This window comes from Leuciscus leuciscus (genome assembly GCF_965113295.1).
Source record: "Leuciscus leuciscus genome assembly, chromosome: 14".
NCBI lineage: Eukaryota > Metazoa > Chordata > Actinopteri > Cypriniformes > Leuciscidae > Leuciscus > Leuciscus leuciscus.
Genome location: NC_138738.1, coordinates 13,446,614 through 13,507,131, shown reverse-complemented (window position 1 = coordinate 13,507,131; position 60,518 = coordinate 13,446,614). Strand labels below are relative to the sequence as shown.

The 60,518-nt window shown below is 37.4% G+C and overlaps 1 protein-coding gene across 6 annotated transcripts; it reads right to left on the bottom strand.

Annotated features, from left to right (window-relative positions):
• Nucleotides 1–21,584: 21,584 nt before the first annotated feature.
• opa1 (OPA1 mitochondrial dynamin like GTPase) lies at nucleotides 21,585–59,838 on the bottom strand. 6 transcript variants are annotated; one of them, XM_082137376.1, is made up of 31 exons: nucleotides 59,642–59,838; nucleotides 57,592–57,910; nucleotides 57,176–57,272; nucleotides 56,247–56,354; nucleotides 55,495–55,542; nucleotides 54,045–54,133; nucleotides 51,141–51,296; nucleotides 48,981–49,034; nucleotides 48,772–48,876; nucleotides 48,592–48,678; nucleotides 48,118–48,231; nucleotides 47,863–47,943; nucleotides 47,700–47,774; nucleotides 47,527–47,598; nucleotides 47,285–47,384; nucleotides 47,055–47,185; nucleotides 46,763–46,835; nucleotides 46,614–46,686; nucleotides 46,410–46,525; nucleotides 44,116–44,180; nucleotides 43,764–43,840; nucleotides 42,491–42,656; nucleotides 41,726–41,878; nucleotides 41,477–41,585; nucleotides 41,322–41,401; nucleotides 41,038–41,178; nucleotides 40,820–40,936; nucleotides 40,207–40,300; nucleotides 39,949–40,059; nucleotides 23,833–23,901; nucleotides 21,585–23,003 (listed from the first exon to the last, which is right to left on the bottom strand). In XM_082137376.1, exons 1-30 carry the CDS (start codon nucleotides 59,668–59,670, stop codon nucleotides 23,837–23,839), a joined length of 3,105 nt encoding a protein of 1,034 aa, XP_081993502.1. In that variant the 5' UTR covers nucleotides 59,671–59,838; the 3' UTR covers nucleotides 21,585–23,003; nucleotides 23,833–23,836. The 6 variants fall into 6 exon arrangements, with proteins under 6 accessions (XP_081993502.1, XP_081993503.1, XP_081993505.1 ...); XM_082137377.1 differs by having other exon boundaries at nucleotides 51,141–51,293; XM_082137379.1 differs by lacking the exon at nucleotides 55,495–55,542 and having other exon boundaries at nucleotides 51,141–51,293.
• Nucleotides 59,839–60,518: the final 680 nt, after the last annotated feature.

Here is a 60,518-nt window from a genome sequence, read left to right as displayed (position 1 = left end):
CGGGGATCTCCACAGTGACCATCCAAGATGTGATAGACAAAAAAACTCCTCAAAGTTTTGCTTTGGGGATATTAGAAGGAGCATTCCTCACAAAACCCTTTTCCCCCCCTGTTATTTTAGAAATTCTTGTGTGGACATCCTGTGCTTAATACTAATTAGATGTTTGGACGAACGGCTTAGAAATGATCAGCTGATGTTTGTCAACTGATTATTTCTAAGCCCCAAACTGGATACTATTTGGAAACTTTAAAGCATGTTTTGTTTAGATCTTAAAATGTGTGATGACCCAGTGTAAACATTACATTTAAGTGGCATAAACTTCAGTATTATAATAATTTGTATTATAATACTAAACATTCAAAACTTTTCATTTAATTAATTTATACAACATGACATATGATTGTGGATGAGAACCCATGCATGTGAATCGTGATCGGTAAAAAAAAAAAAAAAAAAAAAGAAGATATTTCCCTCTGGGAAAGCCTCAAATTAGAAAAGCTGTATAGATTAAAGTCCACTTTCAGACTCCTCGAATCACCACATGGCTTCCGTTTTGATCTCCTTTGCCTTGATAATCTCCACAATCCACTGGGTTTGATTCAGTCATCTTTTTAATGGTATTCTAATCCATTTGCTCTTTGAGTTTTTGTAGAAGTCACAGTTCGTGGTCGCTGACACAAAAGAAAGCAGCCAGTGTATGACATTAAAGGTTTTGTGAACTTCTCCATACTTGAATGCACCCTTACATGGTGCTTATGCTTAGAGAAGTGCGTGTTTTCATCCTTGTTGTCATGGTGATTCTCATTCCTGCTCTTGCTTTCCTTCCTTGGACATTTTAGATGACATAAATTCATTCTTCTGGCCTTTATAACGGACATGACTGAATATCTACTAAAGTTGCTTCTTTCACCACCTGCGCTTTGAAATATGAACTTGGAACAGTATGTTTCTTTAATGGGGAGGGGTTGTACATGGGGTGAAATGCTTTATGTTTCATGGCCTGAAGAGGGGAAGGTCTAAAGTATAACTCAGTAGTCACATCATAAAGCATAAGAACTGTTCATCAAGTGTCTCAGTAGGAGTTACACAGGCACAGATGGGGAATGGGACATGATGCCATTGTATTTGTTTTATAATAAAAGGTTTCTCTGGAACAAGGCAAGACTTACAATTTAACTGAATGCAGGGACTCCTCAAGAGCAATAACATTGTCAAATAATACTATTCTGCGATACACGCTTACAGTCATATGATACAGATGCATCACTGTGCTTTTGATCATTAATAATGAATCTGTCACATAATATTGTTTGAATTTTTTTATCTTCTTAATAATTCTATTCATGTAGCTCAAACAGTAGATCATATTGCATGAACTGAAATATAATATTCAAAGTCCTCTGCATCCATATGACAGATTTGTGTGAGAAAAAGACTAACATTTGCATTTATTTATTTATAGAAAACATAGCATCTTAAAGATAGTCAAAAATGACATTTGTTTTTATTTATTTATTTATTTATTTTTTGGGGGGGGGGGTATTTACTTTATTTTTATACATTAACTATTAGATATAAATAGTATTTTAAATTGATGCAAAAAAAAAAAAAAGAATAAAGTGTGTTAAAATGCATATTCAACATATCTCTGCCCTGTCCAATATAGTCCCACTCAAGAAAAGTGACTTTTTTTTTTGTTGTAAAAAAAATAAATAAAATAAATAAATAAATAAATAATAATAAAATAAAATAATAAGAATTAAAAATAATTAATTAAATTAAATTAATAAAAAAAAAACTAATAACAAAAAAACAAGATAAAACAAAACAAAATAAAATAAAATAATAAAATAATAAAAAATAAAGTGTCTTTACTGATTTATTCAGCCTGAGAAAGCAAGCTTGGAATGACATGTGATGAGCTGAAGACAGGATACGTCTAGATGTCTAGATGTCTAGATTAAGGAATTAATCAGGGGTAATTTACATGTTAAAATAGAAGTCTTTTGTTCCCATTGGCATGTGCTTTATTGCTGGATGCCCGCTAACTGGATTTGGTTGTAAATGTTTTCTGGCTTTCCTGGACACACAGAAAATTGCTTTCGACATATCCAAAGCTCCCCCTCCTATAACCATCACTGTGTCAACAAAAGGCAGACGGGACCTCGCCTCTGGTGACAGAAGAGAGAGAATGAGAAGGAGCCTCCAGCAGACGACATCCTGTCCTTGCTCAAAGTGTCTGTGTCATTTATAACAAATTGGGCCCTTTAGTCGGGCTACCTGCGTGGGCTCTGAATGCAGTCCCTGACTGACTTCGCCGTCTTGCCCGCTGCCGCTTCCCCCCGTGCCTTTTTGTTCTCTTTTGGGCAAACTCTTTCCTCTCACTCTCTCTCCATCTCAAGTGGGCTGGAAGTATCCTGGGAACCTAGCTAACAGTCCGGCAGAGCTCTTAGGACAGCTTGTGAATTAGTCCTTATTAGTCTCCCCCTGACATCATGACCAGCAGCGACTTGTCAGAGGAGCAACGGCTAACAATGGCAGGCCTTTTAACAAGTAAAGGGAAAAGAGCTGTCAGGCAGAGGAAGGCAGCAATTTGCTCAAGGAAGAAGAGTTAAATGACCCCCTCACGTACATAGGCTTTCTCTACCTCTTTCTGTCTCGATCCGTGTTATCCTCTAGATGCACTAGCATACTAGCATAAAATAGTTCATGTTTATTATGAGGCACATGTGATTACAATACAAAAGGAAGATTGTATCTTTAAATAGCATGGCCAGAGCAGAGTAGAAATGCGTTACAGGGTGTCCCAACCAGGTGTGTGACAAGTTTGCATGCAAATCAATGAATGCAAAAAGGCTACACAACAAGACACAATCATAGCCAGTCAGCTAAAATATTTGATGTTTAATGCACAGTTATCTCAGTATTTGTTTTTGTTTGTTTGTTTTTGCATTTTTGTCCATACAATGAAAGCTAATGGGCTCAAAAACAACATTAGACCCCAATGACTTTTATTAACAGTTGAAACACACACACACACACACACACACACACACACACACACACGCACAAACATATACGCACACACGCACAAACACACACACACACACACACACACACACACACACACACACACACACACACACACACACACACTTTCGTTTGGGATTTATTTATATACTAAAATCTTTTGAATGTTCGCCGGTTCCCGCCTCCTTTTTTTTTTATTTTTATTTTTTACAAAAGTTTGCTTTGTTTAGTTTTAGTTATTTTAGTACTTCAACTTAAACTAAATAAATAAAAGAGAATTTTTTGGGTTTATTTTTGTGCTAACAATTATAATCCTGATGTAAAGTACATAGTGTATATATATATATATATATATATATATATATATATATATATATATATATATATAGTGTGTTCCATGTAATTAATATAGGTCTGAAACAACATGAACACAATTTTTAATGAACAACATTTTTGAGTGAACTATCACTTTAAGAGAATGTGTAGCTCCTCAATGCAGGATCTCAGCGTTTCACTCTTTGAGTTCATGTTCCAATGGTTCATCAGCCCAGCAGTATACTTGCAGCTGTTGCAAATTATAATGGAGGAGTGTGCTGGACACCATGCATAATTTCTCTCTTACACACACTACTTTCCCATACATCACAGTTCCATGCTCCTACAATTTCTTGAGGTGCCCGGCACACGGCATGCTGAGTTTTGGCTGCCTGCTACAATCCCACATCTTGTCTGCAGGAGCCAGGGATGCAGGCAACTTGTTTGCCTCACTTTCATTCCTCCTCCCAGCCATTCATTAAATCTGGGGCTCCAGAAGCAGCAGCCTGGCTGCACCCAACATGAGACACCGCTATAAAGCAAAGCACAGTTTATTCTAAAATGACTCACTACCCTATAAAGCACACCACTGGGAAACAGATGATGTCATGTCATCACAAAAGAACTGTCTATATCCATTCTGTCAATGCACAGAATTCATTAGCTGCTAAAAAAAAAGATAAACATTTATAGCAACACTAAGCCAGAATTAACCTACACTCGGCTTACTAACAACTTTTGCTAAATATCACAAGAAAAAAAAAAAATACACTTTCAAACGTAAAAAAAGGATATCGATCAGGGGTGCGTTTCCCATACAACGACATAACTCACTGATTTTCTACCATAGTACGATGCATCGATGAAGAAATCAACTAGCTAGTCACGACTGTTTCCCGAAACCATATTGTCGCAAATTGGTAGTTCAACCACGTTGGTTAATGATGTCACGCAGGTGTTTGAGTAATAACTACTTTTAATAAATCTGTTTGAGATCGAATTAACGCTAGATGTTTTGCTATCAATTACAGACATGGCATCTGAGGACTATTTCTAATTTTTCTCTATTTTCTTTATTTCCAGATTCAGTCATAGGCTCTCTTACGTAGCTACTAGAGCACGTACACACAAAACCACTCTTCAAAAACGACGCTTTAAATCTCTTGACAAACTAAAATACATAAAGGACATTTATTCTAAATGAAAGATATAGATTGAATGTCAGCTTGCTTATTTGGCTCAAGATAAGGATTTATTAAGCAATCATAATATTATTTATTCTTGTCATGCAAACAAGAAACTATGCTTCTAACTACAGGTCAAGAGCTGTCGTTCCAACCAACTTTGCAATGCTGCTTGCTAATGTTCGTTAGAACTATGTTTTCGTTGATACTCGAATACTCGTTGAACTATGATGATAACGACGGAACTTGCGAACATAGTTGGCTAACAATGCTTTTGGGAACCGCACCCCAGTTCAGATGAAGAAGCTCACCCCTGAAGCGCAGAAAAACAGAAATGTCACTATATTATAAATGTGCTGTCCTGGATGAAAGGCCTGTACATATGGAGAACTTATGAGAGGGGATGGCTCTATGAACCTGAATGACAGCGTGGAATCCCAAATCTTCACAGCTGTCTCAGCAGGGCCAACAGGTTGTACCGATCACACTCAACGGTGAGATCCCTCACAGCCCTGGCTCTCCTCCTTCACCATCTGTATCATGTTAGGGGATTCGTGTCTTTACTCTCTCACTCTTGCCCTCTGGACACGGGCCGGGGTTACATCTAAAAGCATGCACATTGCTCATCTCCCTTTGTCCTCAGCAGGAATAGAGTTTATCAGAGAGCAGTTCACTGGCAGACAGACACGTCTGAATTTTCTGAATTTAAAAAGCATATGACTTTTGTCTGACCAAGAAGAATCCAGCACTGCGTAGCTCTTAGTATAACTCTAACAGTTTAGTACTAACACCAAGGTCATGGGTTTAATTCACAGAGAATTCATGAACTTGTATACTAATCCTATAGAATGATGTTAAACGCATTTGATAAATGTTGGATAAAAGAGTCTGCCAAATGTGCAAATACATTGTCACAAGTTTAGGGTTGTGTTGCTAGACTGTTATTAAGTGGTTACTTATTGACCCAAGTCAAAATAGCCCTCCCTCAAACCTCTATTATATTCTGGACTTGATTTTTTTTTTTTTTTTTTCTTGTTTTATCATCAGCCAGTCAAAAAAAATAAATAATAATGTCTGACCACTTTGAAAAGTACCAACACACCACCACTCCTGGACAAACTATATGATTTGAGATAACTGTCATACCCTCCATTTAAAATTAGATGCCAAAGTTACATCCAAACCATAATTTTGGGTTCAGTAAGATTTCTTTTTATAAAATTTTTTTGAAGAAACTCACACTTTTATTTAGCAAGGATGCATTAAATTGAACAAAAGTGACAGTAAATACATGTATAATGTTACAAACTTTTTCTTTTTCAAATACTATAATTGCTGTTCTTTAGAACTTTCTAATTATCAAAGAAAAAAAAAATCTATCATGGTTTCCACAAAATTATAAAGTAGCACAACTGTTTTCAACATTGATAATAATAATAAATGTTTCTTGAGCATCAACTCAGCATTCTAGAATGATTTCTGAAGGATCATGCGACACTGAAGACTGGAGTAATAACTGCTGTAAATCCAGCTTTTCCATCACAGACATATATATTTACATTTACATGTAGTCATTTAGCAAACGCCTTTGTCCAAAGCGACTTACAAATTAAGACTAAATTAAGCGAGTCATTGTGAAGAGACAACGCAAGAAGTGCTCAAAATACAAAGTTCAAGCATTGCTCAGAGTAGCATATGCCAGACAAGAGAGGATTAAAGGAAAATAGTTTTTTTATTTAATTTTTTCATAAGGTTAAGTGCTCATGGAAGAGATGAGTTTTCAGTTGTATTTTGAATGTTGTCAGGGATTCTGCATTCCAGATGAGGGTGGGAAGAGCATTCCACCAGCAAGGAACCGTGAATGAGAATGTTCTGGAGAGTGATTTTGTGGTTCTCTGTGATGGAACCACGAGCCGTCGCTCATTGACTGTAGCTTCTGGTAGGGATGTAGACTCGTAGAAGTGAGTGAAAGTAGGAGGGAGCTGAGCCTGTGGTAGATCTGTAAGCAAGCGTCAATGCCTTGAACTTGATGCGAGCAGAGAGAGGTAGCCAGTGCAGAGAGATGAACAGAGGAGTGACGTGGGCCCTTTTGGGCTCGATGAAGACAAGACGAGCTGCAGCATTCTGAATCATTTGTAGAGGTTTAGTTGCACATGATGGAAGTCCAGCCAGAAGAGCATTGCAGTAATCAAGCCTAGATATGACCAGGGCCTGGACGAGAAGTTGTGTTGCATGCTCAGTTAGGAAAGGCCTGATTTTCCTGATGTTGTGCAGTGCAAACCTGCATGATCGAGCTGACACGAATTACATTTTAAAATATATTCATATTTCACAATTATTTCACACAATATATCTGTTTGTATTGTATATTTGATCAAATAAAGCAGCCTTGGTGAAAATAAGAGATTGTTTTTCATAAATATTACAAAATCTTACTGACCCCAAACTTTAGAATGGTATACTTTATTTGATAACTTGATGTAAGTATATGTAGAGAGAGAATATATATGTGTATTCACAATATTGTTCAGCTACATAGTAGGAACAAAGAGTGTTTTGATAGGAGTTGAAAGCAAATGTCTATAGAATGCGAGTGCTTATCTTGGGCAGATGGTGGTTATAAAGAGACTTGAATTGACTGCAGAAAAGCTTTACACAAACAGCATTGTGCAGAGTTGCTATTCCGTGCCTGCACTTGCTCCAGAGGGCAGTCGGTCGGCATCCTGCCAAATTAGACCAGAACAGCAGGGAGTGCGTTCTCTCTTCTTTCACCTCTCCAGCTTCTCATCTTGACCACTGGCCCCCAAAGAGCTTTTTGTCAGTGGTCAGCAACGTGCACAATACCCACCTGGGGACCCAGATCCCCCATCCCACAGGGGGGCCAGTGCTAGCGATGGACCCAGGGACTGAAAGCTCTCAGTAGGTTGTTGACACCAGGTCGACCCTGGCCTGGTGCTCAGTGGGTCAGCACTGGTCTGGCCAGGGAGGACAGAAAAGAGAGATCAACACACAGACGTCTGAGCTCTGACCACCCAAGGAAGCACAGGTCATCTGGCACAGAGACCTATGGAATTCCTGCTCATTTCAATACTGACTTACTCCAAATTGACAGTTGCAGTTGTATGGACTCTACTGGGCTTTTCACACTTGAAATTGCCAACCCAAATACAATCTGTATCGTCAATACATCATACTGTTTCTTATAATTACTAACCATCTGTCAGGTTTTGAGGTAAACCCTGAAATAACGTTGATGTATGCAATGTAGATCCACTCTATTATTACTCTTACAATACCATCAAAAAAATTCAGGTCAGCTAATTTAAAATAAACAAATACTTTAATTCAGCAAAAATGATTTATGCTGTTCTTCTGAACTGTCCATTCATCAGAGAGTCCTAAAAAATGTTTTCACGGTATCCACAAAAAAATGTAAGCAGCAGCACAACTCTCAAATGTTTCTTGAGCACCAAATCAGCCTATTAGAATGATTTCTGAAAAATCATGTGACACTGAAGATTGGAGTAATGGCTAATGAAAATATGGCCTCACATGAATAAATTACGTTTTAAAATATATTAGAATAGAAAACAGTAGTTTTAATAAGATATTAAAAAAGTAACTTTGGAGAAATGCATCTGCTAAATGAATAAATATAAAAGCGTCTGCCAAAATGCAAAAATGTAAAACACTATTATGTGCTGAAAACAAACATAGGTGTTAAATATATAAGCTCTGAGACAGTTAATGATTGGTTGGCTGTTAAACAGAACAGATGAGGCAACAGCTAAACAAGGTAAAAGCACTTTTAAAAGTACATAATTTGTCATTGCAATTTTTTTCAAATCAACTTAAATAATGTTTTTGCAGATAACATAATACTTTGAGTTTCTATTTATTAAACTAATCTCCATTGTATTAACAAAAAATTTGTATTTCAATGAACTTTAAGTTAAAATGAATTTTAAGGCAACCAGGTTACTTACTTTTTTAAGTATAAAAGAAGAAGTGTAGTGAGCTCTAAAGAGATTAAGTCCTTTTTAAACCAAGTCAGGTGACTTGGCTGCATTCAGCTCTAAGACCGAAATCTCTCAAAATGTTAACTTGTATTAAATAGCAATCAAATCTGACAACAACGTAAACTATGCTTCGTTAGCTCAGTTTATGCAAAACAACTATATTTACTGTCTGGCTAATGTATATGCACATTCAAGAGTAAACAAAAACAGGTGATGCCTCAAATGTGAGTGGCATTCAAAATGTAATTGCTTTTTTTTTAACTGTAAGGTGGTCGTCATATTGAGTGTAACTATTTTTCCCATTTATTTTTATATGAGCCGATTTATAATGTCCCTGGTGTAATGCCACGAAGAAGAAAAAAAGGATTCTGTTACCCAATACATCCATTAGCACCATCAGTCAAACTCGTGTCTTTCTAAAATGTGTGACATCCTTCCTGTTTATCTGAGCTGGCTTTTCTCATCTCCTTTGCACAGAGCTGATAAGTTGAATGACATGAGAAAACTGTGCCTCTCCATTATAGCTCCAGCCAATACGGCCACATGATAAGAGTGAGGAAAGCAGCCTATTGCCTTTAGCCCCTCATCAATCCAGTCCCCATCCTTCTGGGCTGACAGTGTTTGACTGTTTCCAAACGTTTGAGGAAGCCCTGCTGGAGATAGGCCTTATCAGGAGCGAGCCAAACTGCCATTCTGCATCCATCCATCTATCAGCTGCTCAGCAGCCTGGAATCACACCTTACTGGTGATCTGACATCGACTACAAAGAACAGGAAGATGACAGAGATTGAAAACAAATAAAATGCTTAAGTAATTTAGTGAAAGACAAATAATGCTATTAAAGACACACTGTACATTTTATCTTTGGCTCTATATTTTATGGATTGGAGTAAAGGTATTTCCTAAGCGTTTTTGTACCCAACACTTCATCTCTTGAGAGTCAATGGCTTTTTCCTCACCGTGAGACTCATAGATCTATGTGACTTCCACTAGCTAGTTCTCTGCCACCCTCGCAATTTGCAATAAAACAACTGGCCAATTAACACAGAATAGAGACATACTTGGATCCTGATCTGTTCCAGATTAATGACTGGCCACTGGTTTCACTCCCAGTGGCCATTCATCAGGCTGCACAAGTAGGTCACTTCTGCATCAAGCATTTGGTCAAGTCCATAGGGGCCCAGCACTCACCAAAGACTCCAATTTGATTTAATTGCTCGTTTTAGTTTGTGACCTGAAAAAGCCCTCTTGGTAAGATTTCGCAGCAGCTTTTGCTAGACCAGAATTATGAATGGTTTTCAGGGTGCTTTTCTGTACAGTTAAGCATCTATTGTTTTGTTTCTGCATTGGGAAGATGCTAACTAAAATACATTTTTCAGCAGCATGACAGTCGCACAGGAGTTTTTAACAGTTTAGCTTTTCATAGAAGCTATTTTTCCAACTTGTAGTTGTGTATATGACAAAATGTAGCTTTTTTACATTGTTACATTTTGTATTGTAACTGTTGCATTGTATTGCATGCAGAGCTTTATAGCACACACCTAAACCGCCCTCTTTCAAGTAGCATTGGGAAATCCAACTTAGTTTAAAGTGAATTTGTTTGTTCTGACAGTCTGTATAAATCAATTTGATGTGTTCTATGTAGGCTATGTGTGTTTATCAATGTTTATATGTGAATAAAAGTCCAAATTCTGAGTCTGTGTAAATCAAGAAATTCAAAAACAATTAATCAAATCCATCAATTTAAAGGAATAGTTCACCCAAAAAAAAGAAACTTTTGTCATCAGTTACTCTCTTATGTCATTCCAAACCCATAAGACTTTCATTAACATTTGAGTTTCTCTATAACATATTTAAAGTGCTCTATATGTGCGTTTATAAATGTTTATATGTGAATAAAAGTCTCAATTAAATCGCTTAATCATATAAAGTCACCGCGTCTCTTCGGAAGACTTTGATCAAAATGTTAATTTCAAGATCTCTAATGACCTCTTTAGAAACTTCTTGCTTCAAAGTTTTGCTGTAATGGACTTTCAATGGAGGAACAGAAATATCTTAGGTTACATTAAAAATATTTTAATTTGTGTTCCGAGTAACTAATGACTGAATTATTATAGAATTTTTTGGGGGAACTATCCTTTTTATGTCTTTGACTTTTCTAATGACTTTTCATCACTCTTTTCTACTCTGTTATATGACGTTTACTTTTATTTAGTGTAGCAGAAGCAAAAATGTAAATCATTTTAGAGATACATATAGCTCCCTTAAACAGCTAATCATATTTATTTATATATTCAGTGTTATTCCTGTAGTTCAGTCGAGTATTGTGCTAGCAACACCTACGTCATGGGTTCAATTCCTAAGGAATGCATTTACTTATACTTTAATGCAATGTAAGTCACTTTGGATAAAAGCATCTGCCAAATGCTTAAAGGGATACTCCACTTTTTTTGGAAATAGGCTCATTTTACAACTCCCCCAGAGATAAACAGTTGAGTTTTACCGGTTTCGAATCCACTTTTAGCATAGATCATTGAATCGGACAAGACCATTAGCATCTCTCTCAAAAATTACCAAAGAGTTTCGATATTTTTCCTATTTAAAACTTGACTCTTCTGTAGTCACAACGTGTACTAAGAACGACAGAAAATGTAAAGTTGCGATTTTCTATACTATACTCTTCCTGCGTAATAATCAAGAAACTTTGCTCCGTATTATGCGTCCAGCAGGCGTAATGATATGACGCAGCGCCTGAAAATAGTCCCCAGCTCGGTACCTTCCAGCGTGACCAGGACTAAGTTTGTCTAACCTATTAGACCTATTTTCAGGCTTTTTTCTGTAAAATGATTGCATTCTTTGGCACCATTTATTATGTGGCAACTGACAAGAATGCACTGAATTTAAAGAACAATCTTCACATGTATTAGTATAGGCAAAAAAAAAAAAAAAAACTCAAAAAAAACTTGACGAATGCAGCTTTCCCAAAATAAGATTATCGTGTGTAAATTCATGCAGAACACTTGATGAAATTACAAACAGTAAAAAGCAGATGGATCAAATAGAACTGGTTTGCGTTTTCTATGAAGGACTAACAGCATTAGCAGCACTGATTAACACACTTGACCCAGACATTTATTGGCCTTAATTGAGGGCCGTGTCAACAGCTAAAGTCCTTCTAATGGACATGGATCTGCTTCACCTGACTGGCATCCCAGTTAACTAAATGCTTCACCTTAACACATGAACATAATCATCCATAAAAACACACCCTAGAACAAAAACTCTGATATTAGAACCTAGATAAGGTTAGACCAATTAAAAGTCTAAATCTGTAATAAGAAAAGTATTATTTAGGGTTGATTAATATTTAATCCTATGTTGCTGGATTAAACTAGTAAATGAAAACAGAGAACAAACCCTATCAGGATCTAATCTACGCATCTGTGTATAAACAAAGTAAAGCTATACAGTTAACACAGACTGCCTTTTCTCGTCCCTGTGAAAGAAAGCAGAGGATGAAGGCTGGAAGCGCATTGTGGATTGCATTTCAAAGCTGCCGTCATCTGTGGCCAGTCTGACCTTTGAGTCCTGGTCTATTCAGATAGTGGCCTTTGTCGGACCACTGGACAAAGCGCAGGAGGTCTCAGTCTCGCTGTTGAGCAGATTAGAGAAGTGGACCCAGCAACGCTCTGCTCCAGTACCCTCCCTGGACCCTCCACTGGCCACCGAGGCCTCAGGGGCCAAGGTCAGCGTCCACTGTGACCCTTTCGGACCCCTGTCATGTTTGGACACATGCGAGCACAATGCTGCACAGGTCCTAATCCAGCAGATTAGCATACGGGGAGGATAAAAGAGGGCATAAGGTTACGGGCCTGTGCACCCACCACGGTGAATGCGGGACAAGAAAAGAGAGTGTTGGCATGGAGATGGACAAATTGTAAGACAATAAACAGTCTCATCTTCTGCTCTTTTTAAAGATGGATTTGTGGGGATGTTTTATAAAAGGAATCATCCTGAGTCTGTATTCAGCGTGATCTTTCAATTGTGTCCCAGGTTTAAGATGAATTCAGTGATCGTGCTTTAGTCAATGCTGTGGCTTGAGCCTTTTATTCTCTGTGAATCGTGAGATTAGCTAAAGATTGTGAAATATGCAATGACTGCAGAACAAGTTCATTTGCAACGTTTATTTGTGTGCATGTTAAATTGAGAAACTTTGCTGCTAGGGATTGCTATTAAATTAAAATAAATACAATTATGCAAACTGTTCTTTATGGAGATAATTGATATAAATATGAATAATGATGTGACAGTTAGATTGCACAAAAATGTAAGCTTAATGAACAACAATTCTGAAGTTCTGAGAATGCACAAAATGCTAAAGATGTTTGCATGCATGCCAAAACTTCCTTGTTTGACCCTTGGACCCATGGTAACTCTGCATCATCCTTAATGGAGCCCCTCCCCCAACAGACAGCAGCTGACCAAGTTTACCCAGTCTAATTAAAAACATTAAATTAAAATCATAATTAAATAAATTAAAAAAAAACATTACATCAAAACTTTTGGCATTTAAGCACTTCCGTTTCCATCGTCCAAAGTCAATGGGTTTTTGGTTCAATGCTTGAAATAAGGTCCGTGATTAACACAAGCTCAAGATATTGTCATTTTTTATTCTAAGGGATGGTTACGTTGAAGTCATGCGACCGTGGTATAGTTCAATTGTATTTAGGCTAAAAATCATATTGGTTTTTTGTCGAGGGTGATGCAAACTTCCAGGTTGGCCAACAAAAAAAATCTCTCTAGCTGTCTATATAGGGCCATACTATTTTAGGACTGAATGTAGGTTTTTTGTAGTTATTGACAGTGTAATATCACTATAATCAAATATTAAAATAATCAAATACAAGTAGAAATGGTGTAGAAATTGTAAAAATGATGCGACTCAATTTTAACAAATGCCTTTTTTTTTTAATGGGTTAAAAAAAATGTGTGTGCACGTGTGCGTGTGAGTAATGGGATAATGGGACACCAAAGTGTATCATAATTGTACAAAGTTTCCATTCTGACCCGGTGACTGGGTCCAATCTCTTACCCCTGTATAAGCTGGTGGTCTGCTTGGTCATTTCCTGTCAGGAATGTAAAGCCAGAGGCTGTGAGGAGGGGGTGGGGTTGAGGGTGAGTCTCGCTCTGACACTCCTGTGTGTTCTCATTCAACACAGGGGTCGTGTGTCAGGGGTGAAAGGTCAGGTCTGGAGGTGTGGAGGGAGTGCGGAGGCCTCGGGCAGGTAGGGTCTTAATTGGTCCTTTGGGAGAAGGGAAGATTTTCTGTGCCTATCAGGGAGTCAGTCTGTGATGAACTTGGAGCATTAATGATAATGACTGGAGGAAAGAGAGCTATCATAGGATGAAGACTTCAGGGAAAAGCCTATGGGAGTATTTGTATATACTTCCAGTGGAATGATGCAGGCAGATGAATCCTTCAGGAATTTAATTGGAATTTTATGCAGCATCCTCAAATTTTGAATAGCGCACAACTGTGGTATCATGGGCTCTCCATTGCCAGTGAACTCTCCCAAGCTTTAGCCAAACTAACTGTAATCACACTTAACATTAACAAAATACTCTATTCTCCAAAACGTCTGACCCTCTCTTCAAAGTTCACTCCCTCATCTCCACACTAACTTTTGTATTTGTCCTGACCAATTTGTTGACATAACTCTGCCATTACCTCAACTGAGAAGCATCACAGAGTGCTGGGTAATTTCATTAACAAGAGAGGACCTGCAGCTGGCAAGAGGATACGGAGAGATGTAGTGAGTGTGAGGAAGAGGTGGGGGTCACATCACTTGTTTGTCTCCAGTGAATGACAAGAATGTGTCCGGCTGAAGAGAAAGAGTGTGTGAGGGGCAGCAGACGCAGCTGTGTAGAGGCAATGGTATGAGAGGTTAATAAATGCTGTCATATATCTGAGCTTTTCTATAATGTGCTGATTGCAAAATAAGAGCAGGCCTTTCTCAGCTCATTTACCGTCCCGTCCCAGGGCTTGGAGAGCTGTGCGTGGGAGCTAGGGCTTGGTCACAATGAATTTCTATCTTTAGGCCAAGGAGTGTGTGCCTATGTCAGCTTGACATAATGACAAAGAAAACCTTGCTCATCCTGAATGGTCTAAAAATATTTACAGCATTGTTTGGAAGTATGGTCATATGACTTCCAGGCTAGCTTGACCCTTAGATATAAGATATAGTCTAAGATATAGATAGACTGAGGCAGCATGCTACTGTTTAAAATGTTCATCATGGTCTGAATAAAGCTTACTGATTCACTACACACACAGTATAGTTATGCATACTATGCAGTATTTAGCACATAGTATGCCTTTTCATTTTGATCATTGGCACTCTTAAAGATGACAAGGATTTGCCTCTTGCAGGTTGCAGATGGCACGTCCTGGTAGAGTGTGATTTTCTGGAACGTGCTGTGCAAGCGAGCCAGTGGATCGCCCTGTTTGCTCAGGGTGAGTCCCGGCACCCTGGGAGCACATTATCCACCTATTAAAGCCTTGTAATTATTTACCTTCCCCATCCTAAAGAAGGGCAACGTCTCTCAGATAAAGAAGAGCCTCTTGCTTTGCAAGTGCTGTTTGAGTTGAGGCTGGAGAGGGCTTGGACTAGACAGACTACAGTTGCGGTCTATTGTCAGAGCAAACATTCCTGAGCACAGGATCACAGCGATGGGTACACAAACTTGCAATCGCCACCCCCCATACACACAAACCAACAGTCTTGGCACACACCCACCCACACACATATTTACACACAGGCATTCTTGTCCCCTGGCTGCAAAGGGCAGGTCCTGGTCTGGTGAGGGGCACAACAGTCATCCAGGACAATGAACACAATGGCCATTAGGCAGCAACTGTCAAAGGCTGTAGGGTGTGTATCAAACCTTCCCCAAGGTCCTAACCCAATATTTGAGCAGGCCTGTGGGTGTGTTGACTACAGAACGAGCATCCTCATTACTGGAGAAGTAGTATACTTCCAGATCAAATTAGGGGGTGTTCCCTCCCTAACATGCAGGTGAATAAACATGGTGTCCACAATATCCATAGTAACACCAGAGATGTTTTTCAGTCGGGTGCTCTGGAGCTCGTAACAGGTACTGGGCTCCATTCCTGCATGCACGAGACATTTTGTGTCTCACGAGGATAAAGGAGTAATCTTGTCTAGGCTCACCCGCCACACGTGTCATATGACACTTCTTTTGTAATTCCCTAATGGAACGATATGCTACAATGTATGTTCTATCTAAATGAGTTACAATATATGCAGTCGGAATTTAACATATACAAATGCTGTATGACATCCTATAATATCATACACTTTTCCGTATACACATCTTTTCCGTGTACACAAGTTTTCTTAGCTACCAATGAAAAAAAAAATTGTAAAGTAAAACAATAAAAAAAAAAGACTTTTTTTTTTGGATTAAGGATCTTAATGGGATAGTGCGAGGAATAGTGCAGATAATATATAATATATATATATATAGTATATACACTACCGTTCAAATGTTTGGGGTCAGTATGATTTATTTTTAAGAATGTAATGCATATATTCAGCAAGGAAGCATTAAATTGATCAAAAGTAACAGTAAAGACATTTATGTTACAAACTATTTCTATTTCAAATAAATGCGGTTCTTTTTAAATTTCTATTCATTAAAAAATCCTGAAAAAAAATGCATTAAGCAGCAGAACTTTTCCATCATTGATAATAAGAAATATTTCATGAGTACCAAATCAGTATTTTAGTGATTTTTAAAGGATCGTGAAAGCTAAAAATTCAGCCTTGCCGTCACAGAAGTCAACTATATTTTATTAAAATAGAAAACAATTTAAAATTGTAATATTTCACAATAATATTAAATGCAGGCTTGATGCGCATTAGAGACTTTAAAAAACAAAACAAAAACAATAGAAACACACATATACAGTATAGGTTAAGATTAGGGATAATCTGAAGTGTATTAATTGAACTCTAACATGGTTATGTTACATGTAACATTATGTTGTGGTGTATAAATGACAATTTTCAACTAAATTCAATCTCATCTAGTTGTTAGTGCTGCTAAACTACAGAGGAAATTCAACCAGCATTCAGTCTTGTAAAGAATCCCCGCTTCAATGCAAAGGCTCTACACTTGTTTGCCAAGGGCTTTAGCATCTGCTAAGATACCATTCTTGCCAATGAAGTAATGTCACCAGACTTCGTTTGGTGCAGACACACTATGCCACTTACACAGTGAATGCGGTCCTTAGAGTCCCTAACGCTGTAGTGGTAAGGCCCTACAAGTGCCACTCCGCTAGGAGGGATCAGCCTGCCTGTGGATACACTTTCATCCTGGCAACCGATCCCCCCTTCGGTCCCTTCTCCATACCAAACATCAGTGTTTACCTAAAGGATGAGGGAGCTGAGATAGGACCTCACCTGCTGGCCCCGAGGTTGCCATGAATACCCCAATAATCCCTCTAAGTCCATGCAAATTCACCCAGGCTGAGTCGCTCAGCCCAGCAGAGGCGGCGCTCTGTTGTTGATCAGTTTGCCATGGCAGCAGCCCTTATCTCCACATGAAAGTGGGAGCCTGTCATGATGCGGACCTCATTCGCTGCCTTCACCGCCTCCCGCCGTCTCCGAACCTTTCACAGGATGCCGCATGTTTACTCCCAGCGCTCGGCGTGTTAAATTAAACCTCTAACAGTAAGCATTCGTGTCCCTTTATGAGTGAAAGAAAGAGCCTGGCTTGTTTTGTCTTGTGAGTGGAAAAGAGCCACGGAGGGATTAGGGAGCCGAAATATAGATTTGCCATCGGGAATCCATTAAACGGCCTCGTTCCTCTAACAAAGGAGCTAATTCATTTATGACATTCCAGGCCATGAGACAGTGAGGTCATCTTATTGATTTTTCCCACTTTTACTATTCAGATGAATAGTGAAGCAAAGAAAGAAAGAAAAAAAAAACCCGACACATCCAGTGCTTGAGAAACAGAACCGTGGATCTATTCAGCTTCACCCATAAGCATTAGAGATATGTGCGTCACAACCAGTGGGTAATATCTATGCTAAATAGTTATAGTAATTTATGGCTCATCCTGAGTCGTAGGCCAGGGGGATGGGGAAGAAAATAAGTGACCTTTGTGCTTTGGCCAAAATCCCCATGGGCCTAATTCAGCTGGGGGAATGGACCCCACAGCAGCAATGGGAAGATGCCTCAAACATAATGCACACAATAGCCAATTGTGCAGTGGTTTCTCTCCTCAATATAAAGCAAAGAGCCCAGGGGACAGTAAAGGGTGAATGAAGCCTGTTGCTTTTCTCAGGCATGATGACACTCGGTGATGAAGGGGTGTCGACTCAGCGATCAAGAGTATCTTATTGTGAGATATACAAACCCATGAATTTAGGATAAACACTTAAGATGTTCAGCACGTTTACAGTAATAAAAGTAGTGTTCTCAAAAGGTTGATAATCGCTATTTTTACTTTGCATGGCTGTAAATTCAAGACAAAAAATAGTAATTGCTGCAATTAAAAATCAATCTGTTTCCATATGTGATTTGAGTGTGCACCAGTGTTTTCTGTACAGCAACCGTGAATGCAATGCAAGTCATGATGTCTGATTGACAAAAAAATTGCTAATTTGCACCTCAATAAAAATGATTCATAAAACAGCTTTAAACAGATGGCTGTTTGAATCAGACTCACTCACTCATTGAGTTGTTCTAATCTGTTACTTAAACGGGAGCCATTTATGTCTTGAAATGATTTGAAATGAACCAGGAAGGAACTGTGATGTACATTTTACGTATGTGAGACTTACATCAGTCTGTTTACTACTGACTCACTGTTCATTTGTCAATGTGTAATTAAACTTTAAGATTCACAAAATTGTTTTGTTATCGTAATAAATTACTAAATGGTTTTCTAAAAAACATTGAAATATTTGACAAAAAAAAAAAATGTGGTTATTGTTTAGCTTTTAACAGCAAATTCAACTTACAATTGGATCTCATTTGCTAAGAAGCTATGCATTCAATTAACTGAAACGCCTCTGGACAATCATCTTTATCAAGCGATTCTGTAATTTGTCAACTACTAAAGTCATTTGGCACGAAAATTTTCCATTTTAGGGACTTTTTGTTTGTTTGTCTGGAGTCCAATTAAAGCTGCTGTTCTATTTCCACAGAACAGATCATAAGGTAAAGTGTTTCGTATCAACACCATAAGAACAGTAAAGATTGTGACATTTTTAGATTCATTTTTGTTTTTAGATAAAATAAGAAAATCGTATAAAATGATTCCTAATCAAACAATTAAAAGTCAAAAAACCTAAAAGGCGTTAAGAGTACAACAATAAGGACACCACAAACTGCTTCACTCTAATTGTCACTGGATTTCAGCCATATTAGTGCAGTAAAAAACAATTTTTTAAATCCCACCCTGTCTTGCAGCCCTTTATCAACTGCGATCTGTATAGGACTGGGACAGCACAAAGCCCAGAGGGGCTGGCCCGTCCCAAAAGACAAGCCTGTGAACAAATGGTTACATGGCCAAAACAGCCCAAGAGCTGAACTGCTGAATTTATTTCCTTTTCCCAAGCTTTATTCACAAAGTGACTCTGCGTGGCCACCCTCCCCAAAAAGGGCGGGCGGTGAGGTAGACGGGGGGCGATGACAGAAGGGGCATAGACAGAACAAGTCAGTGTCTTTTGAGGGAAAAATAAAGCTTTGTGAGCATCGGCAGTGGTGGCACATTTGACAGGTCTTTACCAGTCTTCAGCTCCTTTGTGTCACTCACATAATGGAGAAAAACACAAACTGAGCCACTGTGGCGTTGTGGCCCTGGCTATTAGTCAACGTGACGGCCTTTGGAGATGCTAATGGCCATATAGTGTGTCCTCCCCCGTCTTCAGAAGCCAGTTATCTGATAGCACAAAGGCATTTCGCTGGAGGTTGACTTCTCCTTCGCCCCTATTGAAACGCTACAGAGTCATTAGGTTAAAGTCTTTCTCTTTTTTTCCCCTCCAAACACTCCTCCTTCTCAGACTATCCTTTTTAACAAACGGGGGAATATAACCATTCTCCGAGACGTGAGAGAGGCCGGAGCATATGTATGCGTGCGACCCCTCAGGTGCTGGAAAAGAAATGGAGCGCTCTCTAAAAAACAGACACCCCGCAATTCCCTCCGCACCCCTCCGGCGAGGTAACGATGCCAGTAACAATCAAGGCCTTGTGAAATGGGAGAGGATGCCCAGGAGTTAAAGACCTCTTGCCCACTGTGTTATTCATCAGTGTGGGCTGGAGCCGAAAGCTCAAGGGCCCCACGCTTCCACACATAGCCCAGAGGTCCAGCTCTGACAACCCTGCACTGATGAGCACAGGCCACAGAGAACAGAGTCATACCTCAGAGCAAGGGCCACTCATACCTAACATACATCATCTTCCAGATTCATTAGTTGCAGGAAATGCACATTGACGTTCAAGAACTTGAATGCATACGGCATCTAAAATTGGTCTTTATTTAAATATCAGTAAACAGAAAATTCAAATACCACTGCAGTTTTGTTTTTTGTAAACTAATCTAGGGCAGTGGATCTCAACTGGTAATTTTACATCAGACATTAAGCGGCAACCAAACACCCTACCAAAGTTTATTGTTCAAAATAAAATAAAAAGATGCCCTTGAAGCAATGGTCTGATGAAAATTTGGAAGTCTTTAACTACTATGTACTAACTTTTAAATGAATCATTTAATTCAATGCATTTATTATGTAGGCTACATGTATGTTTTTACATTGTACAAAGCAACTGAGAGTTGCATTCATGGTATACATTTGGGGCCAGATTTACTAAATGGGGCAAAATTAACGTGAAGGCGCGATTCCACAAATGCGCCGATGGGAGGGGTCTCCCATTGCACGTGATCTACTGGTGACGCGCAAATGAAAGAACACAGACGCAGTCAAATCATTTACATAATGACCAATGCAATCTACCAAGAGCAGCGCAAACTAGCGTTGAGACCACTGATAACGCAGGTGAAAATGCAGATTGTAGATCCCAGCTAAAGAACAGTACGTTGAAAAGAGCCAGTGAAGGGTTGCAAGAAGCACCAGGTATTGCGTGACTCCCTGTAGTTGAGGGTTCCAAGACATCTTTTATTTCCTGCAGTAAATTTAAAATAACATGGCTTGGCAAACGATGTTTAACGATAACGATAACGTCTTGTAATTGCAGCCATGTCGCAAAATGGGTTGAGACATGCTTTTTTGGGGCATTAAATAATGGCGCAAATACCAGTAAATTGACTAGCGCAAACATTAGTAAATCGCGTTGCGTGATTCATTTAAATACTCTCCTCCCATAAATTTAGCCTCTGAAAGGGAAACTCCTACAAATGCATATGCAATAAGGTCAGCCGCAAAAACAACTCAGTCCACGCCTTTTCAGCACTAATTTTGCCCTGCGTGTCTTTAGTAAATCCTGTCAGTAGTTTTTCAACACCAAAAGAGGGTTTGCGCTGGCGCAAGCTGTTAGTAAATCTGGCTCTTGATCGGTTAATGCATTCCCTGGGAATCGAACCCACAACATTGCCATAGCTTGCACCATGTGCTAATTTTTGAGCTGCAGGAATGCTAAAAATTGCAGTTTGGGCGGTCCACCAGTTGAGAACAGCTAAGGACTTTTGATCTAGTCTTTTTTCTTAATTACAGCATTGGAATGAGTGAGAAATTTGGAGTTTATTCTGGTTATCCTGTGTATTTAAACATAAAAACTACTGGACAGAGAGAAAGATGAGTCAAGGATACCGCCAAACTGTGGATCTTTCAATAAATATTTTCCAAAGTGAGATAAATGTGTTACAATTTAACCAGCCTGACAAAAAGTTTAACGGCAAGCAAAATTCTCATAAAGCTGGAAATTTCGGAACATGTTGGATAACGCCCATCCTATATCATCTTAAATTGGAGATCTGTTTAACATACTTTTAAAGCCACTTTTATTATTACTTTTCTTTAAACACCAATTTAATAAATAAACCACATCTGTTGGGGTACAACATGCAAACATTACAATCTACAACAAAAACGTGGAAACATTCTCAAATCAACCGACAGATTTTCTGTTACAAGCACCGCACTCATATATTTTTCCATTGTGACAACAGATCCATGATTTCAATGAACCTACTCTAAGGATACTTTACAAGTACATATACATGTACCAATTTACATTTTTGAGCAACCAGGAACAATTGTGTGGTGTCCCTTACACTAAAAATTATAAGGACATTAAAGTGGATTTTATATAAAACCCAATCAGACCACACAAATTCCAGGGAGAGAGATATAAAATGTGCAAGCAAAGAATAAAAGTGCACTAAAGCTGAAGATGACTGATGAAAATCAGAACCATTTGAATCTCTCAAAGTACATTATAGAAAAAGACAGAAAAACAAAAGTGAGAGGAAATGGTGTGCAGGGCCAAAGTAATGGGCCGGATATGCCATTGCATTTTCATCCATCTGTGTGAGCAAATTATGTAATCTGGTTTTGTAATGTCTCCATGTTTTGTCTCTTCAAGACCAAGTCTCATAGCGTTTCTTGAATTAACTTTAAACTAAGCTAAGTGTGACTACAAACAAATGGTAATAACAAGGTGCGGATGAGATCTGCTGTACTATTAATTTCAGATTCTACAAAATAATAACAAGGGATTTCGATGGTGGTCGATTGGTAAGATGTTAAGACGTATCATTTTAACTGTGACCTCCCTAACTGTGAATATGTCAAAATATTGTAAAATCACAGCTCCAAAAGATGAACAAAGGCGGCAGTTAGTGATAAGACATTTTTGAATATTTTCTCTATTCATAGCAAGGCCAATCAATAACAGATGCATTTTACCATTTGGATTATCCATAAACATCCCCTTAAATAATAAAGAAAGTCAGGGGAAAGAGAGTCCCGGACAAAGTCATTTATTGGGAAGGAGGGATGGGAGATGATGTATGTGCTGACTGGTTTCTCTGAGAACATGTCTGGTGAACACATTGGTGGCTTTTAAGCACTGGAGGAAGAAAGAAAAAAGCATGACACTGACGCGTATCATTCTCTAGTCAAGTAAGTGCTTTTTCTCCAACAGTGAATAAATATGCAGCAAACGTTAAGGGACTCCAGCTTACTTCACTTACTTTCACTGTTGCCAAGGGGGAACTGTGTGTGTGTGTATATATGCGTGTGTATGTATACGCGTGTGTGTGTGAGGAGATACGTTAAAACCAGAGAAGACAAGAAGCTGGGAAGAAAGTTGTTGATTAAGGGCAAAAAGAAAAAAAGATGTTGTATTTAATCAGTGCATTTTCTTCTGTAAGGGCATGACTGTCCAGAAACAAGATGATCCTGAAAGAAGACAAAATATTAAGATTTAGTTCTCAAATCATGAAATCCAGCAAAAAGCATAAATACATTTTAAATAATAATAATGATAAACTTTAATACTACAGTGAACACTATTTAACATCATGTGTTTTTTAATTATCCATTGTTTTATTTAACATTTTGAATTAATTACTAACATGTTGCATAATTGCATCTCATGCAGTACATAAAAAGAGCCGAATTAAAATACTTCATTACTTAATACAATAAGATGAGTAAGCATTGAAGAGATGAAAAGTGAATGAAAAAGAAAAGTTCACCCAAAACTGAAAAAGTTGTTCCAAACCTGTATGAATTTCTTTCTTCTGCTGAACACTAAAGATGATATTTCGAAGAATGTCAGAAACTAATCAGTTGATGGACCCCACTGACTTCCTAAGTATTTTTTTTCCCCATTCTATGGAAGTCAGTGGGGTCCATCAACTGATTGGTTACCCATATTCTTTAAAATATTATCTTTTGTGTTCAGCAGAAGAAATAAATGCATACAGGTTTGAAACAACAAGAGGATGAGTATGGGATGACAGAATTTTTATTTTTTTACATACAATTCAGAAGGCATAGTTCATTTCTTGTTTTTTAGTGCATTTCTCGTTACTTTGGCAGCCCTCTTTTTTTTTATGATAAAATAGACTACAAAAATGTATTACATTATATTTTTTATAATATTAACACTAATTAAAGTATAAATTATAATTCAATTATTAATCATAAATGCCATCATAAACCATTTCTATCACTTTCGCTACTGTTTTATTTATCCATGCAGTAGAAATTAAAAACCACCTACTTCTCTATTTCTCTTTGTGAAGAGCTTCAATGAAGGCTTCAAGTTTCTCCTGAATTTCACGTACTTTTTCTGTAAAGAGAAATGCAAATGTGAGCAAACCACATAGTAATATTGATGCCATTTCAATGGCATGGAATTACCATTCCATCTCCCCTGCGCTGAACTGAATGAAATTGACTCATCTTCTCAAGTTCAAGCTTCTTCTGGGAAAAACCCTAACCTGGCCACATCATTCCAGAGACGCACTTTCAAGTGGACTCGTATGCATAAGAATGTTTTGCAGGTTTTCTTGCAGATAAAGTATCAAGTCGTGTCAAGTGCCACTGTGGGTATATTCTCTGTCGCCCAAACAGCAGATGGTGACCACTGACAGTTCAGCACTCAAAGGTGCGTGCGGTTGAGGAGCAGATGATGAAGAGGTGGTGTTCTATTGCACCTCCTCACCTCCACATGCTACTTCAAAGCATGTCCCCTTCAGGGAGTCATGGAGGAGGAGTGGGAATAGGTGACAACTTTTAACTATGCGAAAGAGAGGGGCAAAGGTAATGAAGATGATGCAAGATAATGTCCTTTAAAACATGAAACTCAATTTCATTCTCTTTTAGAATTTTGGTTCCTGCATGGGTAAATCTCACAAAGAGGTGAAAAGGGCTCACAATTTAGCCCAAAAGTTAAAAGAACACAAATATATGTATTATATACATACAGTACATATTACAGTGATGGAAAGTGGGTGGTAGAATGCACATTAATTGTCCTGGGGGGAAAATAGCACAATGCAAAAAAAATAAAAATGTTTAGGTAAAATGTGACCTTTACATTTCTTGAGGTTTAGTGTAATCCATTCAAATTAATTTTATGCAGTCTCCTAAATAAACAAAATAATTAATTCCAAGATGGTTGATGATGCAAGAAAACTTATGAATATAAGACTTTCATTCATTAAAAAAAAAAAAAAAAAATTAAAAAAAAACTTGTAGCCGGAGCTACTTCTCTCTGTTTATGTCTAACTGCGAGTCACGCATGTACTGGGCTACTCCGCAGCAGTATGGCCCAAATGGTCTAAAATAGTCCGAATATAAACACTTATTATAGGTGTACCATAGTGATTCAAGATAAGACAAAAACACGGTTTGGAAAATGGATTCATGATGCACTCGCTCATTATATACATACATTTTATTTATTTTGAACACAAAAACGGTACATCCTGCAGCTTTAATGTGTATGCTTAAAAGAAGTGCATAGAGTTAATAATTGTATTTGTTGTTTATTTATTTTCAAATAATAAACTGTTTAAAATTAAATGTTTTCAGTGCGTGTATTAGTTCTTTTTTAACATTTTCATCTCATTTTAACAAAAACGTGATATTGATAATCGTGATAATTCTGGTCACTATAATCGTGATATGAAATCTTCATACTGTTTCATCTCTAACCCTAACCCTATGTTGTTATTTAATACTGCTCCCTACTTAAATGTATAATTAGACTCTAAATAGGACACCTTAAAATAAAGGGTTACACTATTTTAAGGTGACGGAGTTACATTGTATACTTACTCAAATATATATTGATTAATATGAATTAACAACATGTACTTACTTGGTTTGGTTTAGGGATAATTACTTGTAATTATGCATAATTTACTGTTATTGCTATAGTAAGTACATGTAGTAACTACGTCACCTTAAAATTAAGTGTTACCAAATAAAGTTTAACCTTTAATGCTTGTTAAATCTTGCGTCACATACATTGAACTCAAAGAGTTGAAAACCTCATACGTGACTTCCAAATCAGTCATTTATGAGGTTTAATGACCAGTTGGCAGCGAGGCAGCTCACTAGGTTTTAGAGCAGAGCTGTTATGCATGTTATATATTTATGCAAGACCATTTTAGAGTGGCCTAATAGTGTGTGAACAAACAATCTATGGTCTCATATAACATCAGGTTAACTGGGCTTTTAAAGTGGACACTGGGCTACAAGTTTGTGGCCGTAACGAAATACTGTCATCCGAGGCTCGTGCAGCCGTTTTAGGTGTATTTGTGGTGTGGGGATTCCCCATTCTCCTCAGAGGTGTAGGATGAAAGAAATAAGACATCCTTTGTGGACATCTGACATCGCTAAGGTCTGAAATTCAATACTATGATCTACACAAAACCGCACACGTGCTCACACGTACAAACACACAAACTTTCACACAAATATCCTGAAGCATGGAAACATGACCCTTCAGCACCTTCTGAACACGTATACGCAATCTCAAGACTTAGACTTTTGGGTATCTTTTTTTGTGCCTAGGGACATAAAGAGTAATGGTGAAGGTTAGAAAATATAACACGCATTAAGTTTTGGAGAGGGCCTGGTGACACGGCAGGTGTGGAGATGAAACCCAAGCCACCCATGCAGGAGGAAAAGATTTTTGTCATAAAATGTATTCAATCTGAACAGTTTTGATGATACCTGATCTAACTGCATGACACTGGAAAATAGAGATCTGTGCATTTATTATGGATGCACAGATATTTACCAAAAATCTAATAATTGTTTTCATGTTATGGATGGATTACAAATGTAAAAATATTATTAAAAAAATTAATACAATAAAAAAACAAAAACAAATAAATAGTTTGCATACTACAAATGAACTTAGGCATTACAATATAAAAAAGGCATTACATCATTATTTTTAAAAAACATTATTTACAAATATGCACAGCTCTGCATTCATGCACAGCATCTCCTAGCAACATGTGCTCTAAAAGGGACAGCGCTACTCAAGAGATTACAGCAAAGATTACTCTTACAGGGCTTAAAGGAAAAAGTAATCTAAATCTTGAAATAAGTGGTAACAATTAAATATCCAGATATTGGTAGATAAATATACAAAATCTGCTAATAGAGATTAAAAAAAAGTTACAACAAAAACCTAAAACCCAGATAAATGGCTCAATATATCGGACCGATATTTTGTGCATCCCTAGTATTTATATGATGTTGAATACTAAAATTGTTTGTTTATTTGTGGCTTGTTTCGTTTATAATACACCGAGACTCTAAAAGACTGGGCATGGAATGAATCAAGAGGACGTGATGCGAGGGGGAAACCGCAAGTCCATGGAAACTGTCAAATCGAAAACGTGTATGTTTACAGCCAATGAAGTTTTAAAGAAGAATGAACAGCTAAGGATGATGTGAACTTGTGTGTATATGGGCTTAAAGTGTCTGAAAAGACTGTGAGAAACAGATATTTATTTCTGGTCACCATCTGTTTGTTCCACACGGAGGAACGCAGAATGACGGCTAAGAAAAGGCCAAAACAAGACCGGTCTTTTCAGTGCCTCGGAAATGTGAAGCAGGGGAAGGAGCAGTTCTGTGAGTCCGAGAACAGGTCCAAACTCCATTTAGACCCCTGTTTACCTAAGAGATGAGCTTTTGGACACATCCATTCATAGGTCTTCTCTCTTTATCTGGTCATGAATATTCCCATAATCCTTTGGCCCCTGTCCCAGCAGCCTCCTTTTTTAGGAGGTGTGTGGTGGCTTTCTCTCTTTCAGGATTCCTCCTCAATCCCTTCTTTGAAAGGGGGCTCTCGCCTGATCTCCACATGAAATGATATCTCTTTCACTCCCACTCTTGCGGGCCTCTAAGCCTCCTGGGCCGGAGCGGCAGAAGGCTGGAGAAAGCCCTTAATTGACCTGTAATTAGACTGTGAAACAGTGTGGCCGTGGAGAACAGAAGGACAAGGAAAAAAGCGAGAGTCAGGGCACGGGATACCGCCAATGAGATGGAGCTGAAGAGAAACTCAATCCCTTTTGATATAAATGGTGGCCTTCGGTATTTGCCATCAAGTAGCACGACCATTAATGGGGAAAATGGCAAAGAAATTAAAATGTGGCAACAGCCTTTTCAGCAGCTCACGTTTCCCACCATGCCTTCCCGGAAACAAAACTGCTGAAGACGGTCTACGGAAAATCAATGTCACATCACGTGTGAACCTGTGTGACAAGAAAAAAAGCTTCTCAAGCCGCAAACAGAAAACGAGAGAGGTCCTTAAGTTGATAGATCACCCTAAAATACTGTTCCAAACCTGCACGACTGACTTTCCTTTGCAGAACACAAAATAATTTATTTTGAAGAACCGTTTTTTTTGTACATGCAATGAAAGTCAATAGGGTTAAAAACAACTTTGGGTGTGTGTAGGTGAGTAAATGATGACAGAATGTTAATTTTGGGGTGGAAAACAGCAGTCCCACAAATCAGCTCTCCAAGTTGTCTCTAAAACATATGGTCACAAGGAGGAGAGGAACTGCTGCCGGAGCTCTGCTGTGGAGAACCTCAGGGTTCAACATGAGGGTAGCTTCCAGCTTACCTCAGATAACTGGCTTATTTGAGTGTGTGAAATCTAACAGCCAGTTAGATGAAGTGCGTAATTTCTTGAAGTTAAAACACTTTCCCCATCACAGCATAAAGTGAAGAGACGACTAATAAGTCACTAGTAGGCTGATTTCCCAGAACTTTCATTGACATGACTGGCTAAATATTACATTCTTGACAAACAAATCTTACATGTATTCCTTCTGTCCAAATATGAAAAAGCCCTCTTTACGGTCTTTCTACAGTACCTTTAGAACCACTTATTTGAATGACATTTTAGGCCATATACTATAGAGCTATGTTAATTATCACAATGTGATACTGTGACTACAATGTAAAATATATCACATTACATGCAAGATAAATGTAAAATATAATTTCATCCGAATTGGTTGATATTGTATATATTAAGGGATAGTTCTCCCCAAAATGAAAATTCCCTCATCATTTACACACCTAGTCATTCCAAAACCAAAAAATAAATGATTGTCCAAAACAAAACAAAACAAAAATCATCATTCCCAATCCCTATATTGAAGTAAAATGTATTGCTGATGTCGTTGCATGACTTTAAAGGAAATTAACCACTAAAGACCACAAATAACTTTTGTAGCATTCATTTCAACACACCCAACAGTCAGTAACTTTGAACAACATCTGATGGTGCATCTAATGGGAGTTTTGACTTCACTTTCCCCTTAGGCTGTGTAAGAGACTCTTACTTATAAGGGCTGTGCAGAAAACCTTGTGTCAACCCAGGTGTATGCTGAACTCCTCACCTACCCTTCACAGCCTCCCTCCAGCCTGGCCTCCAATAAGCATTTAATTACAGGGCTTTGGCACAGGTAAGACAGGGGCAAGTCAAGACGTGGAACAGCCAGAAAACAGTCAACCGGACAATAGATGGCCGTCCCTCTACGAGTATTTGAGACCAAAAGTTACCCTCGCTGGAAAGAACAATCTCATAACTGCATGTCACTCAGCATAAAGTTCCAACTTTGACCCTGCACTCAACAACTGCAGGTGGTCACAGTGCGTTTCCATCCCACCCCTAATTCCTTGCACCACTGATGGGCATCTAAACGGGATAGTTCACTTTTATTCTTTGTAACACAAAAGAAGTGTTTTTTGTCCATGCAGTTTAGATCAATGTTGTTTTGGACCCCAGTGACTTTCATTATAAAGCCAAAAACAATCAAAATATCTAATTTTGTGTTCCAAAGAAGAAAGAAAGTCATACAGGTTTGGAACAACACTGAGGGAGAGTAAATTATTTTAATTTCGGGTGAACCTTCTCTTTAACTCCACTTACGTGGAACCCGATCTGTCTGAATATTAGTCATATTAACTGGCTAATGTGTGTACAGAAATCTAGAGGCCTTTCATCAGGTCCTGATTTAATGGATCATTAGGTTGGGCAACATATTTTCTGATGGATGTTTAGCTCTAGGTTAAGGGTTAAATATTAGGACTCTGGATTTAAAAGAGAAAAACACACTTTGTTGCCGCGGTTTGCAGAATATATTAAAGTGATGCCGGGGACTAAAATTATAGCTTCAGTAAATCCGTTCTTTTAACTATTCATTGAGAAAAGACATGATAAAGGAGCAGCACTATGTCATGCAGTGTCATCGTGACTGGTCCAGAAGGTGAGGCATTGAAACAAGTGCTCTGTTATTCCTCAGTGAGGAAGGAAATGTATGGTTTTCCTATTACCTCATAACATACTATCTGACAGATAGATGTATAGTGTGGTGTGCAGAGGCTTTGAGAACAGCCTTGCAGGAGACCGACTGACAACAGGACTTGATCCTGCCAACCCCAGAGGTCCTTTTTGAGATGGGACGAATGGTGAAATGGAAATGCAAGATAGTCGGCCCATTTCCCACTCATTTAACTTCCGCTTCCCCAGGTTCAGAGGTAGGGTGACGGTAAAAGAGAGAAGTGGGAAAATACTTCCTTCACTGGGATGACGAGTGTTGAGAGATTTATATGTGGAGAGCAGGACCTCTGAGAGCACTTGGGTGGAGTGACGGGGATACGTTGGTGGGAGAGGGCGGCCCATTATCGGCTTGCATGGGAAGACAGGGGCTACAAGCCAACTTCGGGGGGAAGGGGGGCTCGCTCCAGCTGTTTTAGAGATGGGAGCGGTTTCCTCTCAGCCTGAAAGAAAGGCATAATCGTCTTTCTGTCACTAGAGGGGCAGGCCAAAAATATGCTTTTCACATCAGAGCGACGGGGTGCAGGGAATATGGTGGGAGCGTGTGAGAAAGAAGAGGTGGGAGTGAGAGGAGGAAAAACACAGAAGCTGGCCACAGATGAAAGGCAAATGCATATAGTTCTCCAGAAATTGATGTGTGACGTGCGGTTTTGTTTTCAATACAAGTTCATTGGTTGAATCAGTTTCTGGACATGTCTTTAGTGAACCGAACAATAATTTGCATAAATCAATAAAAACAAGTTATCAGGTCAATACAGGGTTCAACAGCAAGAATGACTCAATGGTTTCCAGTTGAAGAGACCACCACATGCCCAATCCGGCTTGGAAAAGAACATCAAGTGTCCTATATGAAGTTACTTACAGCTGTATGACAATTATTTTACTTTAAAACATTTTTTTTTTTTTTTTTTATTATATTAAAATACAATATGTAACGAATTGTGAAATGTAATAAATATAAATGTAATATTTACTAAATTAAGGCGTCATGACCTGCATTTTTTTATAATATTCTCTGAGGTCCACTTATGATGTTATCAATTTTTTTTAATAAAAACACCTCCTAATTTAGAAGAAATAGGCTATTTAGTATTTTCTTTGATAGGTGTAAACGCCCACTGCTATGATTGGGTAACAGTTTTGCATATTAAAATATTTTTCAACGTCCCAGCCATTACAAGTGTGGAATTGTTTTGAAAACTTCTGATGTTGAAAAATATCTTGTTACACAGTTGAAACATTTGCCAACAATTTGAAACATTTATGCGTACCATAAATCCTCTAATATTGGCCTGTATTCCATTAGCGGCCGGGTCTCTAACATTGGCCGGTCTCGGTGTCGGCGGAGGTAAATAAAGGCCGGTCTCTAATAGTGGCCGGGGCTATTATTAGAACCAACGTTTTACTGGGCAGGCCACAACATTATGCTTGTGATAGTAACATTTTATTAACAATTTATTCTCTTAATGTATATATTATAATAATTAGGGCTGTAACAATATGCAATATGAATCCGAAATCGCTACACTCAGACCTATGAACCTGTGTCGCGGTGTGAGAAGGCAGAATCGCGACACACCCCTTTTTTGAAGTTAACATTATACAATACGTAGACCTACACCACAAAACTAGTTGAGGATAAATTTAACATTGGGCAATTCCAGCGTTATAAACGGGGACATTTGCAGTAAAAACTTGAAATATAAATTCTCAGAAAATGCATTTAATACATATTGAAAAATATCAGTCTACACATGCGTTTTATATTTAATATGAGGGAAATAGCCTAGGCTACACATGCGTTACAAGACACAAAAAATCTTTAACTTTTAGGTAGCAAAATATTTTTTAGTAATTCTGTGAATTACACTGCGCAAACCAAAAGTAATAGCCTACTAACCGGATGAAGAAGGGTTGGGTCTCCACAGAACACAAAATATTCATTTTAATTTATTTTTCGTGTTTCCATTTATGAGGAAAAAACAATGTTACGGACGTGAGCGCACTGAAAGCGGCACTAAAAGACAGCTTTAAAACTTTCACAGACACCTAGACAGAAAGCACAAAGCTTTTTTTTAAAGTGAATTTCGTTTTGTATTAATTGTATCTTAATTTTAATCAACGTTTCATCAACCAATTGCCAGGATTTAATAAATAAGTAGTAAATATAGTAGAAAATAGATAATCACGACACGGAGGCGGCGTGTGAACTGAAGCGCGTCTCATAAATTAACCGAAACTCAGCGTATATATGGCAAGCCCGACAGACCTGATAATTATATCTTTAGACAGCTTTAAAGTGTACTTTTAAACAGAACAATTCAAAACGAAAGAAAACAGACTGCTCTCTGCTTAATCCGTATGAAATGCGCATTTCTCTCTGGCGCGTTCACTACTGCGATGATCAGGAGTCAGCATCGTCTTCATTAACTTCATCTTTGCAGCCGACACAGAAAACGCTTGTTTATTAATAAACAATTGAAATGTCTCCTTGCTATATTTTACATATTCATTACTTTTGCCGGTTCTTTGTGACAGCTTAGGTGCTTTATTGGCAGCGCCACCATGAACGCGTCAGCACCGAAAACATGGAGATTTTCGGCAGGGGGAAAAACTGATCAGAAAATGTAACGAAACATTGTAGAAATGTAGTGGAGTAGAAAGTATAATAATTGCTGCAAAAAGTAACGAAGTAAAAGTCAAAAGTATGCACTATTGATTCTACTTAAGTAAAGTAGGCCTACAGATACGTGAAAATTTTGCTTTAAGTAAAGTAACGAAGTATTTGTAGCCTACTTCATTACATTCCACCACTGGTCACCGGTAGGCTAACGTTGTTTACCATGGCAGCTGCGGAGCATTTATTTTCAATAAATGAACCTAGTATTTTATAGGTTCCAATAGACAAAAAATCTAGTTTTTATTCATTCTACTGGTAGTCCGTTTTGCTCAAATAGAAATAAAGGCCTGTCTCTAATTCTGGCCTCCTTCCAATAAAGGCCTGGGCCTTAATGCGCTTGAGTAAAATAAAGGCCCGGGCCTATATTAGAGGATTTACGGTATATGCCTTGTAAGTCTCGGATATGGCAAATAAAGTTTAAGTTATAATAATTTTAAGGGGGGCTAATTCACTCGTTTGGGGGGGCATGGATTGCAAATGATTTTTTTCACAACTTGGCAATTCAAAACGTCTTGTAATCCTCAGGGGCATCTGTATTGTTATGTTGCTGGAGTAATGTGTTTGCATCCGTTTCATATTTACTACTACATGACATACGCAAATCAGTGGGCGGGGCTAAAGAGGCAATGGTGCAGAGGCGGTCTTTCGTTGCTTTCTGATGTAATAATGTAACAAAATCTGAAATGAGTAATTTTCTGAGCTTGGTTTCAATAAAATCTGTTTTTGGACTAACAAGGAAGTTTTGATTTCTGAAATGTACAGGATATTTTTTATAATACAATGACCTCTTATGTCAAAAGATCAAGGAAAATCTGATTTCTCAATTCATGGCCCCTTTAATTTTTTTAAATTTTTTTTTTAAATAAATAAATATTAATAATAAATCTAATAAATAAATTCACCAGGTTAATGGGGACCAAATAATTGCCTATTTTCACATTCTTAACAGGGTTATTATTTATTAACTAAAACTTAAACCATTAAAAAAATCATTACTTGAAATAAAATAAAATATATAATATATAGATATATGAAAAAAAAAACTTTAGCTAGTTCTACTAAAATAACAAAGTAAAACTAAAAACTAAAACGTGATAAAAACTATATAGACATTTTTTGACATTTAAGAAAGGATAAAAAACTAACAAACAAACAAACAAAATTACTAAAACTTTCAAATAAAAATTAATTAAATTCAAAATATGAACAAGATCTGTGTATATCAATGACACTAAAATAACACTGGTTCTTAAAATTCTCAACATTCATAGATGATCATTTCTTTAGTTTAGCTTTTTGATGAACAGCTCTATAATCTAGCTAGCAGGGCAACATCACGAACAGATGATAACACTCACAGGATTAACAATTCACACCTGAGTTGCACCATATGCGCAATATGTTTCATATTCCCAGCTCTAGATAATCCAATAAAAGGCAAGAACATACAGTCAAGGGAATGATTAGATAGAGGGCAAAGAGAGTGAGAGTGAAAGACACTGTAAAGAGGTGGTACACCAGCTTCTGTGGTGACCTAACGCCTCATGCAAACACAGTTAAACCCTGTGTATACAGAGCTCAGGGGCAGCAACAGTACATCACAACGTTAGGAGGAAACAGAGAAGCGGTTTTCATTGAGCACTTAAACTGGTTTCCATGTCATCCTTTCAAGAGAGAGACAAAATGATGCAAAGGTGATGAGGGGGAGACTGAACGTAACAGCGGTTCTTAAGGACCTGCATAACACTGATCTGGTTTAACTTCTGTATAATCCTTGCAGGAGGTGAAACTGTGGAGTAGATGTAACCTCCAATTAGGGCTGGATTGACAATAATAATAAAATGATGTACTAATTAAGTAATGTATACCAAAAACTAGTGATGCACCGAAATGAAAATTCTGGGCCGAAACCGAAACCGAAAATGTAGGATGCACTTGGCCGAAAACCGAAACTGAAGCCGAAAATGGCTTCTTTTAAAAACGTATACTATATATATATATATATATATAATTAAATTGCTTGAATTTAATGGATCTGAAATGAAAAATCACAATATAATAATCAAACTTTTATTAACAGTTACATAACAAAACAAAACATAAAATATAAATAATAATACCAAATAATATTATTCTTGACTTCAAGTTATGTTCCCTCAAATAAAATATTTTTTGAAAAGTTGTGCAAAAAAAAATCCACAATTTTGGAGATTTTTGCAGAACAAATGTTACATATTGCAACTTTGGTGTCCTCTCGTATAGGGCTGTCACTTTTGTGAAAAAATCCTGTTCGATTTTTGAGACTTAAGTGTTCATTGAATCGTTAGTAAATTGCCTATATTTGGCGTTGATCCGTTTTCAACGCCAAATATAGGCAAATCCACGGACAACTAAACAGGCATTAGGACGAACGTAAAGAGGGCGCTTGAGACGCGCACAAGTCAGCAATGTGGACTGCCATAACATCAATGAAAAACATTACTGAAGGCTACATATTATGCACTATATTATGCAGAAATAGGCTATGTGTGTGTGTGTGTGTGTGTGTGTGTGTGTGTGTGTGTGTGTGTGTGTGTGTGTGTGTGTCAGAACCTGCAGTTGCTGTGTGACGCGCGTTCGCTGCGGGCGTATCGTGACGAGCTGGACGCGCTCCGAGAGAAGGCCGTTAAAATCGATTCCCTATTTTCGTTTTCAAAACTGGTGTTGGTTGGTCCGATCGATTGTGCAATAAGTGACAGCCCTCTGACATGCTTAATCTTTGATAGGTAGACTCGTGATAACAGCTCGACTGTGAGTGAAACCTAAGCGCTTGTGCACGGATGGGAGGGGCGGGTGACATTCATTTTCGGTTTATGTTTTTAGCTGTTTTTTTTTGTTTTTTTTTGGCCCGAAACCGATAATGCCATTTTCGGCCGAACATTTTCGGCGGCCGAAATTTCGGTGCACCCCTACCAAAATCAAAACAAAAAAGTAATGGATTCCAAAAATGTAATACAAAATAACTTCAACCGCGTTTACTTTCACATGCCTGTAGACTTGTAGTACTGCTGCAGGGTTGCAAGTTTGAGCCCAGACTATTTTTGTCCTGCTCTCCCCTCCTCCCTCCTCTTTACAATAATCCTATCGCCCCATAAAAAGTGAGAGTAATGTCAATCCACACTTCAGTTGCCATGTCTCAAAGACTAATTTTGAAGGCCCTAAAAAAGCCTAAAAAGTAAGTACTTAAAAAATAATTACTCTGGCTGTTTACACATCAATTTTCCACCATTCAAAAAAAATTAAACGGCAACTAAGAGCCAAGTCTACGGGCTAACAAGAGAGGGAGCCCCACACGGCCTGGATTGCTGTAATTGAATTGAGTCTATTAGGTAAATCAAAGACTCATAAAGCCGTCGCCTGACGTGCCTGCAGTTGCATATTAGCGATGTGGGCAGAGCTCCAGCGAAAGGCACAGTGCCATACAGCTGCCTTGGCACTGCGCGCGTACACGACACATCACCCACAGGCGGCAGCCAGAGTAACAAGCCTGAATGCAGCCATCTTGCACATCTAATCCCACGCATTCCCACTCTCTCACTCACACATGCTCAATCCCCAAGTGTGAAACCAGAGCAGCTCTCTGCCTGCATGCCTGCCTGCAAGTAAGGGCAAATCGCTCTTAACACCAGACTTTGCCCCAGGGGCTAAATTTTTTCTCTTTGTTAAGGGAAGTGCCCCTGTCCTCCCCCAGCTCCTCATCTTCAAACAGGCAGACAGGTGAGGCCAGGGTCAGCAGCTCAGCTCCCTGCACCTGTGGGAGTAATAGCCCCTCATGGCCTCGTGTGAGCCGGACTCAACCCCTGGCCCAGCCCCAGGTTCCATGAGCCCATCAATACATCTCTCGCTTTATGAAGGGGGCTGTCAGTTTTTCCAATCCGTCTAAAAAAAATAAAAAGGGGAAAAAAAGAAGGCAAACAGGGAGCAAGACAGGGAGCGTGTAACAACAGCTCATAGGTGATTTAAAGAGCATGGAGCTTGAAATCCCCCTGCTTCCTAACCCCCTCCCGCCCGCTACTGGATTCTGGAATCTTTTCCTGTTGGGTCTTGTAAGGTGGGCGACGTGGGATAGATGTGGCTTGGAGACATATACCCAAAATAAATCCCCCACTTTTCCACCTTCTAAAAATCATCATCCAGGAATATATCAATGGCATTAAAGGTCCAATTTTTTGAACTCAATACAGTCTAAGATTGGATCTAGCAAAGCGTCATCAAAGTGAACTGAAGCACAACGCTCAGAGTGCTTCGTAATGAGTAATGGGCTTCACTGATTCGTAAAAATCTCAAGAAGCACTCCAGAAGTCAAACATCTAAGAGACGCTTGTCAAAACTGCTGGTCAGAAAGTGATACTTCAAAGTGGATGGAACTTTAGCAAGAACCAACTGAGAGAGTATGCTATGGGTTTTAAACTTTTGGAAATATTTAGATTTTTTTTGCCCAAGGTTCGGCCCCAGTTTCCAAAAGGTGTTTTTTGATATTACCCAAAAACCTTTCAGTAAACAGTTCTTAAAAGATTCTAACAATCTAAAGAACCTTTTTCCACTGATAAAGAACCTTTTGTGCAATGGAAAGGTTAAGGGTTATTCATGGAAACATACATGACATGATTTTTTTTTCTTTTTTTTTCAGCTTGCAAGATGATAAAAGGAAGGGAAAAAAAATCACTTCAGTCGTAAATCGATCAGTTGCTATCATGTTAATTTGAGATCCTCTGATCTCAATGCATAATGGTGCTGAAACCAGGCCAGATTGAAAAGCTTGCTGATGTTTAAATAGTTTAAGAATTTAGGAGGTGAGTGCGGTCAAAATAAGATTGTTTGTTCTCTCCGAGAGGAAACCGAGACAGCACATCAAAATACATCAAAAGCTCCAGGAACCCTGGGAACATGATGCCACCTCACGCAGGAAAGGCGGCAAGGCCAGACAGGCCCACAAATTCCTCCCTGCTTTTTTTGAAAAGGCATTGGAAATAGCCAGGATTCTGTCCAAACTCATGTTCATGTTGAACTTTGCATATCCCTTCAGGATGTGGCAGAAACCACAAAACTGGATCAAAAAGGGTGGCAAAACTAATGTACTTACAAAAACAACATACTGCGTTAATTGTGTATACACAGAACAGACAATGTAGTATATTTATACTTAACACACATTAGCAAACCTCTGGCCTGAAAACTATACAAACATGCTTTTGATTTAACCCATGTATACAAAAAATTACAATATATACTGTGAAAGAAAATGGAAAAACTGAATATAATATGATACTGCACATGATCAAGCCATTATGATTCCTGTAAACTTATGCCAAATAGAAAAGCCTTTTTTACACTTCAAACTTCAAACAAAACGCACCACAATGACGACAGGATGAAAACAGCTGGGTCTGAAATTATTTATAATAAGAAACAGTTTCTGCTTCAATTCAAAACATACTATTTTGTTTATTAATAAAGTCAGATGAGTGCTTAATATGTCTATTAAAATGTGATGTAATGCATTTTTTTTAAAGCGCAATTGTCGCCCGAAGCACAATTACACTACATGTGTGTGCTGACCACGAGGCTATCGGCTCAGAAGTCACAAAAAAAAAAAAAAAAAGTAAGCATTTTCAAAGTGAAAAAGTTATGTAAATGTACTAACGCCATTTAACATTGAATTTATCTCACATATGATCACTTTGGCAGCCCTAATTGTTACGTTTTACTAAATGCAGCCATTGTTTTTCATATCATGGCAACCATTATTAACAATCCAAGTCCTGTCACTACAGCCGTCTCTCTCTTTCATAAAGACTGACTGCACCTTAATAGAGTGACCATGTGTTTTGTGCAGTGGCAACAGCTAGGGCACTGATGCATGCATGCCCAGACTTGCTTTTATTAGCATAACAGCCACTTCTTGGGAGGTCATGCTTGTGTTTTCCCTAAGTGCTGGTTATCCACCAAGCAACGTCATGCTTTACAGCACAAGAATCCACTCTAAGGGTTACCCAACGCCAAGCATCGGGCTTAAACAGTGGAGGGTCAGACATCTTCTAGAACTAGAGGACATGCTCACGGGACCAAAAAAAACATCCTGGTCTTTATATTCGGGCAGATACAAAAGCAGATTGAGCACTCTTGCTGGTTAACATGGTCCATCTCTGTCCTGAAAGACTGTGTCCTAAAGACTTAGTCTCTTAAAACATGCAGAATATATAAAATAGCTTTGCAAAGCTTTAATGCTTTATTGACTAAAAATATTCTTGGAAGATATTTGTTGAGTTATGGGATAAAATCACTGCCATCATGCTTTTTCCTGTCCACTGCAAAGACACTTAAGCAAGTCAACCTGGTCAAAAGAGACAGTGCCCACTAAACATTTAGAGAGGCCTCTTAGATACACAAAGACATACTTCATAGAGAAGGCAGAGTGGCTCTTTATGACTCAAGACACTGTATGGGCAGTCTGACCATTGTATCTAAGCACACACTAACCTGGGAGGCAGGGCCATTACCTCACTCTCTGTTATCACAGTAATGACAGCACTGGGATTTACGTGTGTGCAAGTCGTGTGTCTGCGCGAGATCAAGTCTGAGCATGTCAGTCGTGCCTCCACAAATTGCTGCTTTAATCAACAGAGTGTTTAACAGTAACCAGGGCTGAAGACATGACAGACAGCAGGCAGTGTGCAGCCAGGAGCTCTCTCACACTGTCTCCCACACTGTGAAGGGCAATTAAGGGTTCAAGCCTCAACAGAGGAAGGAACAGGAAAAAAAATGAGAGGGAGAGTGAGAGAGAAGAGTGTGTGGGAAGCTATACGTACCCTTTTCTGAACTAATATAATTTAAAATGAGGTAGAAGGTACAACACAAAAAGGATTGAAAACAGTGGAATTCCAACCACAGACACCTGACACTGAAGTACAAATGGTTTTGGCCCTTAAAAAAATAAACTTTTAGAATTAAAATGTGGGATGAAAAAGGGGGGGGGGGGAGAACATAAAAAAAAAAAAATGCAGATCTGATTAACTATTCTGACTTTGCGTATTACAATGTAAAAAAAAAAATTGTAAAAAAAAAAAAAGACGATTTATAAACCTCACAAGTATTCATGAAAAAATTCAATATTCATCAATATTATAAATGGACCCAGAAAAATGGAAATTTAACGCTGGAGTGAAATGTGATAAATTACCCCACATATACCAAATGAATGGGCTGTTAAGTGCAAAACAACACTGCCCTCTGGTGGTCGACCTGTCTTGCTGATGTTTCACACACTGAATGAAGGGAAAGTATGAGGATAAACTTACTGAGGTCTTCTGCCAACTGAACCCTCCTGCCTGTGATCAGCTGGACTTTCTTCTCATTGTCCTCTCCAAAGTCCTCTAATACTTCTTTAACGTTCTTCTCCAAGCGCCGCACTGCACACAAACACACACACAAATGCTTGTGTTGTTTGAACATGGATGGAAATGCTACGAATAGTCTGTCACTGTTCCCTCTCACTGAAGCCTGTTTAATTAGTAATGAGAGACAACCAAAATTGAAGACTTCGCAGGAAAGCTCACCTTCAGTGTTAGTGAGCTGTTGTCGAAGAGTATTGCCTGTGATGACCAACATCCTCTGGATCCTCCAGAACAGAACTACATCATTGCACTCAAGCTGGAACAAAGAGAAATATGAGAAACTATTAGCTAAATATAACCTTATAACACAAACCAAGACAAAAACAGCTATTTTACATAAACTGTGTACTGTATATAAAGTAAGGAAACACTGAAACCTTTCAGTCTTTGGCCGAAAGAGAGAGAAAAATGCTTTGATGATAATTCAGCTCAGTTATACAAAGAGTGCAAATTACTTTTGTTTTGTTATTGATCATTGATAATTAATAATTTCTGGTTTTCCTTTTTAAATAAATTCCTGTTAATAACTTTAATATTTTTGGAGTACTGAACATAGACAACAATGGTGGTTATACAATTGAGATTAATTAAATGTTAAATGCATTACATTTATTTACTTCTTTATTTAACTTTTGCACTTTAAAATGCATAATTTTGTTGTATCTATTTGTTTTCTCTCTCAAAAATAAATAAATAAGCATATATAAATACATTTAATCTCATTAAACATTTAATTCTCAAAAAAGATTTTACTCAAAAAAGGCATCTTCTCTACCTCAGAGTCTACAAAGTGTCTCTGGTAATAGTAGAAACCTCGCCGGCAGAGGTTACAATGTGATAATGCCTTTTGCAGGAAGTGGCGTCGATAGAGCTGGTGCCACGTGTCCTTGATCTACAGGAAGAAATCAGTTATATACATATTAGTATAAAAAAGGCATAAAATCAGATGTGCAGAGAGTAACGCTATATATTTTCACTCAGGGTCTCACTGACCAGTACAGGGTCCACCTCCACTCCTCGGCCCTCCAGGTTTTTGCGTACTGTAGTGACCTCATCATTGGCCAGGTAAGCTGTGTGATCTTCATGCAGCTTCAACAGACGCTCTAGCTCGTTTTTGGTTTCATTACGGATGTGCTACAATTAGGAAAGAAAATTATGTTGACTCTCTTTTCACTAGTACCTACACATACAGTGACACTTAATTATGGCTCCATGATCATAAAAACTATATAAAAAAGAAAAGACTGTGGACAAATATGTAGTTTTATCTGTCCAACCTGCTCTGGTGATCGATTTTTCCAGCTCAACCACCTCTGCTTCCAGTCTGGCCCCACCATATCTGCTATTACTGACTCAGCTGCAACACAGGAAGATGAGTCACACACTCCATACACAGAGAGACAAGAAATGTGTTTATAAAGGGTAGACATACTGTCTTTAAGACGGGACTGTAGCGTTTCCTCCATGAACTGAATAGCAGCGTCCCACTGGGGCTTGTCTGTGATAGAACGATCCTCCAAAGCGTTGTGTTGAATCACTCTCTGTATCGCAAATACATGAGTAACATTTACCAACAGCACTCAAGAAACCCTTGTGTGCTGCATTAGCAAAATAACATTATTTCTGGTTATAAATTCTATATTGAATTTAAGATGTTTCTGGTATTTTGCATGATATTTACCAAGCTGTCCATGGCTCTTTCATTCCACTTGTGTCGTTTGATGCTCTCATCTTTGACAGCTTCCTTAAGCTTATCAAAGATGTCATCCTGATCTTTCCCTTTGTATTCTGCCATGAATCGGGCAAACTCCTCCTGCAACGTTTCCCAAGCAACCTGAGTATGAAAGAAAAACGGATAGATTTAAAAACTGGACGAGAGAAATTTTATTTTCACATGGTGTTATACAGCACTGTATAGTTTGGGGTCAGTAAAAACTTGTTGCTGTTTTTTAAATTAATACTTTAATCCAGCATTAAATTGCTTAAAAGTGACAGTAAAGATTTTCACATTGCTGCAAAAAATATTGTATTTCAAAAATACTATTGATTTCTGAAGACTAGAGTGATGGCTACTGAAAACTCGGATTTGCCACCAAAGAAATAAATAACATTTTAACATATAACAAAATAGAAAAGAGTTATTTTAATCTAATAATATTTGATAATATTACTGTTTTACTGTAATTTTGATCAAATAAATGCAGTCATAAGAGACTTATTTAAAAAAAAAAAAGAAACTTTTAAAAAGACCTTACAGATCCCAAACTTTTGAATGGTAATATAATATCATATACAATTTTGAAGAGAGCAAAGGGGATGTCAAAAACCATCTTTGTAACCAAACAAAATTTCAACATTTTGCATAAACAGTCTTTTAACCTGATGATTTGGGAAATGTAACGACTAAATATCAGCATTCAGCACAAAGGAAAGACCATTGTTTCACCTCTAGTGCTTTATGAGGAAGTTGTTTATCAGTCCACTGCTTGAGTTTAATGTCTACAGTGGTGTTGAAAGTGCCCGAGTTCATGGTCTGGGCGGCAGGCAGGTAGATGTTCTCAATAACGTGTGTTGAGACCCTTTCCCAAAGCTTTTTCTGTAAGATGGACTCCCTACAAAGACAAAATGTATGTACATGACCAAATTGCTATCAAATAGAGACCGAGAGCAGAATCAACAATGTTAATTATGCTATGTTCAGTCCCCACAACTATCAAATAAAAAATAACATACAAAATGTACTTCATAATTCTAAACAGTCATGTGGAAAGTATAGGACTTGACATTAAGACAAAGATGAGAATATTCTGAGGGTGACGGTCAAGCTCATTTATCATAAAAGGCACCATATTTCATAGCTTCCTGTTTGCTTTGTTCTATCGTGGCACATCAATATACACACATCTTCAATAACACCAAACTAGCGCTGCCACCCTCCAGCTATTCATCATGCCATTGATTTGAGAGGCTGATGGAGCACACTGGGCCGCCTACAAACATCTGATCTATTTCATTTAGCTTGCTCCTCTGGGTTTTGGGGATCATAACTCCAAGTACAGCTTGCAGCTCTGCATTCTGATGGTAGAGGCAGCCCTGAAGCCATGAGATGGAGAAGCTGAGTTTAAAGTCAGTCAGCCAACAATGAGTGGAAGAGTGAGTATTCCTCATTTGTTGTGGTTTTGCTGATATATGCTACTAACACAATACAACATGTTCAATATTGTCCATGGTTTTTGACCTTGGATGTGTGATATCAAAAGGTATGTTTAGCAAAGAATTAACATCATAGAATAAAATATCATAAAAAAAAAAAATGAATGAAATAACAAACGAATAGGTGTGTTCAACTTGAAGCGGTGCTGTGCAGATCGATCTCATAGCGAGAACAGAGGGCTCTGTATGCTTTCGAAGCGCTCTCACTCTACTATGATGTCAAATACTGATCGGTCTGCACAGCGCTGCTTAAAGTCGAACACACCTAATGAACGAATGAATGAATGAACGAACAGACGAACACACTACTATAGAAGAAATTTAAGTTGAAAGAACCAACTTCATGTTTTTGTAAATCCAAAGTCAATTACGGAGTACTAGGCAGAACAAAATTAGTAAGAAGCCATCCACACAGCATGCATTATTCATTTTTGAATTTTTTTTGCGATTTGAAAGTCCTACAATTTACAATACATTTTATAGTTAATGAAATGAGAAGTGCTCACCAGTGTTTTGGTGTAACTTGACTCAAGCTGATCACCTCATCCAAGATCTCATTTTTGGCCTTCTCATAGAGTTCATTCTATGAATAAAGAGCATTGCATACACTGTATAAAACATAAACTTAAGCTCTGGTACACATACGCTTATTAAGGAGCTTTTACAGTAGATTACAGAATTGTAAGTACTTTACTTTTTTTCCCTTTTTTTTTTTTTTTTGGAAGGACAACACATTTGCAACATATTTATATTACTAATATTCAATAATGTTATATTGATTATATGCCATACTTCAATTCAAATACAGTGTCCAAGACTTAAAGATCTAGTCTAGATCAGCCAGGAGCTGATTCTTACCCTGTCAAGCTCTCGTAAGCGAGGATAGTTGTTCTTCCACTCAGTCTCCAAGTTAAATCGAGATGCTGGTCAACAAGGAAGGAAAGCTGATTTTAGATTATTTTCATTAATATCTATAGATTTGTAAAGGAAACAAATCTGAAGGGTTATAAGTATTAAGTCATTTTTTTATGTTTTTAAAACTAGGGATAGTCCACCCAAAAATGAAAAATCTGTCATCATTTATTCACTCTTATGTCTTTCCAAACCTGTAAGACTTTCTTCTGCAAAACACAAAAGAAGATTCCCATTGACTTTCATTGTATTTTTTTGTCCTTACACTGGAAGTCGATATAAACCAAAACTTTCTGGAACATTCTTCAAAATGTGTTCTCCTGTTACATAGAAGAAATTCAAATAGGTTTGGAACATTTTGACATCTCAATTTTGGCTGGACTATCCCATTATATAATTTTTTGGACAGTGTGTCTTACATAAGGTCACAACAGTGAAATCTCAGTCCCTCTAACATGCAGTAAAAAATTTTACAAAATTCATAACATTTCAATTTCAGTTTATATGACTGTAGCAAGTAGGTCAGACGTACAGTAGGTTAAAACATTAGCAACTTGGCTATTGATGTCATAAAAAATTAAATAAAAATTATATAAAACAATGTGTTCAAAGTTCACTTAGACACCTAAAATAATAGAGCGAACTTTGACTAAAACTTTTCAGTGACAACAGCCCTATTCTTCAGACACTTCCCATCTCTGTCTCGTTCCCCGAACAGGGACACCAGATAGCCTGCGTTGTGCTCGTGATCAATGCACCTGGAGCCAGGCGTGCACTGTATCAGCAACCCCACGTCCCCCTGGGGCCCCGCGTCCCCAGCACACACACGGGCCGGACGTCTCGCTCACACAATGGAGATGACGCTAATTGCTCTGGTTATCGGGCCGGCCCTGGTGCAGCTGTGGAGATCGATAGCCCACACAAAGGTTTGAGGAGCGTCCCGGGTCAGGTAATAAATCTAGAGGTAGAGCGTTAGCAGGGGTGGCCTGTTAATTGGCAGCGTGGAGGTCTACAGCGTGCCCTGTGCAGAACGTCTGAGCTGAGGTGAAGTGTGACGGGAATCAGCACGCACAGGACTGGGGAAACAGCTCTGCTGAGGTGGGTTTCAGAGTTAAGTGGCTGTCGAGCTGTTGGTTTGGATTCTATTAAGGTTTATTTACTGGGTCTCCTGAGAGCTGATGTGTACTCTTCTCAAAATGCCCTTGAAAATCAACATCTTGTTAAGAGTTAAAAATAACAATAATCAAACTAAAGACTTAAAAGCACAGTCCGTGTGCCTTTTTTATTTCATGGTTTTCAGATGTCATAAAGCTGTGGTTAACAACCTTTCTGAATTCAAGGCTCCCCATTGTCCATAAGAATAATCAGAGGACCCATGACCTTTTCAGTTATTTTTGATATACCGAGTAAGGATGGACCTTTTTTCATAGACTTTGATCACGTGTTTCCAATTATTAACATCGTAAATCTAGCAATTTTGTTTTAGATTTAGATTTTTTTAAATTGTGTGCATATGTAATACTACACTTTGTTACATTAGCTTAGAATTACATTTCAGAAAACCTGCTGTGAGGGTGTTTATAACACAGGGAGTGACGGCACATTTGACACCTTTCTCTTCCGACAACCGTAATCGATCTCTCAATATTTTTTTCCCTTTTGGAATATCATTAGAAATGCTATCAGGGATTCTTTTCTTTTGCTATTGGAGCAAATAGAAACCCAACCTGCTTCTCAGAACTCAGAAAGGAGAAAAGGGTAAATATATTAAGAATAAGGATTTTTAAATTACTCACAATATCTACCTGATTGAATAACAATAAAAATTGTACTAACTATAAAAATTGTACGAACTATAAAAATGTTAAAATAGTTCAAAAGATTTTATTAATTTACAAGACTTTTCCAAGTAATTTTTTTTTTTACCTAATTTCAGATTATTCTAATGTTTGTTTTGTCTTATTTAAAATAATTTTAAGTCATCTTTAGGCCGCCTTGTAAATTCAATAAGGTCCCACTAATGGTCCCTGGCTCACTGGTTGCGAACCACTGTCCTAAAAGGATAGTGAAGACAAAAATGACCTATCTGAGAAAGAGGGTGAATAGGAAATGTTTAAAAAAAAACGACAAAAAAAAAACCATTCTTTCAGTCTGTTCTTCGCAGAATGCTATCATGAAGCTTTAGAACAGTGATTTTCAATCCGTCAATCTACACATTTTGTATTTATTTTCTATCTTACCTTTAAAGGCATCTGCTTGTTGTTCCACTGACTCTCTCACCATCTTCCAGAAGCAGTCTGACACAGCAAGACTCAGGTTCTTTGTGGTCACCTGATGAGCTTTCAACATGCCATCCCTATAGCAGTTTGGTTAAAGACTGTCCAATCAAAAACATGTGACAGATTATAGAAAAGGTAAGGTAGAAATATGCATTTGAGTCCTACCTCAGCAGTCTTGAGTTCTGGAAGAAGTCCTCCTCGTAGTCTTTGATGGAGTCTATGCTCTCATTAGTACTGCCTACAAAACAATCACGGGTTTGAATGACATCCAGCAAAGTCCAGCAAAATGCAAATGAGAAATATCTCATTTTTACCTTTGCCAGTTACTACTGCAAAGTAGCCCAAGGCCTTCATTGGGAATAATTTGCCTTCAACAATTTGCTGGATCTACAAATAGAGAAAATTAATAATTTGAGGCAAGTAACAAAATATTTTAATCTTGTATATGTGGAAAACATTCCCATGAATGCCATCACCTGCACATAACAGCATTTTATATTTCTTTCTTAGTGTCAGAGGATAAAAAGGAGCTCCCTCTAGTGGCTAATACAGCAGGTAGCACTTAGTATTGGGAGTTTCGTGAAGTGAAATATCTAAAGGTCTTACTCTGTTCGGACTAGCTAGATTCTTTTCTGCCAGGTCAACCTTGGTAAGAACAAAGATGGTCCTTTTGCCCTGAGGGTCCATCTGACTGACAAGATCAGTGACTATACTACGCTCTGCATCTACCGAGCCATCTGAAAGAAAGAAATAAAACAAGAGACAGGAGAAACATTAATAGTGTTGGCTAGAAATAGTGATAGTGCACATATTTTAATGAAAGAGGGAAAACTCACCCTGAATGCATAGGATGATGGCATTTGGATTCTGCATGTAGGCTTTACTCATGCTAAAAATGGTTTCCTTTGTGTCAGCAGCCATGCCGGTCGTCACAGTCTGTACACAAATGAAAGTAGTCAATGACAAAGTCAAGAACCAGTGTAACATGCATAGATGTAACCAGTGTAGCATGCATAGATGTATAAGCTTATATTATGTGCGATGAGTAAAACTGTATAAAAATGTACACAGAGCTTACACTGATAACCCCCGGCAAGTCAACAAGCACCATTCTCTGGATTCCTGGGCCCTTTACACTTAAAGAAATGGTCTGAGACAAGATAGAAAACACATGAATGATGAATATTAAATCATTTAGGCAGATTCAAGTGTAAATGTTTTCACAAAGCACTGAAGGAACAAGGGTCTCACCTCAGGGCTGACTGTCTGACCTTCCTTCACACTCTTCCTCATCCGGAGTTCAATCTCGTGCCTCAGTGCAGCAAGCTAGAAAAGAAAAGAACCTCATCTCAGTGACTTGACAGTCAAATATAGAGGCTCACAAACTTGTACTACATCATTTTAAGATACTTACATCCTCCTCTTTCCCGAGGTCAAACTCACGAGTGCTGTCTTTGAACATTGCTACATGGTGAGGGCCTTCACTCAATGTCACCTTCAGAATAAAACAAGTCAGGTAAACGCATCACTAATATGAAGCAGAACAACTGTTTTATTTTATTTATATATATTATTAAATATATTTTTATTTTATTTGATTAATATTAAGATTTTTTTAGCATCAAATCAGAGGTCAGGAGAAGTTGGGAAGTGAATTAGTTTAATGCACCTTGACAGGAGACCTGGTCATCATTTCTCCAGAGCCTCTGGGGAAGATTCTAGCTTGAGCTATCATTTCCAACACACTAGTCTTTCCTGAACTCTGGTCTCCAACCACTACCACCTAGAGAAGAGAAGGTGTTTTATGAGGCCATATTACAGGGAAATAATCAGATTGCAGAAATATGTTATGTTCAGAGGAGTGCATGTGAGTTTTGCTGTAGAGAATTCTAACTTTTACCTGTAAAATGTAGTTTGTTGTTCGTTAACTTTTGACTTTATATTGTAATCTTTATATTTTAAACCATTTTGCACTCAATGCAGCATACATTCTATAGACATTTTCTGATGGAAAGAATACCCAATTAATCAATTAATTAAAGATTAATCCACAAATTAATCGATTTTCAAAATAGTTACTAATCACTAGCTTTGTGTACATTTTTGACATTCTAAAAGAAGAATAAATAAGAATAAGACTGACCCTTGGCAGGTGATCTTGAGTATTGTAGTTGGAATCATAATCCGAGAGAATGTCCAGGACTTCAGAGTACATATCAATCAAAGACTTCTGCACAGGATCAAAAACAGGATAAATGCTTCAACGAAACCCAGTGATTTGTTCTTGGTGTTCACCTATAAAAAAATACTGTTGAAATCTGACCTTGACTTTTCTTTGGTGAATCCCCTTGTCATCTTTCTGCAATACGACTTTCCTCAGCTCCTTATTCTCCTTTTCCAGACGCTCCAGCATCCGTTGGTACTTCATCTATACAAACATGAGAGAAATGGAGTATAAAATGATCATGAACAACTTAAAAATGAACAACTCAAAGTCAAGGCTTAAAATCAATGACATTTAACAGTCAATACCTGAGTTCGAAGAAGTTCTTCCTGAAGCTGATCAATTCTTTCTTTATCAGATGACTGTAAGCACAAGAAACAATGTAGCAGACTATGATCATGTTATTTCTTTTCAGGACAGCTGATCATCTTCCTAATATCCCCCTGTAAGAGTCATTGCACAAAGTCATTCCACATCTCATGCATTCAATTCCAGCGAGTAACCCAGCAGAGGAAGGCAAGTTAATGCAAAGAGAAGAAATTGCACTTCCAAGCATTTAATCAATCATTTATTTACACAAATCACCACACACACAAAAAAAACCGATTTGTGAAGAATGCTTAGATTATAAATCAACGCATCAAAAGTGTTTCTTGAATCATTTATTGGCCCGCACCTGTAATGCAATTGTTGAGCACACACACCTCAAACTACAGGGCAAATCACAGAAAATCAGTGAATGATTGGACACAAAGGAAAGGACACAAAGGAAAACATCAAACATACACAAACACACGTCTACATAAAATACAAGGGTGTGTAATATAAAATGCTTTTTGTTTCCTTCTAAATAACATGTCTTTTTCCTATGTGCAGACAGACTATGTAACTGTTTCTGGTGTGAGGCAGGTTAATTTTGCTGGCCAACAGCTGAAGCAAAGTGCATTGCACTCCATGTGGCAGGACGGCACACCACTCCATGCAGTGAATATAAACTGTACACGTGGGACTGTAAATAAATGGGTTTGCATGAGCGAGGCAGAATGGATCGAGTTTGGGCTTATCGCAAAAATTATGAAAATATACAAGACTCACTTTATACTACTAGTAATAGATGGATTGCAAATATCATGTTATTTTACTTTCACAATAACAATTTGTTTAGAATAGGGGTCTTTTGAAAGCCATGTTGAAACATTTCACTGTATTGTTTAAAAGGATAATGTTTTCAAAGTCACTCAGTTTGATTGTTAGAAATCAATGTCTATGTCGCAAACCATGGGGTTCAAAAGTCTGGGACCACTCTGAAAATCTGAGATTCAAAAAAGAAAGTTTATTTAATCTAGGGAATATTTTTTTTACAATTATAAACCAAGAAACACTATGGCATTAATCGAATAATAAATATTGTATACATAACGTTCTGTTCTATTTCTATTTCTATTTCAAATTTGTGACATTGATCATTTGTACAAAAGGTCAGATTTCTTTCTATTAAAGATCACAAAAAAACTCTTTGGAACATTCTAAAATAGAAAGGCATTTTGCCACACTGTATGGGGTAAGTTGTCACAATAGAAAAATCCATTAAAAAAACGATTATAGGCTTTTCAGCTAAATCTAAATAATGATAAAAGTAACAATTCATGAAACAGTGACAATATACAAAGTAAGAAAAGGTACAAAAATGTCAGATCAGTGTTTTGTCCAACAAATGTTGCAATTAAAATATTCATAACATATAATGCACATTTCAGCTTGCCCTGACCCGACATTTCTGAAAAATATCCCTGACACCTGAAAAAACAAAATCTACCTATTACAAAAGTATGATACTGTAATTTTATTTTTAAAGGACAGAATTCAAAAAAGTTATTCTAATTAAAGGCAGTTTTTAATTTTATGTTTAAATAGAGAAAGGCTTTGTGACAACTTAACCCAACTAGTCCCAGTATCCCCTATATTTTATGAAAACTTAATTATTAAATAAACAAAAATGTTTTATCTAGTGGCCTAAGACTTTGTACCCCACTATATAAGTTATGAGATGGAATAAGATCAGAGTGAAATCAGCATTTTGGTGGAAAGAGCATGTAGCCATACAGACGCAGATTAAATTAAAATACAAAAGCGGATTAGGCTAAATTCTCGCTTAGGACATGTAATTTCCAACAGTCGCTTGGATGGGTGGAGCTACTTATTTGGCTTGTAACTTAAGTATATTAAAGCTGTAGTTCTCTCACACCAGTCGTGAATACCTCCACCATTCCACTAACTATATAAATATAAACATCTTAATTATAGTCAGCTAATAAGAATTTGAGAAATAAATATTTCTGATAAAAAAAAAATTAAAAAAAAATATCCTTTTAAAAGCACAACGTAGCTAAAATCGAATGGCGTGAGGCAGTCAAAGACTGGCATGAGAGCCACAGCGTCAGAGGGGTGGTGGGGGAGTGGACCTTCACCTTGCGTTTGGACTGCGAGGGGCTGGGGTTCGGGGCCGGGCTGGGACTGGGTTCAAGCGGCGGAGGCGGAGCATTATTGGCTGCCGCCCGCCGCATCTCCTCCTCATGCTGCTGGATCTGCTGCTGAATGAGAATGAGCTCGCTGAGCAGCCCCTGCTGAGGGACGGCACAGTGACAGAGAGGGGCAGTCAATCAACCTGCTTACCAACCAATAGGAGGACATGGCAGAGCCTTTGGGTAATGGTCCACCTCACTTAATGTACTGCTCTTGATAATACAGTAGTTTTGAACTCGGTTATGGCGAACCTAAAATCTTAAAGAGCATAAGAAATGACCATAAAGGTCTCTGAGCAAACGGGAGGAGAAGAGCTAAACTGCGAACATCAGAGGAAATTAAAAAGAGAACATTTATTCGCACTACTAATAATGTTGAGTCACATTCAAGACCTGCACTCACAGTCAATGTTGTCAAGCTGCTATAATTGCAGTAAGGGCACATCTAAGTTTTAATAGATGAACTACTATCATATAAAACTAGTGCTACATGGCAAAGCAAGCATTTGAGGAATAAGTGATTGAGTAGCAGAACAGTGCAAAGCCTGAAGCTGGAGAGAGCAAATATTTACTACACATCTTTCAAACACCGCTGCTTCCAAATATATGTATTAGGCTAATTCAACTATCATTTCGTCTTACACACACTCATACTTCCATTCAAAAATTTGGGGTAGGTATGATTTGTTTTTATGTTTTTGCTCATCAAGGCTGCAGTTATTTGATAAAAAATATAATAAAACAGTAATAATTATGAAATATTATTACAATTCCAAATAACTGTTTCAGCAGCCATTACTTTAGTCTTAAGTGTTACATGGTCCTTCAGAAATTATTCTAATATGCTGATTTTGTGCTAAAGAATTATTTCTTATTATCAATGTTGAAAACAGTTGTGCGGTTAAATGTTTTTGTGGAAACCATGAAGCATTTTTTCTTCGATGAACAGAAATTTGAAAAGAACTGAATTTAACTGAAATAAAAAACTTTTGTAACATTACTGTCACTTTTTATCAATTTAATGCATCCTTGATGAATAAAAGTATAAACTTATAAAGTATTAAAAATAAATGTACTCACCCCAAACTAAATGAAAGTGTAAATATGCTTAGACTTCCAATATAACTGCAACAACCTTGTCTGTTAAGACATTTTATGGGATATTATGCTCCTTTAGGAATGCTAATATGAAAAACTTCAGTGTTAATCTAAGATAAACTAAAAAGTACATAGTTTTCCACTGTAGACAAAGAGTGATTTATGAGTGATGAAACAAAGAAAATAAAAAAACAGAACACTAACATTAAACATTAGCATATCAAGTAGTAAATACTTTGCTCTCAGAGAAGCAAGTTTTCTCAGAGAGCACAAAATGAACATGGCAGACAAACATGGAATTAAGGAGAAGGAAGCTTTTAGACAGACAATAAGCTTAGAAAGACAGAAATTAGTCATCAATCTCCTGGAATAAGGGTTTAAATACAGTTGCAGGACAAATGATATGTGAATCCTTTGGATCCTTTAGGCTATACAACTGGATCTGACCTTTAAAACACCTTGGAAAAAGAAGATTTTAGAACATCTAAAATTAATAACTGTTGACTTGCATGAATCTAAAAATGACACAAGAATTTCCAAAAACATTTGCAAAAAAAAAAAAAAAAAAAGTCAATGTTTCAGCATGTCAAACAATAAAAAGAGACATCTGTACACTGAGAGAGACAATTCATTCAAATAATGTGAAGGTGTCCAAAAGAGGAAAAATATCGAGAGCAAAACGCAGACTGCTCACAAACAACAATTTTAATTAGTTGAGTAATAGGGGAAGCTTAACACTTTCCAGCGTTTTGTTGTTGTTGTTGCCAGAAACCGCCAGTGTTTTTGATCATTTTCACAAAAATGTCATGGCCCCCAGAATATTTTGTTGTATGAATATCTGAACATGCAATATATCAAAAGAAAGAACAGACCCTCTGCTTTTAAACAAAAACAATCCATTGTATGCTAATTTCATGCATTCTTTTTTTATCAACACTTGAATGTGGGTAAGTGTCATAAAAAAAGCTACATTTTGAGCAAAAAGCTGAGAAAATCATGTTTTTGTCAAAGACTACATCTGGATCAGATTCAGTACGGTGATCAAAACATAGATGGAGTAGACGGAGTCCATCAACACCCCCAAGCTTCACAGTCAAACAGCACTTCCTGGGTTGACATTTCATTCGGTAACATTAGACAGTTTTGATTTGTAAGCTTTTTATTGTTGATGATCGCATTATTTTTCATATGCATCTGCTAACATATGAGATCGCTCGTTTCTGCTTCTTCTTTGCCTGTGTTTTGATCTGGAGAGACAGTACTAGCCTAGTTCAGGAGATGCGTAACAGCGCCCCCTACCTTACAACAGTGACAACACAGAAAGCAGTAAAATGGCAGGGAAGCGTTTTCTCATAAAAGACGAGAGAACTCTGCAATGTCGGGGAAAGAGTAAATAAAAGAGAAACTTAACTTCAGCATTAGCAAGTTGCCTGCCACAAGCTACTGAAACAGTGTCTATATTTACCAGGACTACAAAACATCAGGATAGCCATCAACCAATGGTGGTTGCCCCTTATAGTAAATAGTCAAAACAATAGCAAAACAACTGGCAACTCAGTTAAAGCTGGAAAAAAAGCCCAAGCAACACAGCTTGGCAGAAAAATGCAAATAAAAAACGTAAGCTGCTTTAATTATTATAATGGCTGGATATACTAAATGATGAAAAGAGCCGTCATAATATTATGGTCAAGCTTTAGCATTCAGAAAAGCCATTTGAAACATCATTTATGCAGTAAAAAGAGAGACTTGTACCTTCTTGAACTGTTTATCACTGCTGTCAGACATGGATGCAGACGTTGGTGGGATATCTGGTGCTCTCAGAGATGAATCACCTGTGGTTTCTAGAAAAAATAAATACAACATACAAATACAAATTATTTTTCCTTTTTTTCACATTTAGAAAAAATAACTGTCATGTGACAACAAAAATTAGCATGCGAAAGCATATATTTGCTTGTAGTTTAAAGCAATTACATCAAGTCACCATATCCCAAAAGAGACTCAAAGGTTTGAAAAGTAAATGGTGCAAAAATGCTTCAAAACAGTTCATAAACTACATAACAGAGCATATTATTTTAAGATTGTAGTGAGTGTAGTAATGAGAATATATACTGTATGAGAAAATATGTGCAATATGCTATGAAAACATGAACAGGAATATGAACATTACATAAAAATGCAGTTCTAAACAATCGTTCCCTCTCTAAGATAGCAAGAATTCAGATTAGATATTCAGTCAGTGTACTTTTCAAAACTCTTGAGCTGTAAGAACTTCACACATATAGAATAAATTAGTAATATCGATGGAAAGAGAGTGTAAAGTGACAAACACAGGGAAGGGCTCACAAAATCATTAGAGAGGAGAAGGTGAAGTCAAGGGACCAAGTGGCAAGACAATTAAAATCAGAGAAATCCACATTCACAGATACTGTTAGTGTCATTAACTGCATCTCTACTGTAACTGTAAATGCATCTGAAACTGACTGTGAGTCACCTATGCTAACTGAACGCTGTAGCATCCAGTTAAAATATCTCAGCTAAGGGTCTATTATAAAAAGTCAAACAAACGAAATAACGCTTGAGTCTTTGTGATCCAGTTTAGACTAAATATACACTAGCGTTAAAAAGTTTGGGGTCAGTAAGTTGTTGTGTTTTTATGAAAGAACTCAATACACTGGTTCAGCAAAGATGCATTAAATTGAGGAAAAGTGACAGTATAGTCATTTACATTGTTACAAAAAAATTCGATTTGAAATAAATGCTGTTTCTTTGAATTTTCTGTTCATGTGACACTGAAGACTGGAGTAATCGCTGCAGAAAATTCAGCTTTGCATCACAGGAATAAATTCAATTTTAAAACATATTGAAATAGAAAACAGTTATTTCGAAAACATTAGAAAAAATATAGCCAACCCCAGACTTTTGAAAGACAACGCAACACTGTAACGCAACTGCAACAGGAAGCTTACTTTATCTTTTAAGCTCAATAATATAAAGCTTCTGTCACATAAAGAAGCTGTAGCTCTGTGCAGACAATAAAGCGATTTCTGACTAACAACATTATTATAATATTTTAAAGATTATTCCCTGTTTTGCTGGTCCATCCTTAGAGGCGCACACCCCACCATCAACTTAAATCCATTTTACATCAGTGCAGCAGATCAGGAGGAATCGAGGCACGCTAAGTGAGGCATTTACACACCTAATAACAGACGCAGACCAGAAGCTCCATTGACTTCACTACCCAAACCTGTGAAGAACGTGGAGGGAGGGAGAGGAGAAGGGAGGAACAAGAGGAACAAATGAAATGAAAATAAAATAAAGGCTGTAGAAAAAGCATGGAGCGCTCATTTCATTACACATTGGATAGGGATTCTAGCGGACAAGCAGTGTCAGCAGCACTGTACACTGGAAAACATGTTAAGCAAATAAATAACCCAGATTTACGTGAAAAATCTTAAAATGCCTCAATGTCATATTACCATTAGGAAGAAACTGATTACGCATATATGAAAATGATTATAAGCAATGCAGTGTCAAAGAATATATTGATCCATTTAGTTGGCAAAAATCACAGAGACAAACCACATGGACCACATGAAACACATGGTTAGATTTAGCACCTTGAAGCTTTAAAGATTTTAACATTCAAACACATTCACATAAACGGTCTGACATTCACAAAAAAATGCAGTAAACTACGACGGCAAAGCTGACCATTTCTTGTGTCACATGATACTTCAGAAATCATTCTAATATGCTGATTTGGTGCTCAAGAAAGATTTCTTGAGATTATCAATCTTGAAAACAGCACAGCTGTTTCACTGTCACTTTTGATCAATTTATTGCATCCTTGCTGAACAAAAGTATTCATTTCTTCTTTTTTTATTCTATGTCATTTCTCTTTATTCAGTTTGTATCCATCATGAGGTGAGTGTGAAAGAAATTGCTTACCGCTGGAGAGGAGGCTCTTCAGGAAAGTGAAGTTCTCTCCGATCTTTTCCATATCAGGTAGTAGTTTGGCTATCTCTTCTAGTTCAGGCAAAGCTTTGGCGAGCTTGTCTTTATTCGGGAGCAAAGAAATGACATCATTAGCAACCCAACCAAATGTATCCAGTGCACTTACACACACATTTTTATTTTATTTTTATATATATATATATATCCATTATGCATATATATATTTTATATATGTGTGTGTGTGTGTGTGTGTGTGTGAGTGTATTAAAAACAAAAAAACTAAAATAATAATAATATTATATATATATATATACAGTACTGTGCAAAAGTCTTAGGCATGTTAATACTAGAAAACTTCCTGCAAAGCTACCTGAAAAACTATGCGCAAGTGTACCTGGACAAAAGCCGTTTTAAACGCAAAGGGTCGTTACACCATATATTGATTTGAATTAGTTAATAGAAGTTAAATCATAAATAAATTCACATGCCTAAGACTTTTGCACAGTACTGTATGTATATCAGAATCAAATAATATATCGGCCACCATATCGGTTTGGCCGATATATTGCTGACCAGCCTTAGCACACACAGCTCAAACAGCAATGCTATTATTTTAAAAAGTAATATTAATTTTAGATGGAGTGTAAAATCTTACACTTGTTCTAACTAGGCTACTGTATGTATGATTTATATTGAAGTGCTCGGGACATGGCTTTTAATCGTAAGCCTTTTGTTTTGGTAATCAGGCTCTCAAAAAATAATATAAATATATGGATTTAGATTTAGGCCTATCTGCCAAAATATCGGTTAATGGCTTTCAGATATAAAGAATTATTGGTTATCATATGAGACAAAATTTAATGTCGATGAATCCCTAGAATAAGCATTTTTTTTATCAAAATATGTGTCTCTGAATTACTTACCTAAATCAATATTTTCACTGAGCTCCCAAATGAAGTCTGGCACAACCCATGTGTATTGGCTCATATCAGGAAGCATCTCCTTCCATTCATCATAAGTCTATAAAAACAGAACAGACAGTATTTATTGACTAGTAGTGGACTAATAAACATTTAGCCTGATTCCAACAGCCAATTAGTATTTTTGTTGATAACTGATATGATGGCTGTTTCTATAAATCTAAGTCACATGTTTAATCTGTTAAAATAACATGATGACATTGAAAACAAAATTTCTGCATCTTGTTTGAAATAGGACAAGCAGCACACCCAGTGTTCATTCAAATTCAGATTTAAATTCAGACTCTGCATGTGCAAGTAAAATGACTTTGAGGTCAGTCATTTCAATTGGCTCAACACAACCAAATAGTTAAGCATACCTTTTTCGCTGTATATCCACCTCCAACTGCTGAACCCAGCACGATGTATCTCAGTTTCAGCAGTCTGGCAGCAAGACGAGCGACCCAGAATGTCCGGTGCTGTTGATAGCCGTGTCCTCCTGACCGGGATTTGGGAGGACGCATGGGGAGCCTGGAGAGAGACGTGTAATGGCGGGCCGCTGAGCAGTGAGGTGGTCTTTGTGGATTGTTGTTAGCAGAGAAGCGGTGATGGATGGCACGAGAGAATGGGTGCAGTTTCTGCAATGGAACTCTGAACTTTACCCCCATTCTGGAGGGAAGCAGATTCTTGCAGGCAATGCTGTGGAGAGAGAGACACTGTGATCATTCTGACACATTTATACTCTTCTGAGTCTCTTATTTTCCAGATTATAACAATTAGGGATGTACGATATATCAGCCACAATATCAGTCTCAGCTGATATATGTTCATTTTTAATGTTATCGGCTCAATAAAAAATAATTGGCAGATATAAAGTCGATAAATAATGGACTATTTCCTTTAGCTGAGATATTTCAGATGCACACTGTTCGCCATAATGGTTTTAAATTGCTTGAAATATGATTGGAATCACTTTGAAAAGGAAAATACAGTTAAGTGCAACATTCTGTCATATAGGCTACATAAAATTATAATGAGAAAATTATAATTGTGTGCTTGGGACATGGCTTTAATTTTGTAATCAGGCTCTCAAAAATTATATAAAAAGTTGGATTTAGATTTATCGGCCAACATATTGGTTATCGACAGTCAAATATAAAGATTTATCGTATCGGCCAAAATGTTCATATCGGTGCATCCCTAATAACAATATGAGAATATTTGAAGAATATATTGTTCAAATGCAGGGCTCAAGAGTACGGTTGGCTCGATGGCCCAGAGCAAGTATCAAAGTAATGGGCCAGCTGATAGAACTGAAGCAATGCCAATGTTTACTATCAAAAGTGTGTCAATTTATAGCTGTTATGGAGTAAAATTAGGGTTTAAGTAGCAATAAATATTTAATGAAAAATCTATTTTCTTACATATAAAAACATATTGTTAAAAAGCTATTTAAATAGCGAAAATGTTGGCAGGTATTCTGCTTTCTGTCAGACATACGCTGCATACAAAACCACAGCATAGTACAGTATATTATACAAAGTGCCAAATTTAACAGCTGTAACACATTTTAGGTCTTGCAAAGCAAAAGCAAAAAAAAAATATATATATATTTTGAAACTATGAGAATGACTTGGAAGCTTGAGTTACAATGGTTTGAAAATGATAAACAAAACATTAATGGTTCACGCGGTGTGCTGTCGTTTTCGATTAAGTGACAATTTATAGCTGTAATTTACTAACTTTAGAGGTTAAAAACTAAGTTGTTAATAACTAACTAATGAAAAATATCAATCTATTTTAATCTAGCCTAGCCTAAATGTTGGCAGCTTTCTGTCAGACACACGCAGCATGCAAAACCACATAACTGTATAGGATATAAAGTCCCAAATTTGACAGTTGTGTTAATAGACCGACAAATGAATGAAAACGTTACCTTTTAAGTGACTAAAATAAATTTTCAAGCAAGAACGCAAAACAAAACCTCAGAGAAGATCTTGGTGGTTCCTATAACAGCTGTCCAAAGGCTAACTTAGTTCTTTAAAATTGGAGTAAATATGTCAAATTAGACAAAAATTAGTACTGTTATATTTGAAGTATATTATTATGATATCAACGTAGAATTTTTGTTGATGATTTATGTAATTTATCTAAAAACGTGCAAAGTGAGTCAGTGTTCGGGTGGTGTCTATTTAGTGCAGTAGTGTAACGTTAGCCTGTCAGTGTCATTTAGGAAACGATACCAAGCATTAACAGTTAGGCATTAAGGGCGAATCTTTACAGTCAACCGTCCTTTAAAATTATAAATGAGTGTATTTATATCACATATGGGATTAGGCATTTTTATTTATATATCCAATCACCTGGTTTCCAGTCTGTAAAATGCGTTAAATTCTGTAGCTGCAAAAGAGCTAACGTTACTCTACTTACCAGGTAACTACACTTCCGGCTCGTAACATCCTGCTATTGGCAATAAAGGAATATATAGGGGTCTATCAGATCTCTTTCCGATATAAAATTCAATTCATCTTTCCAAATGTGGCACTCAGGTTAGCTACGTGGCTAACAAGGGCATAGCAAGCAGGCGATCACCAGTGTCAACTGCTGCTGGAGGAGTGGAAAGTAGTTCCTGATCCACCGAGTGACGCCATGCTTTCAAAACAAAAGTCAGCAGAAATAAAAGTCACGGTCTGGGTCAAATGTAATGGAAGATTTTCTTATTTATTTGTAATCTGAAATGACAAAGATGTGACTTTTTATGAGCAGTATAACTGAAGAATAATTTAAAGGATCATATATTTTTCTTTAACACTAAGGTAAAACAACACCAAAAATCAAAGATTTCTTAAGTACATTATATTCTCAGAAAATAGCGTGGCTGTAAGTAGAAAGCAGGCATATTTTTTGGTAACACTTTACAATAAGGTTCATTAGTTAACTACATTAGTTAACATTAACTAATAATTAACTGCACTTATACAGCATTTGTTCATCTTTGTTAATGTTAATTTCAACATTTACTAATACTTTATTAAAATCTTGTTAACATTAGTTAATGCACTGTGAACTAACATGAACAAACAATGAACAGCTTTATTTGTATTAACTAACATTAACAAAGATGAACAAAAACAGTAATAAATGTATTGCTCATTGTTAGTCCATGTTAGTTAATACATTAACTAATGTTTAATAAAGGAACCTTATTGTAAAGTGTTACCGATTTTTTATTATAATAGGATTTTCATCACAGTGTATAAACATGACATTTCCTAAATGTGTGCAGTCAGTACAATGGAGTTCCTTC

Excerpts from the sequence above, each read along its gene's own strand:
- opa1 (XM_082137376.1), bottom strand. The coding sequence starts at position 59,670 with ATGTTACGAGCCGGAAGTGTAGTTACCTG. Across the intron at positions 51,297-54,044 it reads GTGATAAACAGTTCAAGAAG|CAGGGGCTGCTCAGCGAGCT; the intron begins GTACAAGTCTCT and ends GCCGTCCCTCAG. Across the intron at positions 40,060-40,206 it reads ACAGCTCACTAACACTGAAG|TGCGGCGCTTGGAGAAGAAC; the intron begins GTGAGCTTTCCT and ends GTTTGTGTGCAG.